The sequence below is a fragment of the Mauremys reevesii genome, linkage group 2 (genome assembly GCF_016161935.1).
Source record: "Mauremys reevesii isolate NIE-2019 linkage group 2, ASM1616193v1, whole genome shotgun sequence".
NCBI classification, from domain to species: Eukaryota; Metazoa; Chordata; order Testudines; family Geoemydidae; genus Mauremys; species Mauremys reevesii.
This window is the reverse complement of record NC_052624.1, coordinates 67,600,482-67,672,570: the sequence shown is the minus strand read 5'-3', so window position 1 is coordinate 67,672,570 and position 72,089 is coordinate 67,600,482.

The following is a 72,089-nucleotide window of genomic DNA, read 5'->3' as shown; positions in this document are numbered from 1 at the left end:
ATCCAAAAATAGGCTTTCCCTTTGGATTATTATTTCATTTAAATTAATTTAATATCACAGCTGAACACTTATTTAAAAGAACTACCTCTATAAATACAAATCATTGTCATTCACATGCCTAACATACAGAGAGAGCCTCTATAAAACCCAGATAAATAACTTGATTTTCAACAGACAACATAGTTGGCTCAGCTGTAATGGTAGAACCAGGGGCTCTCCCTAAGGGACATCATTCTGCTGTTATTAGGACTTGCTATAAATAAAATATGAAGCATGTACTCTGAAAACAATTCTCCATTATGATTAGAACAGGGCACCTAAAAGGAAAGAGATTTAACTTCTTTCTCTTTGACCATTTATAGAACTCACTGAAAAAGAAATCCATCTCAGACAAAAACCTTTACCAAATTTTTCCTCTGAAAATCATGAGATCTGAGCATGCTTTCCCTCCAATCCCTTTAATTGTCCCTACACTAATTAGGAGCCTGGGATATTAGCACAAAGATGAAGCAACATTATGGTGCTTGTGAATATATGCCATCTCCTCAGAAAAAAGAGAAAGGAAAAGCCAAACAAAACCAAAACAGAAACCAACACGTCTGACTAGCTGAAAAGGAAGGTGATGCAACCTACAGCAATCAAATACAAAATGGCTACCTTACAGTTGCAGCTGAGTGTCTTCCTCAGATTTAAAGGGCTAGCTACCAGTAGAATGTATTGAAAAAGCTTGATTTCTTTAAAAAAAGTTCAGCTCAAACTGGGATGAGGTAGATAAAGAAATAGCACTTCTGGTTACTTATAGCAAGAAAAGCAAAATGCATAAATCGGTGAGGGCCAAAGATCTGGTAGTAAGAAATCCTGAATTTTTATAACTAAAGCCTGCTGTTGTATGTTTTGGGGTTATTTATGCCTGTTTTTCTCTCCTATGATATTATTAGGCATTATAAACTTTTAAAAAATCCTAATTACTTTTGATATCATCATCTAACTGTTCTTGATCATCATATTCTCAGTATTGCCAACACCAAACATTCAAACATCATGAATCAGACTGTAAAAATCATGAGATTAGTGCAAAATCCATGGTATTTCTTTTAAAATTATCTCTTGATTTTTGGCCTGTTCTTTGATTTTTAGCTCCTCCTGCCCATATCCAGTGTGAGTGGCTATTACGGTCTCTCCCAGATTTACAGAATAAGGTGATCATGGCTCCTGGTACAGGAGTTCTCACAGGAAGACCCAACTAAAATCAAATTACAAAGTTCAGCCACACATCTACCCCTTGCCCCTCAGTGCACTTTTTCTCCTCCTGCTCCTGTAGGGGTTCTTCACCCCCTCTCCCAGGCTGAGGACTGGAGGTTCTCCCACCACCAGTAGACTGGCTTCAGCAGGGGCTACAATCACCTTACTCATATGGCAGGAGTTTGCAATACTGTATCCCCACAGTAGTGCACTTCCCTTAATAACATTACAACATCTCATGATGTCACTGATTCCAGTTTTTGGGTGACCTTAGAATGTAAGCTCCCTAGACTGGAGCAGGGGCATGTGGCTTTCAACTTTGTACAATGTCAAACACTGTGGGGCTCTGCTCCTACATAAAAATACAATACACAAAAACTCATAATTAATTAACTTAGTTCTAATTAACTTAGTTCTAGTCAGGACAAATAAGATAGTTTGGCTAGTTTGCACACCAAGGACTAGTTTGCAAGCCTGACTGTAGTACACAAGATAAAAAGTAGTGCAGTGGTCATCATTAATATTTGCACAAATTAATGTTGCTATGGTGGTCCCTATAATAAATATACATTTCCAATATTAAGTGTACTGTGGTAGCATAAATTAAGCAAATGACAAAACTGCAAAGATATTAACGGTGACCCTCTTATCAAACCACATATTTTAGACTTCATAATTTTGTTTTCTTCACCTGAGCTTAAATCTCTAATACAGAGTCTACTTCTGCCCAATTCTTAACCACTTTGGAATATTAATATCTATTTGAAGGAAGAAAAATAAATTCTGTCTGAGCTCTCTATTCAACTGGTCAAGTGGTTCTAGTTCTAACTTGTTATTGAGGCTTAGACTTTAATATAACTCTTTTAGTTAAGTAGAGCAAGGGATTTAACTTTTTTTTTTTGGTTGATTGGTTGTTTCCCCTTCTCTTGCCAATTGTTTTACAAAACAATCAAAAACACTTTTATCTTTTAAAAGAATCCCAGAAGAAAACCACTAAAAGGTTTTCATAACTATGTCTGATATTTGTACAATGGATTAGTTAGTATTTCAATAATAACCTCTTTTAGAGGATTCAGCTGTCCTATTGTATTAGTTTGTACATAGAGAAATGCCTAGCATTTTCTGTTTATATTTTGGCAGACAATAACACTCATAAACTATATAAAAAGCAAGTATGATACAGACTGAATGTATACTCTGTATATAAGTAGCCCAACTCAGATACTGAGCTGTTAGAACTCCTGTCCAGTATTCAGCAACAATGGGACCTCTGCTTGGCTGGAATGTAGAATGAGAGCACTTTCCCCCCTGAAATGACTGATTGGCCCAGTTCACTGGGCCAATAGGCACCTCAGTCAGAAGCAGGACTACTGAGGGCAAAGGAAAGTATGGGTATGCCATAGCGCCCAACTGGACAGGAACTCAGCCATGGGGAGCAGCAGGATTGGACTGATTCCCTAACTCTCACTACATGGAAATAGAACTCCACCTACTTCCTCTGATGACTTGTCTAAGTGTTGGCTGCAAGAGGACAAAGAATTTGCAAGGAGATAGGGCTAAAGGGGCTACTGAGGGACAAGGGAGAGTGTGGACACTGCACCCCCAGCAAAGACCCAGTGTTTGTCTTCTGTCCCTCTTTTTATCTATCTACTTAAGTAGCCATCATAACTATAGTATTTTAATGCACTTTGTTGACTTTGATCACCTGGACTTGGGGCTGTAAGGGGAAGACATGTCTCTTGGATGCTGAGGGGAGTCCTTGGGGCAGGATCCATACTGTTATGTAAATCACCTAGCATTTTTGGGGATCACTAGATAGATAAATGATAAAAATCAGAACTCCACCACACTGCCCTACTTCTAGGAACCGAATATCCACAATACATGAGTGTAGCGGAGAGAAGAGGAAGAGAGAGGCTGATTGCCCAAAGCAGCTGCCATACTAGCCATGGAGAGAGTATGCATCTGCTATTCCAACAGCACTACTTAGCTCCTCGCTGCAGTGGAGGAGCAACCAGGTGCATGACAATTGGGAAGAGCGAAGAAGAGTGAGGTACAATAGGTTCCAAGCCAGATCTTTCCATCCACTTTCTGTTACTGACCTCTAATCTGCTCTGTGCAGCAATGGGGAGTGAACATTTCTCTTGACATAAAGTAACATTTCCATTCAAAGGGTACCAATCCAAGTTAGTTCACCACATGAACCAGTGGAGCTGTCTCCCAAGATGATTATCTTTCATTCTAAGTAGCAACAGTATCCAGTTGGGTAAGGGCTGGTGGAGCTGATTATTGCTACTGTAGTTATGTGTTGGTTGGGTACTTAAGTGCTATTTATAGTTACTTTTTTTAACAGTCACCTTGCTTTTCATTTCATTAAATTCATTCAGATTTTTATTACAACCTGCCCCCCTTTGATTCCATGTCCATCATTTGCTATCTGTCCATATAACCCTCCTCATTCTAGTATCTGAGAGCCTCCTGAGTATTTAAACATAGAAATACTGAGTTGGGAAAAATCACTTTGGTGACCCAGGGTCTTTTATGTTCTGTCCTTAGAGAAAAACACTTTGGAGTAAGCGTCTGTATGTGGAGGCTTGAGCCAAAATGATCTGAGTTTAAGAAGGCACCCCTCTAAAGTAGGACCAAAAGGAAACATTCTGGTTCTCCTACAGCAGGCTCTCATTACTACACGAAACACCCAACACAAGGGTAACATAGAGTTTGAAATGTTTGTACACTTTTTTTCAAGAGCAAAGAAACTTAAGAAGATAAAGCCTGTGACTATTCCTTGCCCTCCATCCTGGCAGCTTCAAGAAGATGGTAAGAGATGAATATATTGTATGGGCCGGATTCTGCTGCCATTACTCATGATGAGTAGTTATTAATCCACACGTAGTCCAAGTCATACCTAGATACTCAGTGTAAGGATATCAGAATCTGTCCCTCTAGGATCAGTATTTATATTGTGCCTGAGAACATAAAAGAGATTTGGGGGAGGAATCTTTTATAGAATCCTGACTCTGTGAGAGACTTCTATATAAGGGGAAGATATTGCTGCTATTACTCCCATCTGCAAGTAACCCAACTGACTTCAGTGGGATTTCTCACTATGTAAGATTCTGCTCAGTGTGAGTAAAGGTGGCAGAATGTGAGCCTAAGGCATTTAAACAAACCTGTGAAGTAGAGGTTGTGGTTCCTATTGTTTGATTGAGTCATCTTTCTATTACTTTCCCTTTTAATATTAGGTTTAAATTTCAAGTTACATTTCCAAAGAAATAGGGATGATAAGCTGTGGTGAGCTGATTAATAGTACTTATGCAAAGTTAAATGACCACAAAATTGTGAATGTGTGTATGTGAGTGATCTACTTCTTATAAAATAAATGAGTCTTCTTTCACATATTCAATAATACTCAGAATTCTCTCTCTCCTCCCCCTCCCCTCTGCACTCACTCTGAAGTCCTCTCCTGCTCTCATTTGTTGTTGTTGTGGCAGAGTTATTCTCTTCTCGACTATTTCCACTCACCCACAATTAATCATTTATGGTCTTTTCCACTGCAAACATGTAGAAAACACGTAAAAAGGAAGCCTGTTATCACACCATCAGCAACTCCGATTACAGCCTGATCAGAACTGACATCACAGTGGTTTCATTAGTGATATTAGATAAGTGCAATCTATTTTCAATCTTTTTCTGGCAATGTCAAAAGAGAAACTCACCCTGCCCCAGCTGGCTCTTTCTGACAGTGGCAGGGTTGCATAAAGGATTCCTTTCTCTTATTATCCCAAGAATATTTTACATGCCACACAAATCAAAACTAACACATCTCTCACTATTTTTACGAGACTAGCGAGGGTAAGAAGTATTTACAGTCTTTGACTAGTTAACATTTTTTCCCCATTCAGCCTAAAGTGACTCTTAAAATGTAGAGGATAAAGGGGAAATAAGTATGTTTTACAATTTAAGTACAGAAGCAGAGGAGTTCTCCAACTGACAAGATCTGCCAATGCGGATAGTGTCCCCCACTTACTTTCTTGCAGTGCATTCTCTTCCAAACCTGGTATGTATTGTATCTCTCTGCAGAATAATGAAGTTGTCAGATGTCCTAGTGAGCTCTATTTTATTGTTAGTTTGATTACTCGCCCCAATTCCAGTGAGTGAACAGAAATTTGGGAGAAACCACTGTTTTAAAGACTCACTGAGACACAAGGAACATTGGTTTCCTTTTCTTCTGAAGAAGGTAAAATATTACTTACATTGAGTTAAGTTACAAACCAATCTCAGAAGTGAGAATCCAGTGTTCTTGATCATTTTCCTATGTTCTTCTGCAAATGAGAGTTTCTCTTCAGCATGTTCATTTGTCTGCCTTAAGCTGCGGTCCCTGAGTAGGAGGTCTAGTTAAATTGTGGTCAACACAGGACCCCAGGGTGGAGGGCAAGGTGTAAGTCACCTTTGTACTTTCCAGTCCCCAGGTCTCCTAAGAACTGTTTAGCCCTAGCTGTAATTTAGAGCAACCTCAGCACCATCAAAGCCCTATTCCGGTAAACCATATGGGCAGGGCATGGAGTCAACTATGCCCTATTTCAATGGGAGTTAGGTGCCTAACCTGCTTAGGTGCTTTTGAAAATTGCACTGGGTGACAACCTGCACTTTTAAGTGCCTAAATACCTTTGAAAATCTGGCCCCTAGTGCACAATGAGGGTGCAATCCTGCAATCAGATATAAACATATATACATACGCCTGTCGCAACCCTATACATAGTTATGGCTCTGTATGGCCAATTGTCGGTCCACGGCCATCTTGTTCTGCTAAAATGACAAGGCAGCCTCCATCTTGGACCAGGTTCTTGTTCCACAGGAGAGGGCAGAGACCTAATTCTGCCCAGCAACACCGTGGTGTCGTGTGCAACCCTGAGGTGCGGTGTGCAACATTCTAGTGCTGTGTGCATTTTCCTGCTCTTTTGCCTGGTCATCTAGGGGTCAGGCTAGTGCCTTGTGCAGAGATGCCAGTGTGCCGTGTGCAGATTCTGTTGGCATGGGGGGCAACAGCTTGGAGCCTGGAGGGCGTAGGAGCCAGGGACCAATCAGATGCTGACACGAGTGAGTGAGACCCTTCGAATAAAACTAGGTTTCCCCCAAAATCTTTGTGGAGTGTCCGCGTGTCAGCTGAAGGGCCTGATCAACCTTTTGGCCAGGATCTCCTCCCGTTATAGCTAGCTCGTGTCGTGTCGTTTTGGATTCGTTATCACTTTGGATTTATCGTTTTGGATCTATTTCTATCAGCTCATCATGCTTCTGGTGTCTGCTCTGCTGGTCAGCTGCGCCTGGAGTGCGATATTTGCTTTCTAATTTCTGACAGTTTACTTACCTAGCTTCCCCTCTTTCCCCCTCCCTAACTCGGTACCAAGTGTGTATACAGTATATGAGAATTGAATTATTGAGCTCATAATTGCACAGTTGTTTAGTTTATATAGTTGTTCTGGTTTTAGTAGATAGTTAACTATAAACTGTTATAAGTTGTGTAAGTTACTGCTCTATCTTTGTGTAGAGTGTTTGGTGCTGGGTGCTGTCTCCACCTGAGGATTAGCTGACCAAGGGGTTTCTGTCCCCGCGGTCTGTGTGAGTGGAACCTGCACAATCGCAGCCGCACCACACTCTGGGTAAATCCCTTAGTGTGAAAGCAAGGGCGGTTGAGGCAGTGGCCTGTGGGTCTTTTTTCTGTGTTGCACCGGGCACCGCTCTGACGAACCCGATTTCCTCCTTGTGTAACTGGTGTGTCTGCCTACTCAGTGTGAAGCAGTGAGCAGTATAGATTTGTATTGTTAATGATTTTTGGGTGTGTCTGTATTGTTTAATAACATTCCAGCTAAGAATTGCCCCCCTCCTCGGCCAACGTTGTAACTATCCCCCCAATAAACGCAGCCACTTGGCTTTAAACTTAATTCTGGTCCAGCCTGGTTTTTCCTCTCCCAATACCAAAGCTGATTGAACCGCAATCGGTTTCGGACAACGCCTAACTGTAATTATTTGCTAATGTGAGAAGCTAGCATCAGCCTGGCTAATACTAAAATATGGACCTCTTACATAGATTATGAACTGATGTAACTCCCTTGTCTTTGGTGAAGGAGCTTTTGATTTACAAAGGGATCTGGCAACAGATCAGAATCAACTCGTGATTTCCTCAGATCCTGCCATCTTTCAAAAGGTATATTAGTTGATACACCCACATATGTCTAGTACGTCTGTGTCCCAAGAATCCCTAACATAGAGTGTGGCTTGCTCAAAAGTCAGAGGCGTTGGCCTTGAGCCTCACTTATTTATATAATGCCATTGTACACAGATATTATGATGCATTGGGATAATATCTGTACATTGGTATAAAGTCACAGGTGAAATTGTGACCATCAATTGACTTTGTAATCACCATTTTGAAGAAGATGACTTACAGTTGAGAATATAAATATAACTTCTTAGAGATGTCAAGGACAGAATAAGAGCAGTTTTTTGTAATACTTAACTCCCTGTAGAGCTAACACAAGAGTAATCAACTAAAGTGCTACCTGCTAGAACAATGGTTTTGCTACAGGCAGTGAAGAAAATTGGTGTTTTCCAGCATGAACTCATCAGGGCTGGGGCTTTCCAGCTAACCCCCTGACTGATGCTCTGAAGCTCATCAGTTAGGCACATGACAGAGGGGACAGAAACCTTATTTAAGGGCAAGATTTGCTCCAGCTCTTTTCCTCACTCTCAACAGCCAACCACTGCCAAACAGCAGCAAGCTTGCAGGAAGGGCAGAGGGCAGGAGTGATACATGGACTGAGTCTAAGGAATCAAAAGAAGGGGCGGACATGGACAGGCGGTGCTAGATGAGGAGTCTGCACCATGGAGTGTACCTTAAAGGTCCAGAGCTAGAAACAATGACTGGATGCTACCCAGATCCAGCTGGCTTGGAAGCATGGGACATTGGATCCAAAGACTGGATTAAATTGAAACAGACTGGTCATCAACCCCTGGGAGGAGTCAGCCCCATCTGAAACAGATGTATCAATAATAATTACATTTTTAAAGTCTTAGGGAAGAGCCTTAGTGACAATAAAGCAAACCTCATTGAGGGGGCCTAGCACAGATGCTACATGATGATTGTCATACTGTGACATGATAGTTTTGGTATATGTAACGTGGCATATTTTGTCATAGTACAATATTTCAGACAATTCACTGAAACCCTACTCTTTCTGCAGAACATTGATTTTGCTTCAGATTACCTTCTCTCCAGATACCAAGATAACAGAGTTGATATAAAAAGGCGAAGCATATTGCATACAAAAAGCACACGGGACACGGATATTGGCCATGTTTGGCTTGGATAGGCAATAGCATGCTGGAAATGTTCTCACCAGCATAAGCATGGCAACTCAAAAGGAAGACAAAAAAGGCTACAAATACTACTCGTGCAGCCCTGATAACAAGCAGGAATTTTTCTGGAATTTTTACTCTGGAATTTTTCACATGCACACCTTTTTCTTCAAATTGGTGGGTATGAAATACTGGGAAACAGACCCAGCAGAACGATCCTGGTATCCAGAGGCAAAGCAAAATCAATTATGGCAATGATTATGGCCCAAAATAAATGCTGGCATAAGTGGGCACAGCTCCAATGAAACCACCTGCATGTGGGTGGACTTATTTGCCTTCATGGAGGCATACTGATTTCAGCATCTCACTTGGATATACCCACCTGCCTAGACATGCATCTCTCCCTTATTTTACTAGACCGTCCCTTACTCAGACATGTACTTTTCCCTACATTCACCTCCTCTCATTCAGATGTAGCCTTTCCTCTCACTTTATATAGACTTACACTCTCCTTGATGCTTCTATCCTCTCACTCAGACATGTGCTTTTTCCCTCATTCAAATGCTGTCTGCTCATCTTCCCTCTTTACTCATTTGCCCAGAAAGTGTGCATCTGAAGGGTCGGGAGGAAATAGATGTGGTGGTGGGCGTGATCTAAGGGCTGGTCTACACTAAGGGGAAAAATCGATATAAGATACGCAACTTCAGCTACGTGAATAACGTAGCTGAAGTCGAAGTATCTTATATCGATAACTTACCCGTCCTCACGGCGCGGGATCGATGTCCGGGGCTCTCCATGTCGACGCCACCACCGCCGTTCGCGGCGGTGGAGTTACGGAATCGATAGAAGTGCGTTCGGGGATCGATATATCGCGTCTAGATGAGACGCGATATATCGATCCCTGAAAAATCGATCGCTACCCGCCGATACGGCGGGTAGTGTAGACGTAGCCTAAGTGAAGGTGAGTGGTTGGGTCTTTGAGAGGGAAGGAGATGTGTCTGAATGTAAGGAGATTTGGCATGTCTAATCAAGACAGGGACAATGGACAGGCAGGGAGAGGTGGATGCATATCTGAGTGGGGGAGGAGATGGGAACATCTAAGCAAGGATAACTACAGAGATTTCCACACAGATGAAAATAAACACAATAAAACCATTAAAGTCTAACTTTGGAGAAACTTTTTAACAGCTATTCCCTGCTAATTATTCTCAAGTAATAAATGAATAGAATAGTAAATGTTGTTAGAATAATTTACTATTCATCAAGAATAATAAATGAATAGAGTAATTCATTATTCCCACATCTCTGTTCTTTGCACTTTCTGACTAGCTAACTAGGGCATGGGGAGGGAGTGCTTAAGGGGGAGTGGAAAAAACAACACACTCACAACTTTGAAAAGAACTTTAATTGTTGGTGAGAAGTTTGTCCATCCTAAGACTTTTCTAACTGCACCTCTGACTTATTACTGTCTGTCTAGAATACATTACAAATCATATTTGATTAGTCATTGCTCAGCGACCCAAGATTGTTGAATAGGTCTGTTGTCTTTTCAAACTAGTGGTATGTGCTTAGTTTTGTTTTTTAATGTTTCCTATTCATGTTTTTTTAGACAATTAGGGTATTTAAACTATCATAGGGTGTGTATATATAATACACAGAGGTCAAGACATTGAATTGAGACTCAGGAAGTCTGAGTTCAATTCCTGGATGTACCATGGACTTCCATGTGACCTTAGGCAAGTCATTTAATCTCCCTGTGCCTCATTTCTCCATCTTTAATATGGGAATAATACTTCCTTTCTCCTACCATTTGTGTTTTTTCTGCTTAAACTGTCAGTTCTTTGGCAAAGGGACTGTCTCTTATTACATATATGTACTGGTCTTAGAACAATGGGGCCCTGATCTGAGTTCAAGCCTCTAGCTGCTACTGTAAAACAAATAACAATGTCTGTGTGTACACACACACACATTTTAAAGAAAAGGAGCAGAAAGTCCTGGGTCAGGTATATATGAGTTTTGCTGCTATTCAGATCATTCAAGTAAATCAGCTTTCATAATATTGGACATCTTAGAGTCTTTCACAATATGTTGTCTATTTCCATTCCTGCAGGCTTGGTGTATCTGACATAACTGACATATAGATATATAAGATGATTTCGACTTGAGTATTAATAATAATGTATGTTATCGTAGTGCCTAGGAGGCCTAGTCATGAACCAGGACCGCATTGTGCTCGGCATTGTACAAACAGGATGAAAAGATGGTCCCTTCCCCAAAGAGCTTACCATCTGAAGTATAAGGCAAGAGACAACAGATGAATGCAGACAGACTGACATAGTACAATACTGGCCAGTGTGATAGACAATGATATCAGTGCATTTGTGGTTTAATCCTTGTCAAGTTTTTTGTCGACAGCACGGCAAACGAGAGTTTTGAGCCGGGATTTGAAGGAAGATAATGAGCTGCTTTGTGGATGTTTATGGAGAGCTCCTCCCAAACACGAGGAGCATGAAGGTGCTTGTCTGAAAATAGAACAAGTGGGTGATGGAGGCAGCATTAGTGGCATATGGGAGGCAGGAGATGACATCTCAGTAATGAATGAAAGGTGAGAGGTAGAGTAGAGTAGAGATAGGTCACAAGGGGCCTTGAAACTGAAGCCAAACAGCTTATGTTTGATACGATAGCGAAAAGGGAGCCAATGAAGGGATGCAAAGAGAGAGGTGAAATGGTCAAAGTCATGGGCAAGGAAATTATCTTTGCAGCAGCATCCTGAAGGGAAATGAGTGAGGCAAGAGTGCATTTGTCCAGGCCAGAGAAAAGGCTATTGCAGTAATTGAAACACAAGATAATGAGAGCCTGAACAAGTGTTTTAGGTGAATGGATGGGTAGGAAAGGCTGTATCTTAATTGCTATGCAGAAAGAATTGGCAAGATTTAGACACAGCTTGGACATGAGGACCTACAAAATAGTCCAAGTTGAAGACAATGCCCAGGTTATGGGCCTGAGTAATTGGCAGAATGTTTTTCACAGTGATCAAGACAGGAGGTAGGGGGAAGGGTTTGTGGATAGGGGGACGAATTAAGAGCTGTGTTTTAGCTATGTTGAGCTTGAGCTGAGAGAGATTTCGGAAAGACAGGCTGGTATTTTAGTCGGGACAGGGGACAGGTCTGGAGCAGAGGTAGATCAGCATAGAAATGGTACTTTGCTACGATTATCTTCATTACCAGGAAAGAAGCTCAGAGGAGCCATTTTCTTTGATAATATCATGAATATTCTTTTCCATGGGAATAATCATACACGTAAATGAACAGGAATGTTTTTAAAAATAGAATATATATTGTACCAGATTTCAGGTGTTGTGTACCTAGATCTCATTTCCAGATGGTTCTCAGGACATCTAATTCAGTAGTATCTTTAGAATTAATTGAAGTAATATAACTGCACAGCTGAACAATCTGAAGAGGCCTTTGTGAGTAAGAATTCTTAGACAGACAATTGTACAGATGTCCTCCTCCCCAGTTTATATGGATCAATTTCCTTCGAGATAGAGCTGGTAACAAAAAAATTAAATGACAAGGAGTAGCTAGTGTGCTGTAAATTCCACCCTAGCTTCCTGCACACTAACATCCCATGCAGATAAGTCCTAAGTCTCTCATCATAATGTACATTCCAACAGTCCTGATTTGGATGGGACAGTTGTGAGTCTTTGCCCTTGGGCCAAGCATCCCCTCTCATTCCCAAGAATCCAGAAATGAAAAAAAAACCACCATGCAATTCTTGACCATTATAAGGCAATGCTACAGGAAGCAGCTCCCTTTGTCCTGCTGTTTTTAACTGCAGAGAGAGAGGAGAAAGCATCTCTCTCTCTTTTCTTCTACCTGGCCTTTAGTACTGGGAGCAGGAGCAGCTTCAAGTTGCTCAGCAGATAACCCCAAAACAGGTGATCCTGTAAAACTCAAAAGAAAATTGTAAAGGCTTGCTGGTCAGTAGGAGAAGAAATGACAAGGGAAGTTAACTAAACACACAATACAGCCTAAAAGACAGAAACAACACTTATTCTTTCCAAGACCTCTAGAGCAGAGATGAAAAAATTGTCTTGGAGTTAGAGTTTTTGTCAACCTCTCCAACTGAATTATATTTGGGGTTCATAAAATTAGCAAAATACTATGTATTATGGGTAGGAGAACACCCCACAAAATCTAGGCAGGCACTGTTGTACAACATACATAATGCATATAAGCAGTGTATATAAAATGTATGGTTTTTTTTTCCAGTCTCTCTGCATTTGCATATCCAAGACAAGTTTTTGACTGATAGTATTTGTGTTGCTTTATACATAGATTAAAGGAGTTAGCTCATCACTACTCCAAACGTCCTTACAATGGAAGTGTTAGAAAGAGAGCTGGGTGAAAATTTTTGAATGAAATTTTTTAATTGAAAAAACAGCCTTTTATTTAAAAAAAAAAAGGGTTTTCCAAACCTTCTGTTTTCATTTTTCAGTTGATGTTTTTTCTTTTTTCATACCCACCCTTTGTCTTTAGATTCCCCTTTTCAGTGGTAAAATGAAAAAGGAGGGAAATGGGGAGCCTGGGGGATGGAAAACTTTAAAACTGAAAACTTTCAGTAAGAAATTTCGTAGACATTTCTGAATACTTCAAAACAATGCATTAACTCCCTATGCGGCTAAAAGTGCCTTTGTGTGCTTTAGCTTAATACACTTTCAAGTGTACTAAGCAAAACTGCCCCAGGCACTTTTAAGGTAGGTCTACACTTGGAGCTGGGGGTTTGATTCCCAGCTTGAGTAAACATGCTTGTGCTAGCTCTAACTGAGCTGCACACTAAAAATAGTAGCATAGCCACGGTAGCCTGGGCAGTGACAACAGCAGCATGAGTCAGCCACACCAGATACAAACAGGCCCGGTTTCCCCCAGCTTCAAGTGTAGACGTAGCCTTAGTGCACAATAAGAGTGTCCACTTGGGGGATTAGTGTGTAGTAGCTAGTGTGTTATAAATTCAAATCCTAGCTTGCTGCACACTAATTCCCATATAGACAAGCACTTAGCCAGAAACCTGAGAAAGTAGTAGCAGAAAAAAAAAAACCTCTCACCCGGGCACATGGAAAAGTAGATGACAAAGAGGACACTAAAGAATGTCATGGGAAAGCAATGGTTATAGAGAAGCTCCATGTAGATGTTAGATATAGTTATGACCCTGGGAAGGGAATTCTCACTCATTAATGTTAGAGGTAGGTCTAAACCAAAACCTGAAATACAAACACCCCAAACTTTGCAGGTGTGAGGATCAGAATTGAATAGATCAGAATCCAAACTCAAATCTGGATCCAAATTTTGCAGTGCTATTAAACCAACATCCTGCAACTGAACATCCTTGATCTTTGGAGTGTTTGAGATCTGGATCCAAATTTTGTGGCTTGAGTCAATCTCTTGTTGATGTTGCCTTAGGATTTTGTGAAAAAAAGTGACTTTTTGCACCTCAAAGTCATCCCATTAAATTATTGTAAATATGGATTTAATGCCTAAAGTTTACATGTTGACGTTTAAATATTTTGGCTAGAATCTTTATTCTTATTTAAAGATTGTTGATTAGCTAAAATGTGCCTTCTCTGAATGGTATATTTCCTACTTTTCTATTTTCTTCTTCTTTCACCTTAACAGAGATTTATTTTGCAGTCTTGAAGTCTGAAAGCAGTAAAATAAGCACAACATCAACTTGTTTATCGCAGTTATCAGTGCACTTGTTTGTGTGAGATTTCCTGTGTTACCAGAAAGGAAGCATGCTATTAATAGATGGCAAATACATGTTTTTGAGTTTGTGCAACTGGGCTTACTATTTATATTTTGTACAAATTAAGTTACTGGGGGCTTGGAAAGAAAAGAATGAGAAATCCAGAACTAAAAGTGAAACAATGTATCTGTCAGTACAACCAGCTCTTCACTGACACCTACATTTCACTGAAAGACAGAGAAAACATATTTCTCATACCTGTAAATCCAAGATAAAATCCATTAGTTCTGAGAGGAGTTTAAAGACTTCAGTAACTTCAGAGAAAAATGTCTTAAAAGTAACTTGCAGTTTAACATAAAAAATAAATTTAGAGTTAGAGTAACTTTTTTTTAAAAAAAGTTTGAAAAAATTGAAGTAGAGCAATCAGCTTTCACTCTGCCTCAATAAATTTCCAGGTACAAACGAAATCAAGAAACAAGTGTACTCCCCAACGTCATATACCTATCATGCTGTATGAGGCTCCCAATATATATTTTTATCCTTAGTTTAGCAAATTTGTTTTGGTGTTCAAATAGCCTTAGATTTATTAAATCATTTGTCAGGAATTGCTCTGTGATAGGATTCAGACAAGGCTAATAATCTGCACGTCTGGCTAATGAGCCCTGCATCTGGCCATAGGGAGCTGAAAAGGTGGGTTGGCTGGACAACAATAATTCCATTGTGTGAAAGATGTTGATGCTCAGATGTTTGTTCCTGTTCCACTTCAGAATGACACAGACCTTACAAAATTGGGATGTGGGAGAGACACATTCAAGTCCCTGATCTGAATCGGACAGAGCAGAAACTTCAACCTCGGTCTCATATAGCTAAGGTAGTTCGACTTCAGCTACGCTATTTGCGTAGCTGAAGTCGTGTACCTTAGTTCGACTCCCCCCCGTAGTGTAGACCAGGCCTGAGAGTTGGGCATCTGAGTGTCAAAGACAAGAACACCTCTGTTAGCTGCTTTCAGGTATGCCTAAAGCTGTTAGGGGACATGATTCAGACCTGGGTCTGGGTTTGCAGCAGGCTAGCGAGTCTGGCTCAAACCAGGTAGGGCACTGAAGTCCTAAGCTGACGGGGCAGGAAAGCAGGGGCAGAGGTAGTCTTGGCACATAAGGTGGCAGCTTCCAAGGGGGGTTCTGTGATCTAATCCTGTCACACTCTCACAGATTGGTAACTGGTTAAAAGATAGGAAACAAAGGCTAGGAATAAATGGTCAGTTTTCAGAATGGAGAAAGGTAAATAGTGGTGATCCCCAAGGGTCTGTACTGGGACCAGTCCTATTCAACATATTCATAAATGATCTGGAAAAGGGAGTAAACATTGAGGTGGCAAAATTTGCAGATGATACACAATTACTAAAGATAGTTAAGACCCAGGCAGACTGAGAAGAGCTACAAAAAGATCTCTCGAACCTGGCTGTCTGGGCAAGAAAATGGCAGATGAAATTTAATGTTGATAAATGAAAAGTAATGCACATTGGAAAGCATAATCCCAACTATACATATAAAATGATGGGGGTCTAATTTAGTTGTTACCACTCAAGAAAGAGATCTTGGAATCATTGTGGATAGTTCTCTGAAAACATCCACTCAATGTGCAGCGGCAGTCAAAAAAGCAAACAGAATGCTGGGAATAATTAAGAAAGGGATCGATAATAGGACAGAAAATATCACGTTGCCTCTATATAAATACATGGTACATCCACATCTTGAATACTGTGTGCAGATGTGGTTGCCTCATCTCAAAAAAGATATATTGGAATTGGAAAAGGTTCAGAAAAGGGCAACAAAAGGGGTATGGAATGGCTTCTGTATGAGGAGAGATTAACAAGACTGGGACTTTTCAGCTTGGAAAAGATACAGCTAAGGGGAAATATGATTGAGGTCTGTAAAATCATGACTGATGTAGAGAAAGTAGATAAGGGAGTGTTGTTTACTACTTCTCATAACACAAGAACTAGGGGTCACCAAATGAAATTAATAGGCAGCAGGTTTAAAACAAATAAAAGGAAGTATTTCTTCACATAACGCACAGTCAACCTGTGGAACTCCTTGCCAGAGGATGTTGTGAAGGCCAGGACCATAACAGGGTTCAAAAAAGAACTAGATAAATTAATGGAGGATAGGTCTATCAATGGCTATTAGCCAGGATGGGCAGGGATGATGTCCCTAGCTTCTGTTTGCCACATGCTGGGAATGAGTGACCGGGGATGGATCACTTGATGATTACGTGTTCTGTTCATTCCCTCTGGGGCACCTGGCACTGGCCACTGTCGGAAGACAGTATATTGGGCTACATAGACCCTTGCTCTGACCCAGTAGGGCCATTCGTATGTTCTTATGTTATCAATGCACAGTGAGACCAACACAACAAATCTGGAGTTTCTAGGCCAAGATATTTGAGAAACAAAGCCCTATGAAAGGATTAGAACACTTTCTAGGAAATGAAAAACATCTTGGGCCATATTTTTGTTTTTAGGCATGAATGCTCATTTATACATGCCAATACATGATTTATGCCTGTAAATCAGATATGTACACATGCCCATGTGAGCGTGTAAATGCCTGTCTGTATGTGTGCACCTAACCTTGGAAATATGACTCCTTGTTTTTTAAAACCACGTGTCTGAAGTTTCTTGTGCAATTTGCATTAGTTTCCAAAAGAATTCTCTGTGTGATCTGATACCAAAGTGGGAATTTTCATATGAGATAGATTTAGTTTTAGCAAAATTAGAGTGGCACTTCTGGGTCAAAAGTAGGCTGACGGTAGAAGCTAGCTTCATCTTTAACTGAAAACCAACACACTCCAAGTTACCTGAAAAAGAGAAAGTGGTCTTTAAAAAAACCTTCAGTTAACTATAAAATCTACCTGTAAAGAACCTACTACAAGCTTAGTTCTTGATGTTAAAGTAAAATAAAGAACGATTATAACCTGGAATCATTTTATACATGCATCTCTTGAGATTCAGGTCATATAAAAAGGTGCACCGGAGATTTTAAATTAGAATCTGAGACTGGACTGCAGTAAGGCTCTAAAAAGTCTGACTGTGCTAAGAGAGTTTGGGTCATGCGACTGAGGTGAAACTTAACTGGCTGGTGCAAGAGAAAGTGATTGATGGTGATCCAAATCTACATGACTCTTGACTGAAAAAGCAGAATATATTGCCATCCACTTGAGTTGTTACAGCTCCTCAGACCCTCCTCTTTCTAGATGGAAAGGGTTACTTGAAGACAGGCTGAGGAAATGTACACAGGTAGACTGTGGTCGGCAGAAGCAAAGCCAAACTCTATTACTAGAGGCTCTGTGGCCTGTACTATGCATTACTAGAGGGCCAGTTCTCCTGCCACAGGACACAAGTAGCTCCAATTGACATTTTCAGGAATTACTTGCATCCTATATGGGGAGAATAAGGCCTCAAGTTTTTAGCTATTATTAATTTATCATTTATGCAATCTACATTTTCTCTCTCTCTGAAAAATAGAAGTTTCCTGAAACAGTGCTGTAGCTGTCTGCCCATCTGCACCACATACACCCACACCCAATTACTAGGAGGATTAGGAGAATTACTGCTAATTAGACTGTAAACTCCTGGGGGCAGGGACTTTGTCTACTCCATGTTTGTATAGTACTGAGCACACTGGTAGTACAAAGCAAATAATGAATAATAAATAATAATAATAGATCTCTATCTCTCCATCTGTCTGTTTCTGTCTGCAGTTAACATGGAGATTTTGGTCTTGGCCCAGTTTCTCACACTGGCCCATTAAATGTATGACACATATTCACTATTTGAGTATTTGAATAAATATGTGTTATTTCTTTAACTATTTACTACAGGAATATAATTGTATTTCTGCATACAAGAGTGCACTCAGTCACCTCTTGCCAATGTGAGCATCTTAGAGCGGCTGGAATTTCTGACCCCACTTTATAGAGAAGTCAGGTTCCAGCTGAATAATGACCAGTCTTGATCTGATTTCATTTTGGAGGAGCCCTCTCACTGCCCCTTGATCCTGCACCATTAACACGTGATGAGAATTTTGCCATTGGCTTAAAGAGCAACAGGACTGGGCTATATGTCACCAGCAGGAGCTGGGGTCATGACCAGCAGCACCAGAAAAGTCAGCCAACGCTGTGTGAAGGCAGAAGACCACAAGCTGCTATTGCTTCAAACACTTGACATGTGTGGACAGGGGGAGGAAGGAGGGACAGGAAAGGAGCAACACTTGTACTGCCCTATAATTGGATAGCTAGGAGGGAAGGGGCAGGGAGACGCATTCCCCTACACACAGAGGAGATGGTTATGGGGGTGGGGGCTGGGGAAGAGACGTACATGTGTCCCTCCCTCAGAAGATCAACAGCCTAATTCTCAGTTACTCCGTTCTTGCACTTGGGGCACGGAGGAGTCCTTGAATCAGCTTCACACCGACCAGGGATGTTCTCGTTAAAGGGAAGAATTTTCAAGGGGGCATTTCTGCCTTCTTTAAGGCTTCCTCACGCTGCCACAGCAGCATAAAGGGGCCTTAGCGTAACTGAGACTCAGTCCCCTAGCACCTCAAGGGAAGAGAAGAGTGCCTTCCCCCAAAAGAGGAAAGCTACCCCATAGGGAGAACAAAGGGAGCATTTCTGGGGAGATCAGGGGGCTGGCCAGCCCTGCATGCTAAGTTAACCTTCTCCCCCTGCTGCTTGCCTCTGCTCTACTCCCAGCAGCCCCGGGGCCCAGAGGAAATGTCAGAGATAAGGTAATAGAAATTAAAATCAATTCTCAAAACATTTGAATAGTAAAAATAGCAATTGAACTGCGACACAGCTAGAAAGAATGCATCTGAGAGCTATCTAATTGTGGTAAAGGCTTTTTAATGAGAAATGGTAAGTCTCTGTGCTGCTTCATAATTCACTGTTCCATTCTGGATGCCTCTATAGCTTAAGTACAATAAAATTTTAGAGGAATCTGAACACTCTAAGTTAACAGGTGAGTCAATTTAAAGCCATAAAAAGAGATGTAACTCTAGAGATTTTGCATAATTTAATCAGGTGTAACCATTTTTTCTAAAGGTCTTTGGTATTTGCTATCAGCCTAAAAAGCACTACAGCATAGCCTACCGCATGGCTTCAGGCAGCAGAAGTGACTGACTTGCATGCCTGTTGCTGTGCAGTGAAAGCATTCTGCACCAGATTTCACAATCCCGGGGACCCCTGTAGAATGTTTTTGCACTGCCCGATCTCCCACCCAGAGCCAGCTTTTAATCGACTGCAAAGCCTACAGTAGCAAGCCCACCTAATCTGGAGCGGGGGGGAGGGAGGAGGAGGACTGGGAAGAAAGATGGGAATGCAAAAAAAAGAGAGAGAGAGACATGACTTTCATTCTTTAAATGTAGATGTCCATGCTAAGATAGTGATTAGTTTTCATTTTCATGCTCCAGGTTGAAAGCGTGACACTGATTTTAACTAGAGATCATAGATTATTCACAGTCCCTTACAGTCACCCAGGGCTAGGCTTTAGGGTCCAGAAGAACCACACCCATAAATCCCTGGGTTTTTAGGACGACCACAGACTGCCATTGCTGGCGGCTGCAAGCTCCGTACCAGCTGAAAAGCTGTCTGTGGTGAAGACAAATTGATACGGTTGTTCCAAGATTACTTTTCCAATTGTCTTGAAATATGTTTTGTGGGTTAATGGCACCAGAGCTGCCATAGTCCTTAGACCACCTTCACTGTTTGAGGCTCACTAAATACAGATTAATTTTTTTCCTCAACTGAAATAAACCTTCTACTCCATGTGGTTGGGCTGGAGCTGGGGCTCTGAAGCCCACCCCATCCCTAGGCTTCAGAGCCCAAGTTCCAGTCTGATCTCCAATTTCAAAGTGCTGTCTATACAGTGCTTTTAGAGTACTAACACAAGCCTCACTGGCCTGAATCTATCAGCCCAGGCTGGGGGGCTCACTTGCACAGGCTCCAAAATGCTGTGTAGACATATCTGAACAGTTCAGAGAAACATCATCACTTTCAGGGGCTTATTCAGACTGGACAGAATCTCCAAGGACCATGAGGTTCACCCATCACTAAAACATCAGCATTTACACTGAATTAATTTGATCCCTCCCTTTTGAAAGAGATACATTGCATACTATTGGGGACAGCATATAGTACTTGTAAAGGTGTCACTCCAGCTCCACAGTAACAGCATGTTTTCCGCCTTTTCTTCAGCATGTTTCCTTAATTACTTTTGATGAAAAATTATTCCAGCTGCAGTTGCTTTGTTTTAAAAAAAAAAAAAGTTTGTAAAGGAAGGTGGATTTAAAGTAATATTTAAAGAGAGAAGATGTCTATTATGTAACTAAAATAGCTAAAAAGGGGAAATGTTTTTAGTTATTAATATGGAATTTTTTAGAGCATGAAATAAATGAATCCCATCATGCATGAACCACTATGAACTACTGTACATACCTTTTTTTATTCATTGCTGCATAAATGTTCTGTGACTGATTATGGTTTGTAGAGAATTTAAAACAAAAACAAGTCAAGTGGCTATAGAAATAAAGAAGCAATACCTGAACCCTATTCATAAGTCCAAGGCTCACGCGTATTCTCATGACATGCCAGAAATGGCAATCAAATAGAAGGAGGGGACATGGACCAGTTTTTCTGACCCAGAAGCGGTGTGGCCCTGTGGGAAGAGGTCCCAAGATGCTACAGTAATACAATAAATAATAATCTCTAAGCTAATTGTACACACAGAGAATCAGTTCATGAGATCTCACCTGTTTGCAAATGAAATTTACATTGAGCTCAGTTTTTAAGTTTTGTCCTGATCTTGGCAATGATGAGGAAGAGCTCTTCATGGAAGAGCCCATGGGCTACACACACAGCTTCTGATTCACACAAGACAATCCAGTATACACGTACCCTGGGCTGTGCACCATTTGAAAGTGGTTCTAAAAGACCAGGGCATTAAGAACTGCATTAAAGATAGATATTTGTAGTCTTGAAGAAGTAGTCCTTCCTTCTCCATGGGACATAAGGGATGAGGTGTGTGTACACTAGCCCTGCATGGGAGGCAGGTATCTGGTATGTAAGAATTTTGCAATTTACTATCCAAACACAGACCTCCCTGAGACACAAAGTGATGCATGTGTTGGCTCATTATCTACAGCAATAATTCAGGGGGTGGTACATTAATAAAAATAGATCACCCCTGATGTGTTTGTCTGAAGGTAATAAAGACCCATTGATCATGGAATTCTACCAGGGATTAATGTTGGCCCATTAGTTTTCACACGTGAGTTACCATTTTTTAATTATGTCAGGTGGATGGAGCTGTTTCACAACCAAAAAGAAATTAGTTGAAGTCTCCTTTAAACAGTCTTACTTGCCCCTCTTCACTGTTTTTCACCAAGATGTTATAAGAAGGGCAAGATGACTGACCCCTAATATTTCCAAAGGTGTATAATGAAACCCAGAATACGGAAAAGAAAAAACAGCCTCACCCCCACCTCATTGTCATATATAAAACCATATCGGAGAAAACTGACTCAACAAGTGGTGTAAGTAGGTAGGCCAGGTCCTGGGGTATGGGCCGAGGAAAGGAACTCTCTCCCACAAACCACAAAGAAGCTGTGTCAAAGCTCTTTCAAAGACTATTCCAGTCCAATGACCAGGCTTTAACACACACTTACCATAAGGAATGAATGGAAGGATCTACTGCCACATTTTCCACAGACCACCTGTTGCCTTCCTCCTGTTAGCTGCTACACAGTGAAATAAAACTTGACATAGCATTTCACCCAAACCAGGGAAATACAACAACAGCTAACAGAGCCCCAAATGAAAGAAAAGCTCCTCTAGCAGTAGATAGAACAAATGTGCAAAGGAGACACTGGAAAGATAGCAGAAACAGGAATATCCTTTTATCTTATTTTAACATCTGACCTGAAACATATTTTATTTTAACATCCTCTTCCTGAAAATGAAGGAGAGAACAAAGGTGGAAACATAACCTTTCTTGACCAGGCTAAGGTATGTCTGTATAGGTATCTCACTGTAAAATCCTATTGGAGACAAGGCACAGGCAGTTTTTACCTCAAAGTAGCTAGTCAAGGTCAACACTATACTCTGTACTTGGAGTTTACCTTGCCTTGCTTTTCTGAGGTAAAAAATCTGCACTAGGATTTTACAGCAAGATAACTATCTCATTGTAAAAACACGCATTTATCTGGCAGTGAAGACACACCAAAGAGGATTAAGTACATGCACATAAAGATGGGAAAATTTACTTTGTATGTGTACACAACTGGACATAGTGTATCTAGACTTACATAGTCGATTAGGGAAAGGAACATGACTTTCCCGCCCACCCCTCAGATAAAATTAATTCCTGTTACTGAAATTGAAGATAAATTGTTTTTATAAACTGAGAAATGAAGACACAGGTCAAGATTTTCAAAAACAGAAGCCTGAAGTTAGGCTCCTAAATCCATGGTGAGGCACCTAAATGGTCTGACTTTCAAAAGTGCTGAGCACCCAACAGCTCTATGTAACTCAATAGGAATTGTTGTGTGTTCCGCTCTTCTCAATAATGGGTCGTTTTTGGTTCCTAAATGTGGATTTAGAAGCCTAATTTTAGGCTCCTATTTTTGAAACTATGAGCACATTATTTTTCACATGTGGAAGCTACACTTTCTAGGATTTGAAATCTGCAGCTACCAAACTGTATTGTTCACACCTGTAGATCACCAATAATGACTGAGGAGGGCCCTGTACATGAACCAGTGGGCTGCAGAAAAGCACCATGATTGCATCAGAGCTCCAGTTGACTGCAGCAGTTTAGCATGCTCTGCTACTACAGGGCCCTCAGATTACATAGATTCTAACCTTGCACTTCTCATGTGAAATTTAATTCAAGAACCAACTGTATTTTATTTATCTAGCTTGCAGGAATGGCATTGTCACAAAGAGGGATTCTATACCAAACCTTCTGCCACTAGTCTTTTAAACGCATTTTTTAAGGCAGCAGAGGATATAAACTCCTGGCTTCTGCTCCTCTGAGAAAGTAAAGAGAAATACAGAGTCAGTCTGGATTTTGAAGTTCCCTAATAAGATAAATTCATACCCTTTCTCTTATCCAGAGTTCTCTGGTTTTCAGAGGGGCCTGCACAGCCATTCCGGCTGACTATTATAAAACTAGCAAACATGCCAGATTTGTAGCTAAGGTTTGCAAGCTTTGTCAACAGAAGCAAAACATAGATATCCTCAGATGAATCATATTTTAGTTTTAGCAACTGATATAAGGAGGCAGCCCTGACTATCATGTCCACACACCATAGTTCTGGTAACAGGCAGGTTTTATAGCATGCTCTCAAGATGAACAGACTTGGGCCCTGTCAGACCAAGGGGGAAGGCTGAAAGGGCAGTCTAGACTTAAAGGCCCTTTACCTAAAAGTGCCCTGTCAGCAGCCTTTTCATGATTAAAACTAGGGGACTGCTAACTCAGCTAATCGCAATTTCTGGGGAATTCCTGGAGGGTAGGCACAGACTTTCAGGTAGCTAAAGAGCCAAACCAGTAGAGCTTTATAATTAATGCCAACACCTTGAATTGCACCTAGAAACTAATTAGCAACCGGTGGAGTTACAAGTTTGGAATCTGTGAATGCACATTAAAAAAACCAGTCAATTGCATGTGCGTAACTTATTTTCAACATAGTTTTTTTAAAGCTTACAACTGATAGTATCTAATGAAAGCACAACAGTGTAATTTCCTGGGTGGGTCCTTAGGTGATTTAAAGCAACAGCTATTATAATGACAAAAATTTAGACAGTCTACCTAAGAACTGTTGTTACACTCCAAACTACCCACGCATTCTCTAACATCCTCAGTGTGACTCCAAGTATTTGAAGTGGTACTGGTACAAAATACAGTAGGTTTGATTCTCTTCTTACTTGCACCAGTTTTACACCTTTGTTATATCACTGACTTCAGTGTAGTTTCTTCTGATTTACATCACTGTAAGAGGACAATCTGTCCCAAGGCTGGTAATGGCTTACAACATTATAATGTTTCAAAGAGGACAAATTAAAGGGTTTCCACCCACACCACATTTGTATCAAAACCTGATTTACAAACAAGTATTTTGTCGTTCCCTTTTGTTCCTGTTGAGAATGCAACACTTTGATCTTCTATAATCAAGGAGGAATTTCTGTGTCTTTGAGTAAGGAGTGTTCCAATTCATCTTGGCCAGGTAGAGACTCATTAGTATACCTTGGGAAAGGCCATGTATGAAAGAGTTCCAGGGAATGATTATCTGCATTATTGCTGGACCAATTCAATCTATAGATTTATAACATCACTTGATTTCTTTGCTGTTACAGGGATTCTGTTATTGTTGCTCTTGGTAGCTATTGTGGCGGGGATACTGTTGTAAACAGACATATAGGTCTGCAGAGAAGTACCAGACCTGGCCCTTAGCACTCACATTCTTATAATACAGCTACAATTATGCATTTGGGGAGTTTGAGAAAACTTCAAGACACAAGCAGATTTGCTTTGTTGAACATACCCGGAGAAAAATAACTGTGTTTATAATAAGCTTATATCCGGTGGGCTACTGAAAAGAAAACAAAAACCCCAAAGCTTCTTGAACTACTTACTACTTTCCTAACTGCATGTTCAAAGGACATTAGAGTGTCTTGTCACTCATTCAGCCCCTGCGTATGGATATAAGACAAGCAGGAACTACCAAAATGGTCAAAGGAAATGATCAGTTCAAAGGACTGAGTTCCTGTAGCTTTGACAAGTGAGGGTTTCCTTCAGTAGCATTTAATAGTTACATCTCAATGTAAATTAGAGCGCTCATTTCCTACTTTCCAGGGATAGCTAACACCCATGTGAGACATTATTGATTTTCACACAAGAGAACGGTAGCTTGCTTATTAGAGCTGGAGTAGTGCTCACTGGAGGCTGCACCAAGCTCAAGAGGAAGCAGTGATGAATGATTACCAGGTTCTATGTAAGGGTCAGTGTATCCCTTTTCCTTACCCTATGACACCTGCAGTCTGCCAGCCTTGTTCTTCAGTGATTATGAATCACTGAGCAAGCAGGGGAAGTGAATTGTATGAAAAGAGTGCCAGGCAATGAATTTTATGGATTACTGTTGAAAGAGAGGCTTAATTGTTTACATAAGAGAAAGTTAACATAGGAAGAATTTTACAGTATGCTATATGGTATGGTTACAGTATGTAAGGTCCGTAATTCATTACATTCAGAAAAATAGCTATTATTAAAGGAAGCAATATTGTTATACCAGTGAGTGGAGCAGCATTGCTATTAAGGTGGCATCAGGTTACAGCCTTCACTAATGTCTATATATTTGGTAAATTCATAACATTTCTTTAATATCTCACCTCATGAACAACTTTGAGACAAACTGTTGTAAACCATGGCTGAATCTGTAGAATCTATTTACAAATGTATTGGCAGCCTTCAGTCCAGGAAAAAATTCTAATGCCTTGGATATATTTTATTGCATTGTTTGCATTACAGTAGCACTGAGATTGGGGTCATGTTGGTCTAGGTTATATATGTGCACAGCCTTTGCCCCAAACTGTTGATTATCTAAATAGAAAAAACAGACAAAAGAAGTAATATTATCCCCATTTGACACTATAGACAAGCTAAGTATTATTTTACAGAATGGGAAGATATTAAGAGATTGCCTGAGGTCACACACAAGTCTGTGGCATAGCTGGCAAGTACACCCAGGTCTTCTGAGTCCCAGTCCAGTGCATAACCATGAGATCACCCTTCCTCAGGATGTAAGCTACAGACTATGTTTGAGAGAAAGCACATTGGAGAATCAAGCCGTAGAGCTGAATTTTCAAAAGTGGCCACTGATTGTGGATGACTCAGATTTTGAGTGCTTGAAACACCATGGATTTAATTTCCAGAAGAACTGAGCGACTCCAGCAGACCTAAAATGTTTCAAGATGAACACTCAGAATCTGAGGCATCCAAAATCAGTGGCCACTTTTGAAAATTTGAGTCTAAGAGTGCGACTTCACCTAACAAAGGAAGGAAATTCAGAGAAATTTCTAAAATCTTAGCTGATTTTGTGGGCCAGATCTTCAACTGATGTAAATCAGTGTCGCTGCATTGACTATAACTGGGGGTCAGATCCTCAACTGGTGTAAATTCTCCTAGGTCCATTCATTCAATAGAGATTCTACAATTTATAGCAGCTGAAGTACTGGCCCTGTCTTTAAGCCACCCCTTTGTATTTACGTGTTTAAGATCCCTCACCATTATTTAAGGTGCCTTGCTGGTTGGAGATACTGAAACAAATAGACATGTGGAATAGTTAAGAATAGGGATGGGTGAACCAACTTGGATAAGAACATAAGAAAGGCCGTACTGGGTCAGACCAAAGGTCCATCTAGCCCAGTATCTGTCTACCGACAGTGGTCAATGCCAGGTGCCCCTGAGGGAGTGAACCTAACAGGCAGTGATCAAGTGATCTCTCTCCTGCCATCCATCTCCATCCTCTGACGAACAGAGGCTAGGGACACCATTATTTACCCATCCTGGCTAATAGCCATTTATGGACTTAGCCACCATGAATTTATCCAGTCCCCTTTTAAACATTGTTATAGTCCTAGCCTTCACAACCTCCTCAGGTAAGGAGTTCCACAAGTTGACTGTGTGCTGCGTGAAGAAGAACTTCCTTTTATTTGTTTTAAACCTGCTGCCTATTAATTTCATTTGGTGACCCCTAGTTCTTGTATTATGGGAATAAGTAAATAACTTTTCCTTATCCACTTTCTCAACATCACTCATGATTTTATATACCTCTATCATGTCCCCCCTTAGTCTTCTCTTTTCCAAACTGAAGAGTCCTAGCCTCTTTAATCTTTCCTCATATGGGACACTCTCTAAACCCCTAATCATTTTAGTTGCTCTTTTCTGAACCTTTTCTAGTGCTAGAATATCTTTTTTGAGGTGAGGAGACCACATCTGTACACAGTATTCAAGATGTGGGCATACCATGGATTTATATAAGGGCAATAATATATTCTCAGTCTTATTCTCTATCCCCTTTTTAATGATTCCTAACATCCTGTTTGCTTTTTTGACCGCCTCTGCACACTGCGTGGACATCTTCAGAGAACTATCCACGATAACTCCAAGATCTTTTTCCTGACTCGTTGTAGCTAAATTAGCTCCCATCATGTTGTATGTATAGTTGGGGTTATTTTTTCCAATGTACATTACTTTACATTTATCCACATTAAATTTCATTTGCCATTTTGTTGCCCAATCACTTAGTTTTGTGAGATCTTTTTGAAGTTCTTCACAATCTGCTTTGGTCTTAACTATCTTGAGTAGTTTAGTATCATCTGCAAACTTTGCCACCTCACTGTTTACCCCTTTCTCCAGATCATTTATGAATAAATTGAATAGGATTGGTCCTAGGACTGACCCTTGGGGAACACCACTAGTTACCCCTCTCCATTCTGAGAATTTACCATTAATTCCTACCCTTTGTTCCCTGTCCTTTAACCAGTTCTCAATCCATGAAAGGACCTTTCCTTTTATCCCATGACAGCTTAATTTACGTAAGAGCCTTTGGTGAGGGACCTTGTCAAAGGCTTTCTGGAAATCTAAGTACACTATGTCCACCGGATCCCCCTTGTCCACATGTTTGTTGACTCCTTCAAAGAACTCTAATAGATTAGTAAGACACGATTTCCCTTTACAGAAACCATGTTGACTATTGCTCAAGAGTTTATGTTTTTCTATGTGTCTGACAATTTTATTCTTTACTATTGTTTCAACTAATTTGCCCGGTACCGACGTTAGACTTACCGGTCTGTAATTGCCGGGATCACCCCTAGAGCCTTTTTTAAATATTGGCGTTACATTAGCTAACTTCCAGTCATTGGGCACCGAAGCCGATTTAAAGGACAGGTTACAAACCTTAGTTAATAGTTCCGCAACGTCACATTTGAGTTCTTTCAGAACTCTTGGGTGAATGCCATCTGGTCCCGGTGACTTGTTAATGTTGAGTTTATCAATTAATTCCAAAACCTCCTCTAGTGACACTTCAATCTGTGACAGTTCCTCAGATTTGTCACCTACAAAAGCCAGCTCAGGTTTGGGAATCTCCCTAACATCCTCAGCCGTGAAGACTGAAGCAAAGAATCCATTTAGTTTCTCCACAATGACTTTATCATCTTTAAGCGCTCCTTTTGTATTTTCATCGTCAAGGGGCCCCACTGGTTGTTTAGCAGGCTTCCTGCTTCTGATGTACTTAAAAAACATGTTATTACCTTTGGAGTTTTTGGCTAGCCGTTCTTCAAACTCCTCTTTGGCTTTTCTTATTACACTCTTGCACTTAAGTTGGCAGTGTTTGTGCTCCTTTCTATTTGCCTCACTAGGATTTGACTTCCACTTTTTAAAGGAAGTCTTTTTATCTCTCACTGCTTCTTTTACATGGTTGTTAAGCCACGGTGGCTCTTTTTTAGTTCTTTTACTGTTTTTCTTAATTTGGGGTATACATTGAAGTTGGGCCTCTATTATGGTGTCTTTAAAAAGGGCCCACGCAACTTGCAGGGATTTCACTTTAGTCACTGTACCTTTTAACTTTTGTCTAACTAACCCCCTCATTTTTGTATAGTTCCCCCTTTTGAAATTAAAGGCCACAGTGTTGGGCAGTTGAGATGTTCTTCCCACCACAGGGATGTTGAATGCTATTGTATTATGGTCACTATTTCCAAGCGGTCCTGCTATAGTTACCTCTTGGACCAGCTCCTGTGCTCCACTCAGGATTAAATCTAGAGTCGCCTCTCCTTGTGGGTTCCTCGTACCAGCTGCTCCATGAAGCAGTCATTTAAAGTATCGAGAAATTTTATCTCTGCATTTCGTCCTGAAGTGAAATGTTCCCAGTCAATATGGGGATAATTGAAATCCCCCACTATTATTGGGTTCTTAATTTTGATAGCCTCTCTAATTTCCCTTAGCATTTCATCATCACTATTACTGTCCTGGTCAGGTGGTCGATAATAGATCCCTACTGTTATATTTTTACTAGAGCATGAAATTTCTATCCATAGAGACTCTGTGGAACCTGTGGATTCGCTTAAGATTTTTACTTCATTTGAATCTACACTTTCTTTAACATATAGTGCCACTCCTCCCCCTGCACGGCCTGTTCTGTCCTTCCGATATATTTTGTACCCTGGAATGATTGTGTCCCATTGATTGCTCTCAGTCCACCAGGTTTCTGTGATGCCTATTATATCTATATCCTCCTTTATCACAAGGCACTCTAGTTCACCCATCTTATTATTTAGACTTCTGGCATTTGTGTACAAGCACTTTAAAAACTTGTCCCTGTTTATTAGCCTGCCTTTTTCTGATGTGCCAGATTCTTTTTTATGTGACTGTTTATCATCTGATCTGGCCCTTACATTATACTTCTCATTCCTCTGCTCCTGACTATAACCTGGAGATTCTCTATCATCAGACTCTCCCCTAAGAGAAGTCTGTGTCCGATCTACACGCTCCTCTGCAGCAGTCGGCTTTCCCCCATCTCCTAGTTTAAAAACTGCTCTACAACCTTTTTAATGTTTAGTGCCAGCAGTCTGGTTCCACTTTGGTTTAGGTGGAGCCCATCTCTCCTGTATTGGCTCCTCCCATCCCAGAAGTTTCCCCAGTTCCTAATGAACGTGAACCCCTCCTCTCTACACCATCGTCTCATCCATGCATTGAGACTCTGAAGCTCTGCCTGCCTACCCGGCCCTGCGCGTGGAACTGGGAGCATTTCTGAAAATGCCACTATAGAGGTCCTGGATTTCAGTCTCTTCCCTAGCAGCCTAAATTTGGCTTCCAGGACATCTCTCCTACCCTTCCCTATGTCATTGGTACCTACATGTACCATGACCACCGGCTCCTCCCCAGCACTACACATAAGTCTATCTAGATGCCTCGAGAGATCCGCAACCTTCGCACCAGGCAGGCAAGTCACCATACGGTTCTCCTGGTCATCACAGACCCAGCTATCTACATTTCTAATAATCGAATCTCCCATTACTAACACTTGCCTTTTCCTAGAAACTGGAGTTCCCTCCCCCGGAGAGGCAACCTCAGTGCGAGAGGCAACCCCAGCACCATCTGGAAGGATGGTCCCAACTACGGGAAGGTTTCCCTCTGCTCCCATTGACTGCTCTACTTCCCTGGGCCCTTCTTCCTCCTCAACAGCACAGGAGCTGTCTAAGCGGAGGTGGGATAATTCTACAGTGTCCCGGAAAGCCTCATCAACATACCTCTCTGCCTCTCTCAGCTCCTCCAGTTCCACCACACTGGCCTCCAAAGTCCGTACACGGTCTCTGAGGGCCAGGAGCTCCTTGCACCGACTGCACACATACGCCACCCGCCCACAGGGCAGGTAATCATACATGCAACAGTCAGTGCAATAAACTGGATAGCCCCCACTCTGCTGCTGGGCTTCTGCCTGCATTGTCTCCTAGTTAGTGAAAGGGTGGTTTACGGAAAGTAGTTTTGGAATGTGGTTTGGTTTATAGGTTTTGGGGGGGGGGGCCACGGGGAAGGGGTTAGGGCTGGCGAGGGGCTCCCACTCCCTTCCCACTCCCCTTGCGAAACTCCCTGTTAGCAGCCCCTGTTCGCAAAGCTCCCTGGTCGCTTGTGCGCGGCTTTATAAAGCCCTGGCCTGAGTGAATGCCCCGCCCACTGATTAAGGCTCAGCCAATTACCAGAGGCTTCGAGCTTTCAAACCTGCCTCCAACTGCCAGCCAGAGCACACGGTCCCTCAAACAACCAAACAAACAAACAGAACATATATCCTTCACTAAAAATTAAAAAAAAATCTGTATCTTTTTCTGGATTGGACACAGTTTGTTTTTTCTTAAATTGTGGGCTTCTGTGGCTCTGCAAATAGCTAACCACAATTGGCAAACAGTTGAAGCAAACAACACAAATAACAAATGTGTTGAAAATTAATCATCCAACCTATTTAGTGAACACCTACAAATCACAAGTACTTAGAAAGAACATCTAGTTTGTTTGTGAATGATTCATTAAGAAAAAGGGAAGCTAAATAAATAAGTGAGGGCTGCAGTTTACACACATTTAGGGGAAGGAAATATTACCAATTGCCCAGATACACAGTCTTCTGACAGATAACAGTTACTAGGACAATCATGAACATTTTACTAACTCCCTACATACTTGCTCAATAGGATGTAGTAAATATGTACTGTATCTCTGTTGTTTTAAAAATACAGACTGATTTCTTTAATTTAAATTTTCTAATGATGGGAGTTTAATATCAATTTAAATGAAACCACAATATTTAACAAAACTTGTCACGTCACGCAGACTAAGTCTTTTCTATTAGTAGAAAAAATCTGCGTGCAAGGGTTAAGTTTGTCTTCAGTACTGTGGGTGTTTGCTTTTACTGTCTTAACTGCCAGGAAATGAACTTCGATTATAAGAGATTGGCAAAGAGAAGATAATTGGTTGGAGCTCACATTTCATTCTTGAATTTGTAAATATGGAACATCCAGGTAACGCATTTGCGTATAGCTTTTGATTCTTTAAATAAAACATGCAAATGTAGTATCTTTACTTAACTGTAACATTTAAAAAGTCCTCAAAGTTCTGTTGTCCCAGAGATTTACTTTTCTTTCCTTTGAATGCTAGGCTGTTGGTGAAAAGGGGTTAAATACAGTTTCTAAATGAAAAAGTGTTTTATTGTGTCAAGTGTCAGGAAGTGAGTAGAGGTGTAAAGGAAAGAGAGAGCGAGAGAATGAGATCGTTAGAGCTGATACCATGAAGTGTAACATAAATTCAAAGATGACAGAGCAGGTGAGGACTTTGAAATGCAGCCATCACAATAATATCACCTATAGCTGAGAATCCCACAAGAAAAAAAGATAACCATGCTGCAAATGTGATCTAAATATGCAGTAACAGACTCTTCTACATGAGGACTGATTGAAGCAAATTTTAAAAAATCCCCTTCTAGTAAGCACCGAGTAAAGCACCAAAGAAACCATGCAGACCTTTCAAGGTGTGTATGCCATTACTCTCCAGTAAATAACTTCCTTGTAGTGCCAGCTTCTGTCTTAGAGAGTTAAATCAGTAACATAATTGCATGAACATTTGGCCCTACATGTATTGTTATTTTGACTGTTCCTTTTATCTTGTCAGATACCACATGCTTTGACATGCTTATTGTGTGCTCTGGGCTAAATTTTCTGCTGACATAAGTGGTGAAAATCCACTGCAGTCAAGGGAGCTGCACCTATTATGCCAGTGGAGAATTTGCCTCCTTCTATTAGAGACACATATGTTTCCAAGGCAAGAGCTCCTTTCTGATTCCATCCAGGGAAATGTTTGCAGGAAGCTCTCCTTCACACACTGTCACACTATTCACTACACAGGCAGCATGACACCGTAGAAGCAGGCATCTCTGGTTCCCAGCAGTCTCAACTACAAGCATCCAACTGTGTCTTCTGCCTAAGGGCAAAATCCTGCAATCAGGATTACTCAGACAAAATGCACATTGAGCTCAAGAAGAGTGTTACCTACATAAGGATAAGATGTGACCCAATTGATTAGGCCCTCATCTAGTCATGCAAATAACTAAAGCAGGGATAGGCAACCTATGGCACGCGTGCCAAAGACGGCACTTAAACTGATTTTCAGTGGCACTCACACTGCCTGGGTCCTGGCCACCGGTCCGGGGGGCTCTGCATTTTAATTTAATTTTAAATGAAGCTTCTTAAACATTTTAAAAACCTTATTTACTTTACATACAACAATAGTTTAGTTAAATATTGTAGACTTATAGAAAGAGACCTTCTAAAAATGTTAAAATGTATTACTGGCACACGAAACCTTAAATTAGAGTATTAGAATAAATGAAGACTTGGCACACCACTTCTGAAAGGTTGCCGACCCCTGAACTAAAGTATACAGTGGGCCAGAGCGTAAGCTGGTATAAATCAGTGTGGCTCCACTCATCCCAATAGAGAGATGCTGGTTTACACCAACTGAGGATATGCAACTCTTTTGTACCGTACAGGAGACATTTGCTACATTATCATACCAGGAAGCATTTTACAGCCTCGATGTTGCAAAGGACCTTGTTCATTAAAAAACAAACAAACAAACAAAGCCTCATGCACCATCTTCAGATTCCTCCTGCTGAAATTTTTCCTCTAATGATGATAGAAAATATGAAACAAACTATCTTTCCTCAAAGAGTTAACTTTCCAGAGTTCATTCAAGCCCCTGTCCTCCTTATATTATTATGTGACAGATTCTTAGCAATTTCCTCTTGCTCTAAAATACCAAGGGCTGTGCAGCATCCTGTGAAGTCTGCTTAAGTTTCAGAATTGGGAAGGGGATGACAACAATAATTTTGGTATGGAAAATTGGGACTAGAGGCCTACATGAAATATGAGAGCTATCAAGAACAAACAGAAAACATGTCAGATAGATATAGAAGCAAAGCATGCAAGCAAAATCAAAAGAAAGAAAAAAGACTTTTCAAATGTAAACATGTATAAGCTACCAACAATTCTAAAATAAAAACAACTTAGAAGTTTGCCAAAATAGGAGGCTACCTGTCAAGCTTCAGCAATTTATGTGCCCTTGTTGACACCAGAATGTCAACATGGGATGATGCTCTAATAATTATCATTTAACTTGCCATGCATGTCTAATTCCTTCAGGATCACCTTGTTTTGTGCCACAAGCATATGCCTTACTTACCTATTCTGGGAAAGCAAACAAAGAGCTAAGATAAAGTTCCTAAAATAATATAAAATACAGACACACTCTCTCTCTCTGCCTTCAGATTGTTTAATCATTCTGATCAATTAAAAATGATATGATCAACATGAGATTTGCTCTATTACCCTTCAAGGGCAGTGCTCCATGTATGATGTCATGTGGACACTGTCACATTGGCTGACCAATGTGCAGTTGTATTATTCTAAGATTTGAACATGAGGAGCCCAGTGGGTTATCCAAAATCTGGGGAAAGGAGGATGTATCTGAGGGATATGTCCAGGAGTCCCCATCATCTGAATAGATTCTGTAGTAGGCAGGAGCTGAGATTTGACTGGCACTAATGTTTGGACATACGTCAGGTTCATTAGGCTTGGCACTGAGCATCCTTCTAGCTGAATTGGCATATTATGCACCCTGGGAGCCTTAGACTCTGCAGCCTCCCATGGTCACGTGCTATCATTTCCTTTGATCTTCTGTGTGACCACTCTTCTAATACTCAGTTGACTGTCTCTCTGTTCTAGAGTGTGGCAGTGGTCACACTGGTTTCTCTGGTGACTTCAGGCCCCTTCATGCTAATAAAGGGGCTTATGAAAAAATATGCAACATAGGCAAAAAAATTGATCCAGGTTTGAAAGAATAACACGACAAATTAGTATAAGAAGTATCACTTAATAGTCTTGGTGCTGGACTTTGCTTTGTACAGGACTCAAATCTCTGAACTTCAGCATCTGCATACAGGTTCTGTGCCTACACACTTGGTCTGCTCCCCAGCAACCCACCAGCTCCCTGGCTACAGCTGTCCTCTGGGAACTCTACCTGGAAGGGGACTCAGCAGAAAAGATAACAACAGGCTGGGCTGAATTATCTTCTCTGTCTGTCTCCTTTGGTCCAGAGCAAGAAGACCAGTTCCCCGTACTCACAGCAATCCACCCATTCCTTTCTGTGCCTTCCTCTTCATGTGCCTCCCAGATCCATAGAGCATTCTCTGAGAGGTCCAGAGGAGGGGTGGACAATGCCCTGGTGGTGGTAGACTCCCTGCTTCCACTTGGCAGCAGACACCCAGCAATCTGCAAAGCGTACTTTCCTGTTCAGACAAGAGCTGGGACTCTACAGAGGTTCTTAAAAATTCTAGTGGGTTATGCTTGTCACATGCCATGAATGATCACTGACAGGCTTTAGCTTGGATCATACAGATCAAACCAAGTAACATCCTTCAATTTTTTTTAAAGATTAATATTTGGAGATATTGATCAATAACTGATAAAAATGGGTCAGGAGGAACAGGGCCAGCTCCAGGGGTTTTACTGCCCAAAGCAGCCAAAAAAAAAAAAAAGAAAAAAAAGAAAGCTGTGATCGCTTTGCTCCCAGCAGGAGTGAGGGACCCTCCACCGAATTGCCGCCGAATTCCTGAAAGTGCCGCCCCTCTCCAGAGTTGCCGCCCCAAGCACCTGCTTGATAAGCTGGTGCCTGGAGCCAGCCCTGAGAAGGAAATAAAGTAAAAGAGACTGACATATACAGCTATAGACTCTTTTATAACCTAGCTAAAGGTATATGCCTAGGTTGTAGAAGCTTTACAGACTGTCAACATTAACATTAGCACTTTTCAACCCTGGCCTGAGCGGTGACAAGAAATTTCTACACAGACAATCTTTCTCTTCTTAAGCTGGTAGGTCATGTGTAATAAAGCTGTCCAACTAGTGTCAGTGCAGTTTCTTAAAAAACAGCCACCTAAGACTATTTGCCAACCCACCAACTCCAGAACAAGTCTGTCTGACCTTAGTCAGATCACTCTCACTGGATAGTTAAATAAAATCATCATGCATAGTCAAGCTGGCTTGAGAAGTCCAAACTGTCTTTCTTTGCTTATGTATGTTATAAGTTGCCCTCTTTGCATCTTAATGGATAGGAGGCACTGATTAGGTCTTCCTATATGCGAAATAGCTAAATAAGTTAAGTTTTTCTACAGATCCTATTCCTCTTCTTTTTTTGTTACAGAACAGGTTTACAATGGTCATCCCACATGACTTGAAGTGGGATTTTCAAAAGCACCTCAGGACTAGTCACAAGAATATCTTAGCACTGGTATTCACAACCCTGAGTTAGGTGCTCAGGCTCCTTAAACAATGTAGGAGAGAGTTAAGTCCCTAAGAATGAGATTCACAGAAGCCAGCACTCTGAGCAGGGAGCTGCCTAAACTAGCCAGCAGGAAATGCCAACAAGAGGGCTGTAGTCTAAGCCCCACCCCTTCAAGGGACTTAGGAGCCTCACTCCAGGCCAGAGAGAAACACCTCTCTCCACTGAGAATTCACAGGCATGAACTCTCTCCTGGAGCTTGGTGCATAGGCCAGGCTAGCCATTTCCCTCCTCCCCCCCCCCCCCCCAAAAAGAAAAACCAACCAATAGCCTTACAACCAACATCTGCCATTTATCAAAAACAAAAAACAAACAAACAGCAAATAGCCCAGTGGTTAGGGCACTCACCTGAGAGGTAGGAAAGCTGGGTTCAAGCCCCTGTTCCAAATCAGGCAGAGTGGGGGTTTGAACTTGGGTCTCCCACATCCCAGGTACTCAGAGCATATCTACTGGACTGAGCAAAAGAGATAAGGAAATTCTTTGTTTATGAATCCTGCCTGTGCTTAGACGTGATCTAGGTGCTAAACCGCTCAGAGGTGGCTTTCTGCATGCCTGCCAGCAGACATGTAGGCACCACGGGGATTTTACCGATGGAAATTTGAGTGCCTAGGGAATTTAAGCTCCTACAGGATTAGGTAGCAGGTGAGGAGGGAAGTTGTGAATGGCAGTGGCACATAAATTTTGGACTTAAGCACCTAAGGAGGCAATTAGATTCTCTTTGTGAATCTAGCACAAGTGCTTAGGTGCACAAGTTTCAATGGGACCTGTACTCCTATCTCACTTATGTGCTTTTGAAAATCCTATCCTCTGACTTTGGTGCCAATTTAAATCTATATATATTCCCTGTATTTATTCCTCTTCCCTGTCCACTGAAGGTACAAGATCATCCTAGAAGATCTTACAAGTCCCCTGCAAGGTATCCAAATATTTATACTTATGGCAAGCTTTCATACAATCTGCATATCTGAATATCAGTATATAACCTGATTTAGGGGGAAAGTCTGAGCTGGAAAAAGAGGTTAAGATTTAAAGTCATCAACAAAACTAGAAGCCCTGATTAAAATGATGCCCAAGCAATATACAGTAATTCTTTCTGTTTTCCCTCTCAACTATTTAGACCCAGGAGAACTCGCATTGTAAGCATGACTTCTCCTTCTTGACATACTTGAAGTCATTATTCCCACTCACAGCTGTTGTTGCCATGCATACAGCACTTTCCCTGCAGGCATGACATACCCAGCTAACCATCATCCAAGAGGCACGAGACCTCCTCATACACGCAAGGATTTTTTGTATTCTGATGTGCTAAAACAACAGATATCAACTCCTTTATTATTAGAAAATTACCGTCATCTAACATGCTAGCTGAGGAGAAGAACCGTGAGACACTGAAAGTTGACTGGTTCTCTACATTTTCTCATTTTTATATATATATATATATATATATAAATTATCTTTATATATATATAAATGAGAAAATGTAGAGAACCAGTCAACTTTCAGTGTCTCATGTTCTTCTCCTCAGCTAGCATGTTAGATGACGGTAATTTTCTAATAATAAAGGAGTTGATATCTGTTGTTTTAGCACATATATATATATATATATATATATATATATATATATATGTTTGAATAGGACTAGATTGTTTCTAACTGGGTGGAACTGCAGACATTTTTCAAGATGTTAAATCAATGGGGCACATCACAACACACAACCGTGGACCATTCCCTTTCTGGAAATCTGCAAAATAAACAATTCCATGAATGTAAAGCTAATGTGAAAAACTCTTATATATGAACTAGGTATGTTGGATACCTAGCTTTGTTGCTATATAAATAAAGTGAGAGATAGAGGGCGAGACAGATAGATAACAAAACATCCCATTTTTAAAGCAGAAATAACTCACATAGTTAACTCAGATTACTGTCCGATCAATGTAGTTCAAATTCTCCTCTTAAAAAAACAAAAACAAAAGAAATTAACAAATTAGATTAAATAGTCCTTTCTCATGCAATGGCTTGTTCAGCAATTCTTCACTAGAGAGAATCAGCCATCATCAAGAATGTTGGGGTATACGGGGAGATAGGGAGGAACTACGCAACTACATTATTTGTTTTTCCTCTAAAATAGTTGTTTATTGTTTGTACTTCAGCAACAGCAATGTAGCATTGTTTGAGGAATTAATCTACCAAACGTAGTTTCTGAGAAAGAAATCAGCTCATGATTATGAGAGTGTTAGACCAGCTGCATGGCAAGTTCCTTCAGCTGGTGCATCTATGCTCTTGGAATATGGGTCACAGTTTCTGTGGTAATAAGAGCTTTAATATCTTTTGAAGGGGCAAAAGATATTTTGCTTTGTGCACCTCTACAATAGATGTTCTGATCCATCTCACAGTGGAGGATTTAGAAGCGATCTTTTCCTTTTGCCTTGGCTGAAATGAAACAAACTTGGCAGTGGATTTGCAACCCCTAAGATTTATGTGAGAAGAACTGTAATTGCTCTACAGCATTCTAGGGTAAATGCCAAAGAACTTGTATGTGAAGTTTTGGCTATGGGCAAAAGAAGGCAGGATCCTACACCTTATAAAAATCATAATTGTCCTTAGAAGGGAATTCAGGTGAAAAGGTCATAGTTTTTAAAACAATTTTGTCTCATTCTTGTTTATAAAATGCCCCGGAAGTGTAAAACTGAAACCTGTTTCCTTTTCCTCCATCATATACACTAGTTCAGCTTTGCTGCACAGTTGGTTTATTTTTGTTTTGGTTTGTTTCCGTCTTGTGTATAATTGAGGACGCCAAAACTCACCATAATTTTATTCAAATTATGAATGCATGTAATGCATGATGAAAAGCGCTGCATAAATGTAAGATATTTGAATTCATTTAATAGAATAGTAAATATAGTAGACTATTATTTGATGCTGATCAAATTGATCAAATTAGTCAAGAGTAGGAGTCAGGTAAGCTGAGAGCTATGGGCAGAGTGGAGAAGCCAAAAGAGCAAGAAGGAGATGAGAATTGGCAGAGGTGTTGGGCACAAGTGATTACACCATATACTGCTGGCTGGCAAAGCACTCTGAAATTTATTCTTGCTGCTTTGTAAGCAATGTCTTCAATCAAGTCTCCTTTCCTTCTTTATTTGGATTATTTATTTACAATAGCACCCACTGTGTGCTGGTGATTTTCTAAACGCTCCAGGAGGATGGTCCCTGCTCCACAGAGCCTACACGCAAAGGACAGGCAAACAAGTAGACAGAGGTTATGAGAAGGGGAAACAATAATAAGCAATTTATATATAAGTCAACTCAAATCATTGTCACCAGCATGACAGCAAGAGGTCTTTAAGACTCTTTGTTTTGAACACTGCTCCCAAATGAAGGATAATACTTATTTTTCAGGTCCCTGAACTGTTCATTATCATTTTTGAGAGACTAAGAAAGGATTTTTAATCCCAAGGGCAGCTTTTATTAACGAGGGTTCTTGTAATCTCTCCCCATGCTGCAAGTAAGGTGTTGGTAGATCTAAAATGAAATAATACCTAAAACACAACTAGTCATTTCCTTCATAGTTCAAAGTTATTTGAAAAAGATACATCGCCTTTTACAAATATTTACTTTCCTGTAGCCGAAGACGCTTCAAATTATGTGTGATGGGTTTGAACTCTTGTCTTTCACACTCATCTTTGAATGTGTATCTTTCTCTCTTGCTCAGTTTCAGAACAAAAAATAATTTCCTTCCCCAGTAAGATCCAACATGGATTTTAAAAAGACCTGAATTCTACCTATAAAATTTGATTATGCCCTGATTAAAAAGAAAAAAAAGCTGTATTCATGGGCTCATTACAGGCACAAAAAGGGGATGCTTATAGAGACCATAGAGAATTTAAAAGATTTATTTATGATGTATTACTGTAATTTTTAATTTAGACATGCAAATTTTTTAATTTGCACTGACTGCTTTGCCTTAATGGTTTTGATTAATACTTGGAGGTAGTGTTTGTGAAAGAGATTTATACTGTGATTCATCTGCAAAATAATCAAATCATTACCAGCTAATGACAAAGCTGTGAAAAATGATATAGATATTGTGTAACTCCCAGCTATTGCAGCGCACGTGACAGCAGCCGATCCTTCCAGCGAACGTGGACTTGTGTTAATAACTGCTGGGAAGTTCACTCTAGGTCCACTCTAATTTGGCAACAAAAAACATTGATCTTAATAAAGCTGTCTGATAAAAGCAGCAGTGATTAACATCCCTGAACTCTCCATTCTATTGAATACGCCAAGGTTTTTTTATTATTATTATTTTTACTTTGGTTTTGGGGGGTTTTCTGTTTTCCTTTCTTCCCAAGAAATGAAATTCCATGGCACTTCCTGCTTATCTCTGTATCTCACCTTAGTCCTCATCAAGCATAAGGGCTGGTGGTAAAGGAATCTGCAACAACAAAATGACCAGATGATGCCTATGGCTTTTGTCATTTAAAAAAAACCCTTTGGCCTGTAGCTTTTTATGCATTTTGCAATTAAATCTTCCTTGTTTTCTAGTATGAATTTCTCCCTTCATTTTCTCTTCTGGAAGATGTTTTACCAGGGGGGTTCTGAGCAGATTACTGAGATAACAGTATACAATACACACACACACACACACACACACACACAGAGCAAACAGAAGATCTACCAGGAAAAAATGAATCAAACAAAACACACACATTATATATTTATATGGGGGAATTAGCCAGTATGAACTCTTTCTTAACATAATTTCAAAATGTCACTTTACAGTTGTTATTCAACAAGTCTTGCCTTTATTGTACATCTGAGCAACAGCACTTATGGATCTGATTCAGATACTCCACTTCTTCAAAAATATATTTTATCAAAAATTAAATGAAACAGGAATTTGCATGCTAAAAATACAGATGGAAGCTGAGTGTTTGCCTAACTACTGCATGTATTTAGGGGTGAGATCCTCAACACGTGTAAATTGGCATAGCTGTATTGAAGTCAATGATGCTACATTCATGTCTGATTCATCCTAGTTATGAATTTGGCCCCACAGAACCGATTCTCATTTACACTAAAGCCCCTTTGTACCCCCGTGACAGTGTAAAGGGGTCTTAAAGCAGGTATAAATTACAGGAATAGCTTCCTCTCCTCAAGCTGAAGCTTCCTACACTCCAGATGCTACTGGTTTGAGGAACTCAGTCAAGATGGGACCCAGTTGCTCCTCATGGCTGCATATACTTCTGATGCCCTCCTCCATGCCCCCATCTGGGTTTTCATTGTCCTCAGAATCTTCTGATCCTTCTGCTTCATTCTGGCCAGCAAAAGATGTCCTAGTTTAAGGCTGCCACCCTCTTCTGCTTCTGATCATCTTCAGATAGCAAAGACAGCAGCTCTCACTTTTTAAGATCAGCCATTGGCAGACCTATCTTTGAACATAAATCCACCAACTGATTTTTCTAAAGGTCATTGTAATTCAAGCTTGCTACCTTTGCTTCCCAAACAGCCTACAAGATCCATTCTCTGCATTTAGTTTAAAAATAGTAGTTCCCTTGCAAAAGTCTCCTTTAAAAAAGCTTTACCCTCTGCCATGATGATCCAACTGTCACCACTAATATGTCTAAACTTGGCCCAATTGCCATATCTAGATGACCACCAGTCTGTTGTGAGTGGACCCAATTACTGGATCCCATGTACTTCTAAGCCCTTCTGCATCTGGTTAGAGCCTGGTCAGTGTTCCTAGCCCTGGATCTCTAAAGGTATGTCTACACTTCAATAAAACACCTGCGGCTGGCCCACATCGGCTGACTCGAGCTTGCAGAGCTTGGAGTGCAGAGCTGTAAAACTGAAATGTAGATGTTTGGACAGGAGCCGAAGTTTGAATGTCTACACTGCAATTTTATAGCTCTGCAGCCCAAGCCCAGCCATCCTGAGTCAGCTGACACAGGCCAGCCACCATGTTTTACTGCAGTACAGACAAACTCTAAGGCACACTCTCAGGTGCAGGCCCTATGTCTGACACCCTTCCTTGGGATGTGGAGCTCCTCAGCCCAGCTACCTAAACCCCCCAAATCAGTGCCTCATCCCTACTGAACTCCCCAACGCTTACACACATTCCCTTAAAGTTCCACCTCACTGAGCTTCCTACTGTGTCACAGGCATGGGTAGAAAGAACTGGCTTTGATTGATAGGATGAGAAGTTCGCTGAGGGGAGCAGTCTGAAATGGAAAAGATGCGAGTAGCAGAGTGTTAAAAGGATTTGTATTAAAATTGCTAGGGTTTGCTCTACACAAATGTAGCAGTGATGTAATGTGAGTTATCTTGCCAGCTGGCTATATGGTGTTATGCCTTGCTATAGTTGTAGGACAGTTTGGAATATAATCCTTCTTGCTCTTTAGAAGTTCTTGGAAGACTGAAACTGTTAGGTCCATGGTGATGTTGCTCTCTCCTAATTACAGTTAGGGTGATCACCTGTCCTGTATTTTAAAGGACATCTTTTATTTGGGGCCTATGCCTTGATCTGGCAAAGCACTTGGGAATGTGCATAGCTTCAAGTACATGAGTCATCCCATTGACTTCAAACACGCATTTTGATGGATCAGGGCCTAATGTCCTGTTACCATAATTAGTTACTAAAAAGCACTCATTCACCTGAAAAACCACAGAACTGCCTAGAAATCCAGATTCTCAGTACCTAACATGGGCTAAATAAGGTGGGCCTGGCCATTAATCTTCTTTTGCAGCACAAAGAAACTCCTGTAGACAAGTTCAACTACACTAAATGTCTACTGGAGCAAGCTCCTTTGTGGGGTCTGATCCAAGGCCTACTGATGTCAGTGGAATCCTTTCCATTGACTTCAGCAGATTCTGGGTCAGGCCACTTGTCCCTTATTCACACAAAGGACAGTGCTTAATCTACACAAACCCCTTAATAACTGTGCAGGTGTGGTTGCTGTGGCCAGCCTTTATGGGGTCCTGTGGGCAAGGTTCTCTGCATTTAACCCTTTCTACAGGGAGTTTCAAATTGACAATTACAGCATTTATTAATGAGCCATACACTTAATTTAATGAACATCTTTGCGATAGCAGGTTTTACTATGGATTAAACATCAAGAAATAGTAATTTGTCCTCAGAGGTACATTGCCAGGGCCCAGCTTTTGGATGTGGTCAATCATGAGAAATTTACAGCATTTCTTCATAATGTCGTAGGGGTTATCACTGTGTCGGGGCTAAATGTAGAGAATCCTTGGGGTTTTCCTAAGGTAGTTTGCTTTCCTCTTCCAGTTACAAGCATTTTCATCAGCCTGTCCTTTACACAGCAATTTGACTCGTCATTCTTGACCCATTCCTTACAAGATTTAGGCCTCTTATTTACTAATCTCTACTCATGCCATAGAAGGTAAGTTCAGAGGCTGTCAGTCTTGGCATTGAAATGTTAAGACCATGGGATAACTGGACAGGTGAGAGAGTTTCTTGTATATAATATCAAATTAATTCTATACATCCAAAAAAACCCAGAACAATTCAGTCCTTAGAAAACAGCCACTGAAATGCTCAAGTTGCACATAACTCATTTTGGGTTGCTTTGGTCCACCTGCTAGTGAGAAAAATCCTAAGACAGGCTGAGCACCTCCCCGCTCATTGAAGTCAGAGGGAGTTGCAAGTGAACAGCAGATTTCATTAGGGAAAACAATGGAACTCAAATAGGGAAAGGGGACCAAGTGAGTCTTATGTGTGTCTGCTTTAACTTGAACACATAAATATGTTCCCCCATCAACCCAGGATATTTCCCACCAACCATTGCACACCTCAGTTTTAGAGTGCAAAAAGTACATTCAGTTCAATCAAATTGCAAAATTAAAGTAAATGCAAACAGTACTATATAATACAACTATTAAATACCACCAGGCAGGGTACTTTGTTGCACCATAGTTGTGCAAAATCCAGTGGTTTCAACCTACATGAAGTTAGATGATTCGGTTTGGCAGGGTTGGTTCTCATGATTTCCTGACCTCCTTTTGGGTTTGTGAGAATCCAAAATTCAATATGAAACTTAGATGAATCTGTCACGTTTTCCTCAGATCCACTGTGAAACCAGTGAGTTACACATGATTCACTATGAAAGTGGCCAGTTCTGAGCTGTGAAACTCTTTAATTAACTGACTGATTTGGGGTAAAACTTTAGTTGGAACTCAAAGACAGCAAAAAAACATTCCAGGAAAAGTTCACACATGTCTTTAGCAGTTTTCTAGCAGGTGTGAATTCATACAGTTCCATTTCAAAATCTAGATGGGAGACAAGTTTATGTGGAATTTTTTAAAATAGAGATTTATTTTTTTTACAAGCCCCCTTTCCTTTCTGGAAATGCATGGCTAATGTGGCTGTACTTGTTTTGAATCTACCAAAGTATTTATATGGCCCTCATCAATGTATATCACACAACCACTAATAGATCTTTTCCTCAAAACTCCCCTGCAAGATAGGGAAATATCACCCCCATTTTACAGATGGGCAGGAGTAGTGGAAGCTCTCTCAAAGTGGGGAGGCCACCAGCGCCTGAACCGTGGCCTCAGCCCCATGCTGTCCCTTCTCCCTGAGGCCCCGCTCCCATGCTGCCCCTGCTTCCCGAGGCCCCGTCCCATGCCACTCCTTTTCCCTGAGGCCCCACCCCCACGCTACCCCTTATCCCTAGGCCCCTGCCCTTGCTCCGCCCTTTCTTCATGAGGCACCACCCTTGCGCCGCCCCTTTTCCCAAGCCCCCACCATAGCACTGCCCCTTCCCCTGAGACCCAGCTCCACACCACCTCTTGCCCCAAGACCCCACTCCCGCCCCTCCTCCCTGCAAAACTCCACCTCCCACTCACTCCTCTCTGTCTCCTCTCCTTCCGTTGCTCACCCTTAAGGCCGGTAAAACGTGGGAGGGCATAGCCCTCCCACTTCTAAAAGTGATGGGGCCATGGCCCTCTAGGCCCCCTGATCCAACACCCCTGCAGATGGGAAACTAAGGCATAAAATAGATTAAGTGACTTGCTCAAGGTCACACAGGAAGTCTGTGGCTGATCCAGGAATCTTCTGCACTCTTCTCCACGGACGCCGTGCAGTCAAGTCCAGGATCCCTTATTGAAATCCCACTGAGTTAAACAACAAAGCATATTTTGATGTGTGCTCCCTCAAGCTTGATATAAGCCCTGATTCAGCTAAGCAATTCAATGGGACTTACGTACATGTTTAATTGCTTTCCTGAATTATAATCATAGTGCTTGCCCATATGAGCACAGGAGGACAGTGATGCATTTTAAAACCAGAAATCTATAAAAAGCTGAAATTAGACAATCTTAAAGGGACATCAACTCTGCAAAGGAAGGAAGGAAGGGCGGGGGCCTCAGGATAAGGGGCGGAACCTTGGGGTGGAGCAGGCGTGGAGCACGCCAGGGGAAAACTAAAAGTCGATGCCTATGGTTCCAAGCCCCTTTTCCAGGCAACACTTAGCCCAAAAGCTTCTTCTCTATTAGTTTTTCTCAAGGCCACATTCACAGTACTTGTTCTGACTGTGTCCTTGGCTTTTTTGGTTCCTGCTTCTCTCACACAGGCATATGTGACACAGCTTCACCAGTCAATGCCCTAATCCCTGTGTTTGCTATGTCAGCCCCTGGAAACCCCTTGGCCCACATGGCATAGCTTCTGCTCAGCCTTGCCATGCCAGTGTGTGTTCCGAATGCTGGCCTCTGTAGTTTCAGCTATTCATAAACAAAGGATCATTTAGCCTGAATGAAAGGGTGACATGCTCACAAGTTTCAGTTAGGTTTATCCCCACTTTTACCAATACTAAGCATCTCTATCCATATAGACTGGTATCAGAACTGGTTGAAATTTTTCAAAATTTTCCAAAAAAAATTGCAAACGAGTGTACTATTTTTTGGCTGGTTTATAGAATGGATGGCGTTTAAAAAAAATAAATGAAATAAAATTTAGAGAAAAAAATTTCATTCCAAATTTTTTTTTGTCATGTCATGTTTTTCTGCATTTTTTTGACCAGCTCTAACTGGTATGTAATGTGAGCAGGAATTTCCATACCCCGCCTCAGACATTTAGGGCTTGATTCACCACAGCTTTACTCTACTTTTAGCCCCCGGAGTCACACCAGGGTGAAACTACAGTACTGAACCAGTGCAAAAACAGGAACAAAAATCTTTAAAATGGGAATAAAAATCAGCAGAAGGCAACTTTCACTGTTGGAGTGAAATCCTGGCCTCAGTGACATCAATGGCAAAACTCATTTTGCTTCAGTGCCAGGAGGATTTCCTCCTTGATATAAATGATTGTCCCTGAATAGGTCTAATGTCATTTGTTCCATTGATGACAAGGTCTGAGATGAGAAAAGGATATGGGACAAAGTATCAGTTAAAATAATACTAACAGTCACGCACATACCTGATGTCTTCCCTGCACTTGCATTTGTTGGAAATTTATAAAGATTTTTTTGTGAGAAAAGGAGTATGAAACCTATAGAAAGCTACCTCTGTTTCCTTTTATGCTGACTCAATTTTTTTTTCTTGGAATAACAGCATGAAAGTGAACAACTAGGGAGGGGAAATAATAAAATTACTCATTGTGGTTTTATTTATTGCAAAAGCAACACACAAGAAACCGGTGTCAATCAAGTCTTAATAACTGTTGCTATGAGAATAAATTAAGAGAAGCTTAAAACAATCCAACTCAGAGGATGTTCCCCCTGGTGTGGACACAGAGAACATGCTCAGTGGAATCCACCTGGCTTCATCAGACTTGGCTATCTTCCATATTGCCATCAGGGAGTCGTACATATCTGAGTTTCTGCTGCGCTAGTTGAGGAGGCAGTGAAGGTGGGGTGGAAGGTCAGAGACTGAGTAGGCTCATGAATCACAGCTAAATATTCTCAACAGGTGCCAGTTTTTAAAAGCTTGCACAGTCTCTACAGCCAACACCCAGAGAGCTGGAGTCTTTACCACAGAATTTTTGTGCTGATATTTTTAATGTTTACTCATCTGTGTTTCACCTTCCTCCTGCAAGCACAGTCATAAATTGAAAGGGGACCTGAGATTTATTTTCAAGAACGCAAACAGTTTGGATAGAATAGGATCTATACGCCTAACACTTTGGGGGAAAAAAGAGAAACTTTCAATATGTTTTGTTATTCTCTTCCCAAAGTTCTGAGCATTTCCCAGATACAAATCAAGCCCCAGTCAAAGCTCTTAAGTCTAAGGTTAAATTTAACTTCATGCACATCCCCACTGAAGTCAATGGGACTACACATATGTTTAAAGTTGTGCATGTGCTTAACTGTTTTGCTGGACTGGCACCCATAAGAATCCCATTTATGGAAAAATCAGGATATTCAGGAAGTGATTAATAAGTGAAAATGTTCATCATTAATATTAAAATGAAAATGCTGAGCTACCTTTGTAACATGACAAGGCCTTCTAGCTGGCGTTCTCTGTCAAACTGACAAAAATAAAGATGAATCCTACAAGGCACATTGGATTCGTTCATTTCATTTTTAACTTCAAGTTAACAAAAAATCTACTTTCTTCCCCATTACAAGGGGGAAGGTAATTTTTTCGTTCAAATTAGTAGATAAATATGCTTATATTTTACAAGTGTGCTTGTTGCAAAATGTGCAATCTACATGTACAGCAAAGAGATCTAAGGACTTACTGCTTGAAGACACAAAAGGGGCATGTAATAGGATTTTGGCATCTTCCCAGCCAGCTTCGAGACAAATTCAGAGACGAACAAGAGATATCCTTTTTGAAGTATATTTGTCCAAGGTCTCATTCACAAACAGATAAAGCCAACATTTCTGCATGATCAGGGTCAAGGGACTAGTGCATTAATTTGAGAAGAAAATCCATCTGCAATTTTCTTATACACAGTTATACGAGGACACAACAGCAATGCTGTCATCATGACGGTTAGAGGATTCTGCCAAGGAACCAGATGCTAGTGTCAGCAGAACATGTTCCACAGCTTGGTATCTGGGTTTTCTTATTGCCCTCCAAGAAGGAAGAAAAGGGGGAGTGATAAGATATGCCCAGATGAATAAAACCATATGCAATTCCCACCTCAGCGCACACAAATCACTATTTCATTCAGAAAATACTCAGCTATGCCTTCTATTGCGTCTTTTTAATTAAAAGGGAAGGTTACAAAAGTTACCCACATAAATATTTGTAAAAACATGCAGAACTATGAAAATGAAAATTGGGAATGATTTTAATTTAAAAATATTTAGGGTACTTCTACACTGTGCACTCCTCACAGCAGCACATAGAGCACATAACTTGCACACACCCCCAGCACAGGTATACATTGAGGTGTAGATGGTGAAGGACTGCTTAGGTGAGTAAAGACATGCCTGAACCGTAGGGTATGCACTCTACATGCCCAGGCAGTGCCTCTCCCATCTACACTGCTAGTTTTAGCCATGTAACATTCAACTGCCTCCCTGCAGCCAGAGCCTTTCCTCACTGCCTCTCCCCTGCCAGACCCTTTCACTGGGGCTTGTAGGTATACATACCATATACGCCACTGCAAGAGGTGTGCACTGTAGACATAGACTTAGTGTGTAGGTGATCACTGTATTTTACTAAGCAACAAAGAGTCCTGTGGCACCTTATAGACTAACAGACATATAAGCTTTCGTGGGTGAATACCCACTTCGTCAGACGCATGTGTCTGACGAAGTGGGTATTCACCCACGAAAGCTTATGCTCCAATATGTCTGTTAGTCTATAAGGTGCCACAGGATTCTTTGTTGCTTTTTACAGATCCAGACTAACACAGCTACCCCTCTGATACTTGTATTTTATCGTTATTATTACAGAAGAAATTGCTCTTCCAATCAATAAGCCATGTCATTCTTGTGGGGGTGTAACATTATATTGATAACTGAGCAGCAGAAAATGATGCACTATGTTGCTCTTTCTCTGCCTAGCTTATGAGGTAAATAAGCTAGAAAATGAATAGAGCAAAAGGTTATGGACCAAGCTAAGGCCCAGCACACTCATAGAGTATTGTAGGAGTAGGACCCCCACACAATGCTGTGTGTTGGGTTGGGGAACACAGTCCTCATACGACACCTTTAAAAGAAGGTATGGCGGCCTAAAGCTCCTTTGCAGATGGCGCCGAGTGGACAAGAGGCTGAGACCATGACCACAGCTCTACCCATTTCAACTAGTAATCAGTTAAGTCCGATACCTGTATCTTGGTTCTTTTCCTGAGTCCATTCCTACGGTATCTTAGTGCCTTATATATTTATTCAAGGGATCAACTTTCTCTCTTCTGTTTTCTGTGTTCTTGATTCTCTGCTGTGAGGCTGAAAGTTTTATTGCTCCACTGGAACAAAGCAGGATGACAGGCAGTCCTCTAGGGTAACTTGATCCAATCTCATTGAGAATTTTAAAGATGAGGACTAAATCCTTGAATTTCATTGGGTGTTCCATGAGGATCTGGGGAAGAGGCTGCAACACAGGAGTGATGTGCTCTCAAACTCTCTGTCTTGCTTAGTAAGCTGGCTGCTGTGTTCTGAATTAATTGTAGCCTTTTTAAGGGCTGGGATTATTTCAGTTTAGGTTAAAGTAGTCAATGGCACTAACTAGCCCCTATTCCTTGTGATCCTGAGTGCAGTCAGACAAATTATAGACATTTTCTGCACTGCTGTGTTGAAGGAGATGGAATTGGCTTTTCCCTTCACCTAGAACCAGCCATAATTTGGACCTAAAAGTAGATGACAAATCTCTTATTTACTAACTGGAAAAGAAATCAGAATAAAGCATGTTTGAAATAACTACACAAAGCATTTTTCTTACTGCTGTACATTATTGACAGAAACTTCCAGTATTACCATCTTCAGGCACAAGCTATATGAGTAGAGACCACCGGGATAGTTCAAGCAAGACTTGGTGCAGATCTTTAGAAGGAGTGCCTAAAAATATTGTTCATTCCCTATGTTGGAAAAAGAGATATACTGGCATGTGATTGCTAAACTTAAGGTTATGCAAACTTGATGCAAGAAAATCTGAGGTTTTCTTAGCGAGTTCACAAAAATGTTCCATTGGAAAATTGGGGTTTTCACATTTTTTTTAGTGTAAGCACACCAGTTTGCAGGTTTTTCATTCAAGAATGGGCACATTCAGGTGGGAAGCCCACCAAATTTAATATTGAATTAGGAACTTAACATGCTTATTTAAATTGAAGGTACATTTTTCCATAAAATGCACAACTATTTTAAATCCTTCATGTTTTCATGTGAAATATTCTAAATTTCTGACATCAGGGCTTTGATCTCAGAGATCCTACTGGCCGAGGTGATCACCTCCAGGAAGGTAACCATTCAAGAGAGAAGCAATATGGAGCACAAAGTTAACAGCTCAAAAGGAGGTTCCATGAGCCTCAAAAGGACCAGGTTTAAGTCCCATGTGGGGATCGGATCACAAACCTGAAGGTAGAGTCTCTCCAGCCCCTTGAGAAACCTGACTGTCATCTTGTGGGAGAACTCTGATCTACCCTGCATTGGAGGGTGGAAGGCTGAGATGGCTACCAAGTGAACCTTAACAGAGAAGAGAGCCAGACCTTGGTATTTTAGTTGGAGCTAATAGTCCAAGATAGACTGAGAGAATACCAGGATGGAGAGAGATTCCATTAGGAGGCCCAACAATGTTTCTATTTGGCCACATAGGTAGCTCTGGTGGAAGGCTTTCTGCTACCAAGCAAGACTTGCTGCACCTGTTCTGAACAGGCCTGCTCTTCAGAGTTCAGCCATACAACAATCATACCATCAGGTGCAGGGAGGCGAGGTTCAGGTGAAGCAACTGGACATAGTCCTGTGAAATCAAGTCTGATTGGGGTGGGAGCACAAGTGAAGCTGCTACTCAGAGTTCCAGGAGCACACCAAACCAAGGCTGACGTGCCCCACTAGAGTTATCAGGATAACCTTCGCCTTGTCCTGCTTGATTTTTAGGAGGATCTTGTGAACCAAGGGGATCGGTATAATAGGTGGCATGTCCACAAGAGCAGAAATGCATCAGAGAGGACGCCCCTGTAGTGCCCGCACAGTGAACAGAACTAATGGCATTTCCCATTCTGTCTGGTGGCAAACAGGTCCACCTGGGGAGGACCCCACTTCTGGAAGATGACACTGATGACATCTGGGTGAAGAGACCACTCATAATGAGAGGAAAAGGATCTGCTAAGGCAATCTGCCAATGCGTTTCAGGCTCCAGGGAGATGTGATGCCCCAAAGTAAATGGCATGTTTCAGAGAGAAGTCCCACAGTCAGAGGGGACAGGGCTTAAAATTGAGTGCCTCCCTGCTTATTGATGTAAAACATTGATGCAGTGTTGTCCATCAAGACCTGCACTAATTTGCCTGAGATCTGGGGAAGAAACACCTGGCACGCCAAGTGTGCTTCCCTGAGTTCCCTGACATTTATATACTGGGAAAGTTCTTCCTGGGACTAGAGGCCCTGAGACTGTCAAGGTAAGCCCCACCCCAGATCTGATGCATTGAACACTAAGGGTATCGATGGATGCAGGGCTGCAAAGGGTACAACTTTCATCACAAATCCTTGGTCTCTCTACCAAGTCAGCAAAACAAGGACCAGTGATGGAATCATGAGTATTGAGTCCAAGTGGTGTCTGCTCAGGGAGTAGGCTGACACTAGCCACATCTGTAGGGGTCTGAGGCATAACCTCGCATACTGCACCACATAGGTACGTGCCACTATGTGATCCAATAGATTGAGGCAAATCCATGCAGTCATTAGTGGGTGAGTCATAAGCTTGGAGATCAAGTCCAATATGGCTTGGAATTTTGGTCTGTGGTAAGAAGGCTTTGGCCTGGGTCAAGTCGAGCATTGACCCAATGAACTCTATTCTCTGAACTAGGAGCAGAGTTGACTTCTGTTTGTTAATCAACAGACCCAGTTCCTAAAAGGTGGCCCATACAGTACCAATGTTGTGGTGGACCTCAGCCTAAGAATGGCCTTTGATCAGTCAATCATCGAGGTACAAGTAGACCTGCATGCCTCGACACCTGTTTGTAGTTGACCCCCTAAGGACTCTCCTGTGTATGAGGAAGATTGAGATGTGGAAATAAGCATCCTTTAAATCGATGGCAATGTACCAGTCTCCGGGATCCAGAGAGGGAATGATGGAGGCCAGGAAGACCAGGCAGAACTTCAGTTTCTTGAGATATTTGTTGAAGTGATGCAGGTCCAGGATAGGCTGTAGACCTGCTTTGGCCTTCAGGATTAGTAAATGTTGTGAGTCCAAACCATTGGGTAAAGAAGCCTTGCAAGAGCAAGAAGGATCATTCCAGGTGACTGTCACGGGCAGTAAAAAGGAACTGAGAGGGTGTGAGGCCAGTAGCACCCCTTATATCGGAGCATATACGCATGGCTCAACAGGGCACTAGAGATGGCCCTACGGATACCACTGAGGGAAAAATCTCCAGCAACTATGCACGCAGTGCACACATACCTAGCCTGGAATGGACATGAGCAAGCACTCAAACTGTAGAGCTCAGCAAATAATGGATTTTTTGGTTCAGGGAATTGCATTCCAGGTAGCCACCATTATAGAGATGCCACCAGAAAGCATCCTGAAGCTATTACCTTTGTCTCTCAGTTGCTGGCCCAACCCCATGGAATAACTGGTTTTCTGCACAGGGGAACAAGGATGGCTAACAGATCCACAGCTTGTCAGCCTGGGCACATGGCAAATGGTGAGATTGTATTTGAAAGGAGGTGCTTCTCTGAACAAGGCGAGGATGTCCTTTATCACAGAACTGAAGAGCTTGTGAGAATGAGAGAACAGAAGGGACTCTGCCCTGCCTCAAATACCAATGGACCTCAGACTCAGAGAAGGGGTGAGATCAGACTGGGATGAATATGTCTCAAGATTTCTGTTATTTTACCAAGATCTGTAACTCCTGAGTGCTTTAAAAGTTTTTGTGGTTAAGAAGTTCCCTTGATAAGCCTGTGCTCCTTTTTTTCCTACCACATTGTCCCCCAAAGGGTTACATTGGAAGCCCAGAGTGCTCACTCCACTAGATGGCACTCTGGGAGGGAGTGGGTGGAAGCAAATAGGCAGTTCAGGAGGTCTGAAGCACTGTTTGGGAGGCTAGGCTCCCACTTCCAAAGGAAGGGCTCAGAAAAAAGAGCTGAGCCTCAGTGTACCCTAAAATCCATGAGCTAGAAACAGTGACTAGATTCTACCCAGACCCAGTTGGCTGAGAAGCACAAGGGCCACAAAGGTTTGCTCTAAGCCGGGAAGCACAAGTGTCGAAACAGCATAGGAAAAGGTTACGTGTGATATTTCTTGCCTGACTGGAAATCAGAAATACTGGAAATCTCATAAGACTCCCAACCCAATCTGCAGGCCAAAGAGGTTCTGATAGTTTATAATACAGTTTATAGAAGCAATGAGTCTTTTTGGTGCTTAACCTCACTTCCAAACAAGCAGCGATAAACAATTTTTTCCCCAATCAGTCATGAGCAAAAAAGAAACATTTAAAATCCCAGCGCATAGTATCTTTGTTCATTTCAAACTGCCAAAAAATAAGAGGGAGTACTGTGCATACTTCATGCTTTTTAGGCCACTTTGATTCATGAGAGGCAAACTTCAGTATATGTTTAAAGTCTTTAAAGATTTATATTATTAACCAAACAAGAATTTTTACAATCAGTGAACATTTGTTTCATTTCCCCCTCGCCTGCTCCCTCGCCATCCAACCCCCCAACCAGCACACACAATTTTAGTAGAATATTTTGTTGGCTATAATTAAACTATGTGTGTTAATTAGGATTAGATTTTAAATGCACTGCTTGGAAGTAGAAAAAATACAGGATCTGAATGAGCCCAAATTGAGATGACACTTGAATTTTCACAGATGTTTCCATAATCCTAATTTCAAATTGATTGTACTTCCTGAACAGTGAGAAGCCATTTTCAGTTATTTATTCAGATGTGCACTACTTTTCCCTCTTCCAGAGGGTAGAAAATATCTAGTCCTATAGTTAACTCCTTAATATAAACTGATACCAAGGAAGATTTGAACTAGACACAACTAAGCAGGTCCATAATGCTCAAAGAATCTCAAAATTTGGGCATGTATATAGGCTTGCGTCCTTAGGGGTGCTGCAAGACTTTTGCTGATGTTCCCGGAAGAACCATAAAACAAGAGAAGTACTTATAGCCACCAACCAGTCTTCGCACCCATGTATTAATGTGGTGTGCTCGCTGTGGAGCTGGACATATCTGCTGCATCTATCACACAAAGCCTATGGAACTTGTCTCTGCACCAGGACAATCTACTGTTCATCCTGAAATCAAGCAGAGCCTACAGGCTGCTCTGACTTATGCCAGCTGGCAATGGCCCCAAGGGTACCAAAACAGCAGCCAGGAATCTGGGCAGGGTAAATGCATGTCCCTTTCCTCTTTCCATACCCTGTAAGCCAGTAGCAGGTAGAGGCATCATTAGCGTCCCAACAGAGAATAAGCCCCCATGGAAGATTACACCAACTTTTAGCCAGAATGTGCTGGTGGCATGGCACAAGGAGATCACACCATACATCAGGGTCTAGCCCAAATATTTTAATTTATAACAAATGACAGCGCTGCTGAAATGGTGAAGAAGTTGGAGCAAATTCACTATCTGCCCATAGGAAGGGATTTGTCAGAGCAATGTATTCATTTCCTTTTTACAATATTGTAAACGAATGAATAACTATTAGCAGAGGGTAGGGCTGGGCATAGTGCAGACTGTCTTGATGCACATTTCCCCACACAGCTCTGTCAACATACCTCATGCAACACTAGCTGGCTGAACAACTAGTCAAACTTTTCACAACAAATGTTTACCCTTTTTTTTCCATCAAAATTTCAAGTATCCAATTTTTTGGATCAGCTCTACACCACACCCCTGCTATTCCTGCTCTTGACCCACCTTGAGCAGATATTCAGATGGGCTGAAATTTTACCAGATTGGAGGCTGACTAGAATGACAACATTCTCAGGGTCTGACTCTGAGTTACATGGGTAAAGCGAGCACAGAACGTCTGTGGTAATTCTGTTGTAAACGCCTAAATTACATCATCCTGATGCTCCAGTAGGCCTTATAGCCAAAGAATATAAATGTAGAGAGGAGCAACTTTGGATAGTGGGAGGAACTAAAGGAGTGGGTTTGCTGTCCCACCCCACACAAGTGGCAAATTACACAAAGATCTAAATGCCCATCAATAATAAAAAAAGCAGTACAAGGAGAGGAGGAGCAGGGAACGGCACACATAGGTAATCCCCAGCCAGCTCTTTACGACAGCTGATGCATTGCTGCAGCAAAGCAAAGGGGACGTAACATGGGCAGGGATCTGGCCCTCCATTGCAAGTGTATATGGTTTCACACGGGGATCAGCACTCACAAGTTTATACAGTAAACTGCAGCAAAAAATAAAATTGCCATATTTTCTATTCTATAGCTTTCTTCCTATTATTAAGAACACCGGCATTTCCTAGCTTGCCTAGGAGCAACCATTCAACCTGGAATAAGCAAGACTAGAAACTCTTTAGTAAACGCCTCCACCTTTCATCCACTAGCATCAGCAAAAGTGACACCTTTGACTCTCATAGAATTAATTAAAGTTTAAGTCCATAAAGGCTGCCCTTGTGGCATATTTAGTGTTACTTATTTCATTAAATGTCAGCTTAACTGGTAATTAGTTCAATAGAATTACTTAATATTATTACTTCATATAAAATGCTCCATAACTTCTCTGCACATCCAAGTATGTGATTTAAACAAAAATCATTACATGTCAATACTTTGGGGCATTAGCATGAAATCAAGATACCATATAGCATATTCAGCTAAAATGAGATTTCTTTAATTAATTCCCCTTGCACTATTTTTCTCCGCACATCTACTTCCATATTTCTGAGAATTTCAGGCTAAGTGCGTGTGTGGTTTGAACTCTTTATCTACAATAGGTATCTTTAAATGCAGTATTAGTTACTCAAAAAGTGACACAGTTGCCAACAAAACATCCTGCCTTTCAATGTTGTTTTTAATTGTAAACAGACAGGGTTCATTTTGCCCTCATACACATAAAGACAACCTCCACTGAGGTCATAATTTGGCCTACAATTAAGGAAGTAGCACCAGCAAAATGTTTCCACTGTAAATTCAAAACAAGTTTATCAACTAAACAACATGGATTTCCTGAAAATGACAACAGGTATAGGTGTAATTTCTAGACAACTTGGAGGTTTCATGTAGGCTCCCTCTTTTTTTCTTTTTCTTTTAAGAAATAATGCATTTTATCAGAAACTGCATGTTTATGCCTTGTACGTGTGAATACATAGTCACTACAGGACTGAGGTGGTAACCCAGCCTGCGGTTTTTCTCATTTGTTTTTCTGGCAAGGCAAGACCAATTTGTTTTGCTTCTGTTACTGTAATTATGGAATTATTGGAAGGTTATATTGAATCCATCATGTGTAGCCTTAGCACAACATGAGGCTATCTGCAAATTTTCATATATATACACACACAAACACACAAACAAACAAACACACATATGTAGTAAAGATATTTTATTGGCCTTCTTTCTATTAAATCCTTTATGAAGTAAATACAACCCTTGCTAAAGGTGTACAAACATCCAACATTTAAACATCACAAAGCACTTTGAGATCCTTCAATGAAAGGTATTATATACAGGTATAGCATTATTATTATCTCTAAACTCATTTATTCAGTTTTATCTGGCATTCAAAAAATGGTTTCCATCTGGTCCCCTGAATGACAAACTCATATTTCACATGGCCAAATAATACAGTAAATACAAATTTACAACTGAAAGGAACCAATTTGGTCAGTCTGCCATGTCAGTATATCTGCCAAGCAAACAATTTCAGAGAGGTGTTTTTACTTCTTATTAGTGCTAGCTGGAGAGTGGAAATTTCCACCAAAAAAAACCAACCATTTTTTTTGCGTGGAAGTTTTCCACCCAAAAAATGAAAACTGAAAACTTTGTTGGTTTCTGAAAATTTCAAACAAAATGAAAATTTTCCACAAAAATATCTGGTTTGAAGAAAAGATCTTTTATTCATTGAAAGTAAGTTTTGAGAGAAAGAATTGTGACCAGCTCCACTTCTTTTAAATAAGGACAAATTCACAGCTCAGAAACCAGCATGAATGGCCAGGTTAGGTGCTTAGCAAATATGCTGGTGGGGCAGGTCTCACTGGGACTTTACATGACCTAACAAATGATGAGAGGATGGGAGAAATCAAACCTGACCCCATAACACTGGTACACAGGGAACCCTGAAATACTAGACTCTGCGCCCGCAGGTGTTGTCTACCACCCACCCTACTCCCCACAAAATAATACCAACTCCATCTTGTTCAGCAGAACCAGACGTTCTACTCCCAGAGGAGCATCTACACACACAAAACCAGGTAGGATTTACTCACAACGGAATTGCAACAGAAACAATGTACCAAACTTGTATTAAATGTATGCTCTGGCATAAGCCAAGAAAATGAGAAAGAAGGCTGAAACTCTACCCTTACTCCTTCCTACCCTCCAGTCTTGTTATGCACAAGTATTATAGGACACGTGTACAGTTTGATACTGCCCCTTGTCTGGAGACGTCTGCAATATTTAATCACAACAGAGTGGGAAAATGAATGAATTTTCAGCATTCACTTTTAATTGCCAGGCTTTGGTCAGCTGAAGTCAGATTCTGAAATTTAATCATGATTTCCCAAGAAAATGTAACATTAATTGTAAATGTAAATTATTAAAGTGAAATGTACAAGTGGCTCATATTTTCTAATAAATAAATATTTTGTATATGATGCATTACTAATGGTATTAAATATTTATCTATATATGGAGAAACTATAAATTATAATAAAGTGTAAAAGGATTATTAGCTTTTCTTAAAGATAAATAAAATGGAAATTGTGATCAATATGATGAATACATTAAGTTAAAATTCTTCTTGCCATATCAGTTCATGTGTTTTATGTACATATCTCATAAAAGTGTTAAAGATACTTAAAAACAAAATATATTGAATAAAAATAAAATCTTCTATGGAAAGTCATTTTAAATATTTAATGATATAATTAAGTCTTATTAATGTAATGTTCTTTATTTTTCAGATTAAAAATTCACAAGGTTTGTCATCCTCTTTCATCTTAATCAGATGCCGTGTTTGTCATAATTATTTTTTATGTATTTTCATTACCATTTGATGAACATTAAGTTTCTGAAGTAGAACAATGGGCCCGATCCTGCTCCCAAAGAACTCAATAGGAGCAATACAGGGCCAATATTTTATCCCTTAGCTGTAGTAATTATGTGCAAATATTTGACCTGATCCTGCTGTCAGAGGTCAATAGCAGAACTCTTACTGGTTTTAGCGGGTGTAGCATTTGGGTCATTATCAAATTACTAGCTGGTAACATCCTAGAATAGGCATCATAAATTGAGGGGTCTGCAGCAATCCCCAATCTGAATTCTACCCCTACCCTTTATAGACACTGGGGAGCCAGATCCTCAGCTGGTGTAAATCAATGCATCTCTATAGCAATACCAATTTACAGTAGCTGAAGGTCCAGCCCACACCACAGTGGTTCTGAGAACAAGCCCTGTCTCATCTCCATCCTTGTCATATGGCTGCTCTCCCTGTCTGTCATTTTGAACTTCACTCACCATCCAGCTCACATTTCCTGCTGCAGCCATTACATGCAGGACAGGCCATTTTTGTTAAGGTGAAAAATCCAACTGTGAGTCCTACTGAGGGCTCTGAGCCTGATTCTTCACTAGCTTCCACCTTTTGTAGACATTTATACCTGTGGGAATGTGTGCAATCAGATTTCTCCTGTTGTTTGAACCAACAGCAGCATTTCACACTCACTTTGCACACGTGTAAATTAGTAGACACGATTAAGGCAATGGAGAATCAGGCTCTCTTCCCGTCTTATCTCATTTCCTGACTTTTGAGTGGAGCTGAGTAAATAATTGATTTTTCAGCTCAGTGGCCGAACTGAAAAATCCTAATAACAATAATAAAAATGCTAATTTCGGGTTCACCCAAAAGGGATTTTTAAAATTATTTTTCTTGCCAAAAAGAAAAATGCAAAAATAAAAATTCATTTTGGGTCAAACAAAACATTTTGTTCAAACTAAAAAATGTTGATTGTTTTAGTTTACATGGGAGCTATACTTTTTTTTTTAAATCTTGCTAAATTTTGAAATAAAATGTTTTTAAATGAAAATTCAAAGTATTTCATTTTGAAAATGTCAAAACAAAATATTTTTACTTTTGTGAATTTTTTTTTCAGCTGAAACTCTTCATCGACTTTGACCCAAATTCACTAATAGTTTAGGTTGACCCAAAACTGCATTTTTCAGTGAATAAACTATTTGTCTGGGAAATTTCACCCAGCTACCTTTGGGTCAGATTCCAATCCCTTTGAACATGTGATATGGCAAAACTTAAGTCAATGAGACCACTTGTGCGGTAAGGTGCCACTCAACATGAGTCAGAAGATCAGAATCTGGCCCTTAGTGTTCTTTTAACATAGTTGTGGAACATTTACATATACACAAACACTCATGCAATCTTATTGCTTGTTGTAGAAATCCCAGTATTACTATCAACATGCAAATGCTAACAGACATCTCTACAGAGAGCATACAAATATTTTAGTCAAATAAAGAAAAAGCTAAAACAATATCAGAGGCTGTGAACACATTCTACATTCAGCCAATATTGTTTACACAAAACGGTGGCATCATATCATCTTTTAAAGACTTGATTTTGTCTCCTTTTTAATTATGAAGGATAAAATAAAACTGAGTGACTGAGAGGAATAAATAGATAATGAAGTATCAAGCATTTTTATATTGAAGCTCCTTATTAAAATGACTGTCTCCTTTGACTGTTTAATCGGATTTCTGTAAGGCAGGTTTTCACTTGTTCTGCTCATATAAATGCACAGGTATTAGCTATATTAATATATGACACTATGTGGGTCACACCCGGAGCATGAAAGATCACTTTAACCTCTTTACTGCCCAGTGAGTACCAGGGGGGTGCATTCCTTTTTCATGCTTGATCTATAAAGGTTTTATTTTCTGCTGGAACTCAGAATAGGTCTGTTGCACCTATGCTATCTTTCCTTTGGATCTCTCCATCTGAACCTTGTCTCCACAAATCTGATCACTGTAGCTGGAGGCAGCTGAGGGAATGCTCAGCACTATTTTGACAAGCCAAATGTAAAGCACTACCAGCCACATTACTCTCAAACCATACAACTCCCATTGAAGTAAATAGATCATGGGTAATTGCATTAAGTGCTAGTCAAGATGTTTTAAAAAAAATAAAAACTTCAGAAAATGCCTATTTTAGCCCCAGTCCCTCTCCTTCCCCCAACATAAATAATAATATTTTTATCTTAATAACTGCTTTATATTTAAGGTGAAAATACCAAAACTGTCACATTACATTGCAATTATAACATTGGTTTGTGCACAATACAGACGTTTGTGAGCACAGACAATATACTACACATCTACATTTCCCTTTACATTCATTTGCAGGTATTTATTCATCATGTACTATTTAGATCAAGGAGCTAAGGGTCGAGGGACACTCGTGTTCTCTTCCAAAGTCATGCCACTGACTCACTGTGTCAATGGGAGCTGAAGGCACTCAGCACCTCACAGAGTCAGGTCCTTCACCTCTGTATGGCCAAGTTTTTCCATTTGTTTAATGGAAATAACAATCCCTATTATGCTAAGATGTTTTGAGGCCCTGGATAACAGGTGCTATACAAATTCAAGGAATTAATAATTATATCAATAATATTTACCCACTTTGTAAATGCAATGGGTGCATGCACAAATTAGCTCTACTGAAATCAGTAGAGTCAATAGAAGATGGCCCTATGTTTCTTTTGTAACTGATGCATTTTTAACCCTGTTCCATTTTGCTTCCCCTCTTCTTTACACTTCCAGTTTCTTTCACATAAAAAAACCCCCTTGTAGTATAGTTTAGGTTAATAACATGCTGTGCACTACACTTTACAACACCTTAATGATGCAGGATAATTCTATATGGAGTAGATATGAACACCCACAGGATGGGCTCTGCTGAAAGACACAGACACAAGAACTTACAGTGCTGACTTGTCTTACAGTCACATCAGCATCAATTGGAGGCACTATTTTTTTTTAAACTACAGTTTCACAAATCTATAGATTCCTACATGGCCAGACTTGTAGATTTTCATCTTTATTTCCTGGCTTTTAGTCAGACCTTTAACACTAACCAGCTTTTCCCAGGACATACTGTTTCAAGCTGTCTGTAGTTTGGGGAGGACAAGGCAGTGCTGATTTCCACTCAGTACACCTTTACAAGGTTAGCTTCACAACCTTCACCGCTATAAACAATGTTTTCAAATGGAAGGTTGGGTTCTGGAGCACAATTTTGCTATAACACTGGATTCCAAAGCCTTCCATCACTGAATGCCTGGGGCCCTGTCCTTTCTTTCACTGATACATGCTTAAATCTAGCTAGGTACCTGTGTTGGAGAATCATAGTTCTAGCTCTGAACTCTATGCCTGACAGTTATTTAGGGCCAGATTGTGGCTGCCCTTTGGGCAACCATACAAAAAGTTGGGGGAGGGGAAACTCTCCCTGTTGCATAGCTTGCATGAGGAGCAGCCACAATTTCAGCCCCTTGCCTTCAAAAGGGGAGAACAGGCACAGGGAGTATGCAGAGTCATGGCTCCAAATTCCCTTTACAATGCGCTGGCTGGCAAAGCCGGCCAGCCTTGAGAGTAGAGTTGTCAACTTTGGTTGGACAAATTCCTGCAGATTTGTCACATGACATAATCTTTCATTCCTGGAGACTCCAGGACAATCCTGGAGGGTTGTCAAGCCTACATGAGAGGGGAGCATGCTGCACCCCTCTCGCATAGGTTCAGCAGCATGCCCTCTCCTCAGCACAAGTGGGAAGCTCTGGGAAAAGGCATCCCCAACATGGGGCTGTGCTGATCAGGCATAATCCAGCCTTCAGTGAATAGATAGCTAGACAGACAAGGGTTACTTAGACTGACTATGTGTTCCTGGCCTTCTGGAGAAGTCTTTGGAGTGTATTATTGTCCCCTTGACAAAATACCCATTGACACTAAAGGGAGCTATTCCTGCACACCAAAAGAATATACCTTGTTATATGGCTATATTTCAGAGAGATGCACCTGTCAATTAAGAGCACAGAGGCAAAAATAATTACATTTTAGCTAAGTAATTCTGCTACCATTTCACCTGTAATTTTATTATCCCTTAACCAGAGATTAACAAGACTTTAAACCAATGAAAAGCTCAGGGTGTGTCAAGCAAATTAGTATGCAGGGGATTCCAAATAGAAAAATGCCTTGATTGAGGTGTGAAACATCTTAGCCACAAAATGAGGTCATTGCTACAGCCAGTTATCTGTAAGTGCCTGTAGCAGGAAGGTGTTAATACTTGGATGCTAATCAGACAGATAAGCATTTTATTGTGATGTGAAGTGCTTTTTGATAAACAGTAACAAGTCTTGTTTTACTAGTTTCCCAAAGGAGCTGTAGGGACCATAATGCACAAGGTATGGAGATGAAGCATGGGTAATAGTTTTAAAGATCATAGCAATACAAAACTACGGCTAGTCAAACCTTTTTAGCAAAAATGTGTTTTAATAGTAGTTCTACGCAAGAAATTTCTCTGTGAAAATGATAGTATTGACGGGATTTTTTTTTATCATTAACAAGACGGACAAAAAGAAAGCCAAGCAAGCCACATAAAACTATTGTCAAGCCTCACGGGAAACCCCATAGGTGAAGACTGAGTCATAATAAGAATTATTTGTTGCATCTACTTTATGCCATCAATCAAGCTTTCAGATGGAGAAGACTTTTATCCTCTGTCTCTATCAGATAAACCTGATACCCCTTTTGAAGATTTTAAATCATATGTAAATTTATGTGATGCATGCGTAGCTTCGGATACATTCATGGCAAGGTTTATTGTGCTTCAAGGGTTCTCCACCTTTCTCCACTCAGGACACCAAAGTGACCAAAAAAGGAATTGGGGTCACAGCAAGAAACTACATCTGGTTTTGGGAGGGTGGGTGCTGGGCAATGGGGGCGAGGGAATTAAGTGGGAGCTGGAGGAGTGCTGGCGTAGGGGAAGAGTGATGCGCTGAAAATGGTGAGTAGTGAATGGCAGAGTTTCCTGGTGTTGGGTCTGGGTGGGTGCTGCTGAATGGGGGATGAGGTGTAGCAGATGATTTTATTGCAAAGGTACTCAGCTCTCCACCCCACAGCCCCCAGTCTACACAACCCTCCATTCCAAGAAAGGCACTGCACCAAGTTAGTGAGGGCCCACTGAGAGCTGTGGGTAGTGGAGCCATGGGGACCAGAATGTCCTCATATAATTAAACGTAACATCCTTGTTGGGGGAATAATGCCAAAAAAACCCCACTCTGGTAACATTTAACTTTAAAAAAGGGAACTACATAAGAATGAGGATGCCTGTTAGACAGAAATTAAAAGGAGCCATCACAAAGGTTAAATGTCTAAAAGCAGCATGGGGATTACTTAAAAACACTATAACAGAGGTGCAAACTAAATGTCTAACCCTTTTGAGAAAAGACAATAAGAGGACCAACAGAATGGCACCATGGCTAAACAGCACAGTAATGGAGGCCATTAGAGGCAAAAAGGCATCCTTCAAAAATTGGAAATCAAATCCTAGTGAGGAGAATAAAGTGCACAAACAGTGGCAGGTTAAGTATAAAAATATAATAATGCAGGCCGGGAAAGAATTTGAGAAGCAACCTGTTAAAGACACAAAAACGAACTAAGTTTTTTTTAAAGTACATCAGAAGCAGGGAGCCTGCCAAACAGGCAGTAGGGCCATTAGATGACCAAGATGCTAAAGGAGCACTCAAGGAAGACAAAACCTTTGTAGAGACGCTAAACTAATTCTTTGCATTGGAGGATGTGGAGGAGTTACCCACATGAAAGCTATCCCTTTTGGGTGACAAATCTGAAGTGTTATCCCATAGAAGAGGTTTTAGAACAAATTAGTAAGTTAAATAGTAATAAGTCGTCAGATGGAATTCAGCCAAAATTTCTGAAGGAACTCAAATATGAAATTGCACACTACTGACTGTAGTATGTAGCCGATTGCTGAAACAAGCCTTGGTTTCAGCTGACAGGAAGGAAGCTAATGTAAAACTGATTGTTTAAAAGGGCTCCCGGAGTGATCCTGTCTCTTCAGCAGTGATGGGATAAGAGGGAAGGTCCTCTCATGGATCATTACTGGTTAAAAAATATGAAACAAAAGGTAGGAGTAAATTATCAGATTACAGAATGAAAAGAGGAAAATAGTGGTGTTCCCCAGGAATTTGTCCTGGGACAAATACTGTTAAACATATTAATAAATTATCTGAAAAGGGGTAAACAGTGAGGTTGCAACATTTGGAGACAATACAAAATTGCTTAGGATAGTTAAACCCAAAGCAGACTGTGAAGAATTACAAAGTAATTTCACAAAACTTGGTGACTGGGCAACAAAATGGAAGATGAAATCAATGTTAATAAATGCAAAGTAATGCACACTGGAAAACATAATCCCAACTATACCTACAAAATGATGGGATCTAAATTAACTGTTACTACTCAAGAGAAAGATCTCGGACTCATTGTGGACAGTTCTCTGAAAACATCCACTCACTGTGCAGTGACAGTCAAAAAAACCTAACAGAATGTTAGGAACCATTAGGAAAGGGATAGATAATAAGACAATAAATATCATAATGCCACTATAAAAATCCATGGTATGCCCACAACTTGAATACTCTGTGCTGGTCTCAAAAAAGATATATTAGAATTGGTAAAAGTACAGAGAAGGGCAACAGAAATGATGCAGGGTATGGAACAGCTTCCATATGAGGAGAGATTAAAAAGACAGGGACAGTTCAGCTTTGAAAAGAGATGACTAAGGGGGGTTTTGATAGAGGTCTATAACATAATGAATGATTTGGAGAAAGTGAATAAGGAAGTGTTATTTACTCCTTCTCATAACACAAGAACCAGGGGGTCACCCAATGAAATTAATAGGCAGCAGCTTTAAAACAAACAAAAGGAAGTACTTCTTCACACAGCACCAAACAACCTTTGTAACTCATTGCCAGGGGATGTTGTTAAGGCCAAAAGTGTAACTAGGTTCAAAAAAGAATAAGATAAGTTCCTGGAGGATAGGTACATCAATGGCTATTAGTCAAAATGGTCAGAGATGCAACTTCGTGCTGCGTGTGTCCCTAGCCACTGATTGCCAGAAGCTGGGAATGGATGACAGAGGATGGGTCACCCAATAATTGCCCAATTCTGTTCATTCCCTCTGAAGCACCTGCCATTGGCCATTGCCAGAAGACAGGATACTGAGCTAGATGAACCATTAGCCTGATCCAGTATGGCCATTCTTATGTAGATGCTGGTGAACCTAACTTCAGTACCAGGTAAATTGGAAGAAACTATAGTAAAGAACAGAATTATTAGACATACAGATAAACACAATTTGTTGGGGGAAAAGTCAACATGACTTTGTAAAGGAAAATCATGCCTCACCAATCTATTAGAATTGTTTGAGGGGATCGACAAATGTGGATAAAGGTGATCCAGTTAATATAGTGCACTTGGATTTTCAGTAAGACTTTGACTAGGTCTCTCACCAAAAGCTCTTAAAAAAACTAAATAGACATGGGATAACAGGCAAGGTCTACTCATGGATCAGTAATGAGTTAAAAGATAGGAAACAAAGGGTAGGAATAAATTGTCAGTTTTCATGGAAGAAAGAAGTAAAAAGCGGATCTGTACTATGACCTGTGCTGTTCAACATATTCATTAAATATTCAGAAAAGGGTGTGAACAGTGATGTGGCAACGTTCACAGCTGATACAAAATTATTCAGGATAGTTAAGATCAATGCTGACTGCGAAGAGTTACAGGAGGATCTCACAAAACTGGGTGGCTGGGCAACAAAATAGCAGATGCTATTCAACATGGATAAGGGTAAAGTAATGCACCTTGGAAAAAATAATCCGGATTATACATACACAGTGATGGTGTCTAAATTAACTATTACCATTTAAGAAAGAGATCTTGGAGTCACAGTGGATAGTTCTTTGAAAACTTCTGCTCAATGCGCAGCAGCATTCAAAAAGACTAACCATATGTTAGGAACTATTAGGAAAGGTATAGAAAATAAAACAGAAAATATAATGCCACTATATAAAACCATATTGTGCCCACACCTTGAATACTATGTCTGGTTCTTGTTGCCCCACCTCCAAAAGGATATATAGGAAAACTGGAAAAGGTTCAGGGAAGGGCAACAAAGATGATCAAGGCTATGGAACCCTTTCCATATGAGGACAGACTACCAAGATTAGGGTTGTTCATCTTAGAAAAGAGACAGAGGATATGATAGAGGTCTATAAAATCATGAATGCTGTGGAGAAAGGGAATAGAGAAGTCTTGTTTACCATCTCTTACAACACAAAAATCAGGGGTCACCAGCACATTGTAAAGGGATTTGGAGCCATGACTCTGCGTACTCCCTGTGCCTGTTCTCCTCTTCCTGCCCCTTTTTGAAGGCAAGGGGCTGAAATTGTGGCTGGTCCTCATGCAAGTTAATAAGCAGTGGGTTTAATACAAACAAGAGGAAGTGCTTTTTCACACAATGCACAAATAACACACGGAATTCATTTGCATGGGATATTGTGATGGCCAAAACTATAACTAGGTTGAAAAAAATAACTAGATAAGCTCATGGAATGGCTATTAACCATAAGTTCATCAATGGCTATTAGCCAGGGATGCAAGCACATGCTGAAGGAAACCCTAAACCTCTGATTGCCAGAAGCCTGGAGGGGAAGAAACGGGTGGATCACTCCTACTGCCCTGTTCTATACACTCCCCTTGAAGCTCAGGTACTGGTCACTGTAGGAGACAGGACACTGGGCTAGATGGTTTGACTCAGTATGGCAGTCTTACATCATAATGTTGGCTCCATAGCATATTGGATCTGTGTGGATAATGGGAAGGGAAAGAGTAGGAGGGAGAAATGTGAAGCTGCTGCAGAGGTCAGACAGGGTGAGGTAACAATAAAGGAAACAGGAGGGCTCCCACCCTGGTCCTAGCATATGCCTTGTATTGAACAGTCTGAACTATAGAGATTTTCTGGCAACCACAAGGCAACCCATGTAACCCACCATGGACTTTCTCTCAAGGCTGAGAAACATGGCTCCACATCTACCCAGCAAACAGGATGTTCTTTCACACTGCTTCTGGTCTACTTCCCTGCTACTTTCTGTCAATTTTTTTCTTCCCCTGTAAAAGCTTGACCTGGCCCTCCCATCATCTCTTTTATTTTTGTCTTGGTCTGTTACTTCCTATAATGGTTCTTCTGCATCAGCATAAATGGAGCTGGATAAATACTGCAAAAAAAGTACTTGTGCACATTCATTCAAAGAAAAGCCATGGTTCATTTCAAGGGCAACCATGACCCTCTTTATGAACTTCCCTCAAATATTTGTATAGGCAAATTTTTGTTTGCACAAATGTCCATGGAAAAGTGAAGTGGTGTGAAAACTCATATGAGTGTGTATTTGCACCAGAAATGTTCATGTGTCCATCTTAAAAGATCTCTGTGAATTTGGCTGTCATCCAGCCAGGGGACAGAAGCAATACCATGTGGTCAATCACGCAGCATGAACAGTGAATAATATAAAGCATTTTACACCTGTTTTGCACAGGTATAAATGACTACAGAAGGTGCAAGGCAGTGGAAAATCAGGCAACCAGCGATCATTGCAATATTTACATCTTCTTGGTTACTATTTGCTTGTCTACTGCCACTAGTCCATTCAGGGGTTAATCAACAATAAACAAAATACCATCAGCTGTTTTTTCTGATGCTATGTCCATTTAAACACATAGCCCTTATTCTATTAGGTGGCACTAACCACTGTACAGAAGGGAAGTGGAATGGAATTGACCTTTGGAATGAAACTGACCTTCTCTGGGGTCATCTCTGTGCTAGTAACACAATTAGTTGTCATCAGTCCGTGGTGTCTCTTGTGCAATAAGCCCAGTTCCTAGAGGGTGTTTACACAATGACTTGTGCCCAACAAATATGAAGCATTACTATTAATGTTTGATTTACATTGTGTGCTAAACAATCAGTGAACTAGTTAGGAATTAGAATAGATCTGGACTAACAAACACAATAATTACAGTATTTCTATCCATCCCACATCTCTGGCTTCCCTTCCCAGTCCCCAGACTTCTCAGGCATAATCCTATTGCTCCTACCAGTAAGTGTATGCACATATCATGATTCTAGGAGCTCCACTTTTCCTCAGGCTTAGCGTTTGCAAATTGTCATAGACACATATGCAGCCACAGTGACAGCCTGAGACAAGTCAGAAGTCCAGACAGGAACTGCAGGGACTTGTTACAGACAAGCAGTTCCACAAATCAGCTTTCTAGGGCTGCAGATAGTAGGCTCTTCTCCTAGGCCTGTGCAAATAAAGTTCCAGGCCTTAGACTTCCCTCCAGCAATAATCTCACTAATTCCTCATTTACAGGTGAGAATCTGTACATGTACATCTGTAGGGTACAAAACAGAGCAGAAAGGTGCTCACCAGACTTCCTGAACAAGGTGAGCAGAATCTCTAGAACAAGAACACACCTGTCATGTTTCACCTATAGCACAAAGTTATGTGGCCCAATGATCCTTCAGAGTGATTTTCTCTTTAGACAAGCTGCCTCTTTGGTTCCCCATTGGAGAGTGACTTAAAGTGTTTGAGTCCCAGAGGGGCAGTCTCTGTGCTCTCTTTTTCAACTTGGAAAGAGTCAAAGCTGGCTAGCCTAAAGCAGTGGATGTCTGTGAACCAATGCAAGCAAGCACAGAGAGTCTCTTTCCCCTCCCTGAGCAACGTACTGAAGCTGGTGACTGCTGCAGAGCTCAGCTGCTGGTGCACAGAACAGCTGGCTGAGGGACATGGAGTTCATGACAGGAGGATTTGGATTCCCTGTCCAGGCTACCTTCTTCTGGGATCCCTTTCTGGACTGGTCTAGTTTCTTGTTTCTCTAGTTCTTTTGTCACAGTGCTGTTTTCTCCCCCTTTCCCCTTTTGGCGGTATTTCAGGAGGGGTTGATGTGGGAGATCAGCCTGAAGGACAGGTTTTTCCTTACATTTTCTAATATGCTAATACTTCGCTTGCGCTGGCAGTGTTTGTCAATGCAGGGTTGTTGGAGCCATGTCAGTCCCAGGATATTAGAGAGACAAAGTGGGTGAGGTAATATCTTTTATTGGACCAACTTCCACTGATGAGAGAGACAAGCTTTTTGTTACAAGTTACAAGAGACAAGTGTTGGTTAAGGCAGTGAGCATCAGAAGTGCACCTGTGCTCTGAAAGAGTAGATCCATTCTTGCATACAGAGTCACTTCTGTGTAGTTTCTGATTGAGCATTGGCCTAGAGGTAACTTAGCATGCCCCCAGAAGCTTTGTTAAACACCCAGTTGTGGGAGTCGTGCCAACATAATTATCAAGTAATAGAAATACTTTTAAAGTGAAAATAGGTAACATTTGAAAAATGTTATGAAACATGTGGCCTAGCTAATATCTAGTTTCACTGGTATCTATAATTCACAAGCTGGTGTCTCAACATGGCCTGGAGGGTGGCTCTGTCTCCATGCTAACTCAATCCCTTATTTTTTATAAGATTGCCAGAAAGGTGACAATTGGAGTGGACAATCATCCTCTGGGAACTGGAGTGAGACAAACTCATCTCTCACTGGCAACTAAAGAGCTTTGAGGTAGAAAAGCTTTTCAGTCACTAGCTACTATGTTTAATTTCAGAATCTCCCCCCCCCCCTTTTTTTTTTAAAGAAATGCCAATTGAGCTGCCCTGTGGTGCTGAATTATTTTATAATCATGTTCTTAAATATCCTTTTCCCCCTCCATCACCACATCATCCCTGCTCTTGGGATTGGAGGATCTTTTCTTTGACATTTTAGAGCATTAAAACAGCTCCAGGGCTGAAGAAAACATTTTTTCATATCATCTTTGAAAAGTTTTGTTGTCAAGGAGACTGAGACCGTAGCGACCAGGTAAGGAGGCCTATGCAGTGTACTAACACATTTGTGAAGAGAAGGTGCTAGGATGCCAGTTATACCTGGAGGCAAACAGGCTTGGTGTTTCAAAGCATCTTGTTTCCTGGCATATCTTTTATCACACAATTAAAGAGCACCCCCCGTTTGCTTCTTTTTGGATGGTGTCATCTTTTGATGAAAAGATCATTAAAGCACCTTGCTCAGATGATGTATTACCTTAATAAATCACCAGATTGAGGTGTGCTCTGGAAATGTCATTCACAGGAATGCCACTTTCCAGGGAAGAAAGGATCCAAGAGCAGATTTGATATAATTACAGAATACATGCCAGCCAACAAGCAGCACACTGCAAAGCCAGGTGCCAGGACAGGGGACTCATGTGCAATCCACAGAAAAATGGAGAAAGAGACTTACATTAAAGTCCAATTTTATTTGCAAACTTCTCTTACTCTCTTCATTAGTATTGTGATTGATGACATTCCACAAGACTCACCATAAACCCAAATTCACTGTAAATGTTGTAAAGCCAAGGAAGGAAAACAGAAACAAAAAAGGTCTTAAGAATGAAACCTGAGGTATCTGGAGTCTGAAAAAAACATTCAGTATTAAATATTAATCATATTCAATACATGTAGCATTTATAAATACTCTTAATAAAATAATGTATTAATAATAATAATAATAATAAATTATGAGTAAAAACTCCTTTTTATCAAATGGGTTATTATAACATGTTGCAGGAAAGCCTGTATACTACAGTCCATAAGTGTTTTGTAAGGTCTCCATTATTCCACCTAGAAAGCCTTAGTACCAGTCCTTACAACAGCATCTGCACTATGCAAAAATGTGGCTGTGTTTCTTTGACATGCCAGTGTCTCACTGGAATGTTATCAAACCAAAGGCAACATGATGTCATGGCTGGGTTGTGGACAGTCAAACCTAATGGTGAGAGCCAGAGTTCACACTCATGAGGTAGGAATCAAGAATCAGCTGGGTCAGGATACTGGGAGATCAGAAGCAGGACACAAATTTGAGGTCAGAAACACAAGTCAGGAACCAGAGTCAGGCCAAGTCAAGATACCAATGGGTCAGAGGCAGGAGACAAACTGGATATCAGAACCATGAATCAGATGCCAGGAGTTACACTGGGTCAGGATGCCAGGAAATCAAGGTTCGGGAGGCACACAGCCCAGAACAGAAAGGAACCTTACCCAGCTGTTCAGACAGCTTCCTGTTCCTGCGGCTGGCTTAAGTAGGACCAAGGTGCCAAGCAGTTGCTCTGGGACTCTGCCAACAGGATCTCAGGGCAGAGCCTCAAAGTGGGGCTGACTTCTTGGGTCCTAGGTAAGTAGCTGGCAGCATGCTGCTAAGTGGAGGGCTGGAGCATAGCTGTTCCTCTGAACTCTGCAGATCTGGATTCAAGACCTGTGGGTTGGGTCACGTGATCCCCCCCTTCCATGGCCATAGGCACCGACTTC